Source organism: Helianthus annuus, chromosome 3, assembly GCF_002127325.2.
Source record: "Helianthus annuus cultivar XRQ/B chromosome 3, HanXRQr2.0-SUNRISE, whole genome shotgun sequence".
Lineage (NCBI taxonomy): Eukaryota > Viridiplantae > Streptophyta > Magnoliopsida > Asterales > Asteraceae > Helianthus > Helianthus annuus.
In genome coordinates this window covers 3364349-3436437 of record NC_035435.2, presented here as the reverse complement: position 1 = coordinate 3436437, position 72089 = coordinate 3364349, and the positions used below count along the sequence as shown (strand labels likewise).

General features: G+C 40.3%; 2 protein-coding genes across 2 annotated transcripts; both read left to right on the top strand.

Moving 5' to 3' along the window:
- The first annotated feature begins 35682 nt into the window (after positions 1-35682).
- Positions 35683-39845, top strand: LOC110928478 (probable protein arginine N-methyltransferase 1). The gene is made up of 9 exons (XM_022171491.2): positions 35683-35891; positions 36999-37009; positions 37154-37309; positions 37808-37871; positions 37967-38109; positions 38637-38724; positions 38814-38929; positions 39033-39183; positions 39465-39845. The coding sequence occupies exons 1-9, from the start codon at positions 35723-35725 to the stop codon at positions 39668-39670; spliced, it is 1104 nt and encodes a 367-aa protein (XP_022027183.1). The 5' UTR covers positions 35683-35722; the 3' UTR covers positions 39671-39845.
- A 1839-nt stretch (positions 39846-41684) lies between these two features.
- LOC110928479 (pollen-specific protein SF21-like) lies at positions 41685-46477 on the top strand. The gene is made up of 10 exons (XM_022171492.2): positions 41685-41898; positions 42984-43083; positions 43189-43286; positions 44250-44338; positions 44416-44476; positions 44574-44660; positions 44834-44911; positions 45024-45071; positions 45189-45244; positions 45938-46477. Exons 1-10 carry the CDS (start codon positions 41839-41841, stop codon positions 46311-46313), a joined length of 1053 nt encoding a protein of 350 aa, XP_022027184.1. The 5' UTR covers positions 41685-41838; the 3' UTR covers positions 46314-46477.
- The last annotated feature ends 25612 nt before the right edge of the window (positions 46478-72089 follow it).

Sequence of the window (72089 nt, the reverse complement as noted above, 5' to 3'; positions counted from 1 at the left end):
AACTCCAGATTCCATGAAGAAAAAGACACACAAAAGCAGACTGTCAACACGGGGCCGTGGCCAACTCCCAGATTCGCAGAATCTTGGATAGTACAGCAAGTACAATGGGCACGGGGCCGTGTTAGTACAAGACCTGACACTGCAGTTAATGAAAAAGAGAGAGAATAACCAACACAGGGCGTGTCAGGTGGGCACAGGGCCGTGTTGAGGTTCTGTTTTCAGCTATAAAACTTCTAGATCTTGCAACTTTGGGCATCATAGTTCCAAGCGCAAAAGTGAGTTTCAACTCACTTTCTTCTTCTTTTCTTCATGAATTCTTGTTTCTCCTTATTTGGGATAACATCTAGAAGTGTCTCCACAAGTTTACCATGGTAAACCAAGATGGAATATCACCATTTTGAGGTCTAAAGTTAGGTTTATTTTTTGTTTTGATTAAACTTTTCAAACAATGTTTATCTTGCTTCATCTCTTGGAACATCTTCAATGTCACACCCCAACCAATGGCGGAAACATCGGGATGAGACGAAGTGTGAAGATTGCTCGAGACATCATAACGCTATTTGTGACAATAATTTAATAATCCAAATTTCATTTCCAAACTTCAAGTAGTCATCAATACAAGATCCCAAATAACAACAAGTTTAATCAAAATAACAAACCAACATAACCAAAATTCGATACAACATATTAAACCTAACGTCTAAAGTGTGTATCTAGGCATCATGCTACCTCTTTCATTTCATCATCATCAACCTGTAACATGTTTAAAATACAATTCAATGCAAAAGCAAATGAGAGTATACAAGTTTGGTACATACATAGCATAAGATAAAAGTGTGAACAATCCCTCATAGCAAGCATGTGATTCAAGATAAACATTAAATATGTCATGTGTCTAGCATATCAAACCAAGAAAACGCAACTTGCTCATGACATAACCAAAGTTTCAGTAGAGGCGGGTCATTAATCCTATAGCGCTACATATGTCACGGTTTGGCTCGTACGAAGTTAATGATAAGTTCAACACATAAGAATCACCCAAATTTAAAGTATCAAGCCATCACATATACAAGCATGTTATAGGAATGTTCATGTGTTTAGACAAAAGTTCATGTGTAAGTTTCAATAGGTAAACATGTTACACCCCAAAAGTGGTAAAAGTAAAAAGGGGAAAAGTACGAGTATACTCACGGTTTACAAGTCGTGACTTGAAGTTCCGAGAGCAAGTTAGTGGATGGATTAGTTTGGAGCACCTTGTCCTTCTACACGGGAAAGCAAAGGTGTGTGAGTTTGGGGGAAATCGGAAGATTATAGATTCGGAGTTTAATATGTATAAAAATAACATAAGTGAAAATAATCATCTTGTACATATAACTCTTGTTCTTGACACTATTAAACTCAAAAGAGTTGGTATGATTTCATGGATTCAAGGATCCATTAGAGTCGTAACAAGGGCATGGTCATAGATGATGTAACATATTCTTAACAAGTAACTATTAAGTTATCATCAAGTTTAGTTACTTAGGCATATACATATAGGTTAACTTAGATAGTATAGATTACAAGTCTTAAGATTCAAGCATGAGGTAGGAGATTAATGTCTCCATTTAGGTACCTCTTTGTGACATAGAGTTCATACATGAGGTAGGAAGAACAAGCTTCCATTTAGGCACCTCTATTGTTCACCACTACACTTGTTGTTATAAACAACAAGGAGGGTCATGAACATACAAGTATTAAGGTAATAACAACAACTAATCTATAGAAAAACATCAAGTAATGAGTGGATTCTTATGAAGGATAGCCTAGGCTAAACCAACCATCACACATACATCAAGTTTCACACTTGAACACTACTTGTGGGTAAAACCCTAATTAAAACAGAAAGTTTGTGAGGTTTTAACCTCTGATTTAAGTGTCTCAACCATGTTTTTAAGCTTACCCAACCATAGGAGAGGTTGTAAGCATTAGGACATTGGTGTGAGATGTGTTAGACACAAGTTGGATAAGAAATAACAAGTTGTTGATTAATAATAAACAAAACAGAAAGTTTTAGTCCATTTTAGGGCAAATCCAAGCATGATTCTTCCAAGGAAAAACCAAAGATTCAAACCCAAGGACATAACAAAGTAATAGGAAGAAGAACCAAGTGATTTGGTTAAGAAATGAGCAAGTTACACTCACTTTAGTGAAGTTACAAGAATCTGTCCAAAACTCAGATTTACTGCAGATTGAGAGTGAATTTGTGAAGATTAGAGAGTTGTGAAAGTGTCAAATGGGTTGGAGAAGGTGGGTATTTATAATGAATGAATTAGAAGGTGATTGGAGGTGATTAGAGGTGGATTAAAGGTGATTGGGTGAGTTGGATTATTGGGATTTCGTGCAAAATTTGAAAGAAAACACAAGTCTGCCGAAAAGGGACCCTCGCGTGACGTCTAGGACCCTCGCGTCACGCGGCGGCCTTGTCTCCGAAACTTTTATTTTTTTACACTTTGGCCCCTGAAGTTTATGTTTGGTTCCTTTAGGTGCAAAGTTGAGAGTTTAGGGACTTGTTTTGATATAAAAGCATAGTATAAGGTGTAGTTAAGCATGATGATCATAACCAAAGTATGTTTAAGCGTATAAATGTCATAACCAAGTATCGTTCTCGTTCAAAAGACGTTCAATGCATAAGTTTAGATTAATTACAAGTTTCGCACATAGTTTCCAAGAATAACAATTAGACATTGATTGATTCACGAAGTCGAACATACGAGCATGCATAGAGTGTGTTTAACATAAATGTAACAAAATACAAGCTTCATTAATGATCCAAGTCTCGGTTTGATAATGATTACAAAGAAAGGAACGATTACAAGAATATAAAGTTTCCAAAAATAGAAATACGAACAAAGCTTTCTATAAATGGAAAGTACAAAAGAGCCGGGCGTTACAGTCTCCCCTCCTTTAGGAAATTTCGTCCCGAAATTTAGGAAAACGTAGGCTTGAAAAAGTTTTGACAATAGGATGATTATTAAGAACTGAGGCCTTGAGAATTTAAAACGTTTTGAAAGGTATGAAGTTTTGGAGACGACAAGGCCTAGTACTTTGAATAAAGTGATAAAGGTCTACTAAGTACGTCTATATAAGAATTAAGGATAGGAACACGGTTTAACAGACTTGATTGTCAACGGGGTTCGTATAAAAGACAAAAATAATGGAGAATACTAGGAGTATTGAAGTGGACGATCGATTTTTAATAAACGAATGCATGTTATAAGTATTAGATAGACGAAAGTAGCACATTAAAGATGAAGTTTCGTCATGGGTATTCGGATATAATGCGTTTGTGAGTTGCTTAAAGTTTGTATAAGGTCGAAAAGGTCTTCAAAACACTGGATTTCTCATGGCACGTTTTACGAGAGTTTGGTACATGGTGAAAACACTTATATATAGGAAGTACCAGCGGCGTATCCACCATGTTTTGACCATGTGACGTCCGTTTCGTATCCGGTGTCATGTTACGTTCCGTGTCTTACCATACACAATAGTACACTCTATGGTTCTCATACGACTATCACTATAATCCCGTGTGCACCCGCGATTACATTGATCGTCACATGATCCGCATAACTTGTACTGGTTGCGTATGAATTAAGGTATAATTAAATTCTGAAAATAAGATTGCGTGTATGAAAATGAGTATATATGTGAGTATAACTATGAATTTAAGTATAAACATAATGGTATTGGTATGAGGAAAATATATGGATGTGAATATAAGTTTAAGCATAGTTGTATAGGTACAAGTACCAGTAGGATACATGAGTATAGACATGAATATGAATATTAGCGTAAACGTAATAGTGGGTGTAAGTATAATTGTATTTTTATGAAATTAAACTTGGACATAAGTATGGTGTAAATGAATAATTTGTGAACATGAGTATAATATAAAGTGTATGAATACGTATATGATTATAAACATAAATGTGTAAATATAAACATAGGTGTAGACATAAGATATAGAAATACGAGTATGGATATGAGTGTAATACGTAATGATTTTGTTTATGATATGAATCGTAATATACGAATTTAAACATGAAAAGAAAGGCCAAGAAGTTTTGAGTATGAAGGTAAAAAAATGAGGGTATAAGTGTAATTGTCACGAGATATAAACCTAAGCACATAAAATGATATACATATATAGTTGTTTTGAGCAAAGCGTGACGTTTAATTAAAATCAAAATAGATTGAGTTGACATGACATATAGAATCTAGTTCATAAATGTAAAGAGAGCATAAAATATTCATTGGTTATGCGTGTTATACTTTGTGAAAGAAAGGGAATGCTACTCTTGCTTTAAAAAGGATTTACATTCGTTGAAGATGGTTGGTTCTTATGAAGTTTCCTTGCCCACACATTTTAAATTGACGTATTGAATAATGGTTGAAAAGGTTCTAGAAGTAAATAAGTTTGCATCGTTTTAAATGATCTTGTATTAAAGAAGAAATTCGAATTTTAGACATTTTTGTGACAACGTTGATTCGTAAGAAAAGGATTTTGGTATACGATCCTAGTGATTGTTGAAAAAGCGTTTTTAATAAAACATTTTACTGATTTTGAAAGAAATTTTAGTAAATGATTGAATAACATTGGTAGTATTTTATAGGTGTGCCGGAAAAAGTTGGTTTGATTCCTAATTGAAAATAGAAGATCTCTAGTTTAAGGATATAAGATGAGCCTTTTTCAATAGTTACGTTGAATACAAAATTTCGTGGGCAATGGTTTATTAAACCAACTAGGTTGTAAATTTTGAAAATCGAGAAATAAGCGTTTATGGTAAAGGTTAAGAATTTCGTGTGTGTGAGCTATAAAAAAATATATATATCGTAGGATAAGGAATTCGTTCATATAAACAATGCACGCTGAAATAAATAGAGATTTGCCTAATGATAAACGATTTAGATATAAACGTGATCATGTTTACGTAATATAGTCTATTAAGGAAAATATTGGTAACGATCACCTAAGTAAGGGAATCACCCCTAATACGTTGGCGAGGCCATTGTAAGATGAGAAAAGAAACGGAGTTAGTCGTCAAGGTAAGGAAATCACTCCCACCTTGATGATATGTCTCCATTTATTGTTACAAGGGGTATAAATAAGATTATGTGAAATCGTGCATGTAAATAATGTATAAATGTACGATAAAGTATTTGTACGATATATGCGTAGAAAATGAAATCTCAAAAATAATTCGAATTCGAAAAGAGGGAATAGGTGAGACTTGATCATAATGCTTGTTTAAGAAACGAAATTGATCACATAGCATAAAGTTTCAAGTTGATTAACATAGCATAAAAGTTTAAACATCTCATATAGCATAATCATGAATTCCACATAGCATAACATGAATAAACGAAAACATCGTAAATTTAGTTTGTTCACGAGGGATTATTATTGTCTGTGATTGCGATAACGTGCGAAATGATTAAAACGACATTTCGAAATGAAAGAACGTTCAAGTATAAAATCACATATAAATTGAGATACATAAAAGAGAGGCTCAATAAAACATAGGATTGTTTCGGGTAGAGAAACGTCGACAATTCCAAAGTGGGTCGAAAGTCCTTTCGATTTAGAGATATTGTGCTTTGGCCTATAAGTAGGATACTCTCGTCGAGAAGCGATTAACGGTATCTTACCCTTCCGGTTACTACACATCTCTAAATGATTGGAACATTCGGGACTTTGGCGAGAATAAAAATCAAGGAATGGGACTTAACCGACAAGATGCGGGTTTCACCCCTAACTTGACGATTTCGTACCCTAAATGTGGTTGGTACTTGTCGGCCAAAATAAAATTTTGACACTTTGACAAGGGTCCACTAGAGTTGAAATGGAAATTACCATTAAGTTGTGGATGTCACTCCTAGCTTAATGGTGAAATTTCGTGCAAAAATAGATTAAAGGTAGAGTGAGAGTCGTTTACCAAATTGTGGGTTTCACGCCTATTTTGATAAAGTTGTCTCGTTGATGTCACAAGAGTATAAAATAGCATAAGTATATTCGTGTTAGCCTTAGGAAAGGCATATAATTTTAATAACAAGAAGTGTAGCTAGGAAGCACGTAAGGTAGAGTACAAATGTTTTAAACAACAAATAAGAGACAAAGTTCCTAAAACTACAGACTAGGGCAAAAGCATGGCAATTTTCCTAATTCCCTATAGTTATGGCTCTGATACCAATCTGTCACACCCCAACCAATGGCGGAAACATCGGGATGAGACGAAGTGTGAAGATTGCTCGAGACATCATAACGCTATTTGTGACAATAATTTAATAATCCAAATTTCATTTCCAAACTTCAAGTAGTCATCAATACAAGATCCCAAATAACAACAAGTTTAATCAAAATAACAAACCAACATAACCAAAATTGGATACAACATATTAAACCTAACGTCTAAAGTGTGTATCTAGGCATCATGCTACCTCTTTCATTTCATCATCATCAACCTGTAACATGTTTAAAATACAATTCAATGCAAAAGCAAAGGCGAGTATACAAGTTTGGTACATACATAGCATAAGATAAAAGTGTGAACAATCCCTCATAGCAAGCATGTGATTCAAGATAAACATTAAATATGGCATGTGTCTAGCATATCAAACCAAGAAAACGCAACTTGCTCATGACATAACCAAAGTTTCAGTAGAGGCGGGTCGTTAATCCTATAGCGCTACATATGTCACGGTTTGGCTCGTACGAAGTTAATGATAAGTTCAACACATAAGAATCACCCAAATTTAAAGTATCAAGCCATCACATATACAAGCATGTTATAGGAATGTTCATGTGTTTAGACAAAAGTTCATGTGTAAGTTTCAATAGGTAAACATGTTACACCCCAAAAGTGGTAAAAGTAAAAAGGGGAAAAGTACGAGTATACTCACGGTTTACAAGTCGTGACTTGAAGTTCCGAGAGCAAGTTAGTGGATGGATTAGTTTGGAGCACCTTGTCCTTCTACACGGGAAAGCAAAGGTGTGTGAGTTTGGGGGAAATCGGAAGATTATAGATTCGGAGTTTAATATGTATAAAAATAACATAAGTGAAAATAATCATCTTGTACATATAACTCTTGTTCTTGACACTATTAAACTCAAAAGAGTTGGTATGATTTCATGGATTCAAGGATCCATTAGAGTCATAACAAGGGCATGGTCATAGATGATGTAACATATTCTTAACAAGTAACTATTAAGTTATCATCAAGTTTAGTTACTTAGGCATATACATATAGGTTAACTTAGATAGTATAGATTACAAGTCTTAAGATTCAAGCATGAGGTAGGAGATTAATGTCTCCATTTAGGTACCTCTTTGTGACATAGAGTTCATACATGAGGTAGGAAGAACAAGCTTCCATTTAGGCACCTCTATTGTTCACCACTACACTTGTTGTTATAAACAACAAGGAGGGTCATGAACATACAAGTATTAAGGTAATAACAACAACTAATCTATAGAAAAACATCAAGTAATGAGTGGATTCTTATGAAGGATAGCCTAGGCTAAACCAACCATCACACATACATCAAGTTTCACACTTGAACACTACTTGTGGGTAAAACCCTAATTAAAACAGAAAGTTTGTGAGGTTTTAACCTCTGATTTAAGTGTCTCAACCATGTTTTTAAGCTTACCCAACCATAGGAGAGGTTGTAAGCATTAGGACATTGGTGTGAGATGTGTTAGACACAAGTTGGATAAGAAATAACAAGTTGTTGATTAATAATAAACAAAACAGAAAGTTTTAGTCCATTTTAGGGCAAATCCAAGCATGATTCTTCCAAGGAAAAACCAAAGATTCAAACCCAAGGACATAACAAAGTAATAGGAAGAAGAACCAAGTGATTTGGTTAAGAAATGAGCAAGTTACACTCACTTTAGTGAAGTTACAAGAATCTGTCCAAAACTCAGATTTACTGCAGATTGAGAGTGAATTTGTGAAGATTAGAGAGTTGTGAAAGTGTCAAATGGGTTGGAGAAGGTGGGTATTTATAATGAATGAGTTAGAAGGTGATTGGAGGTGATTAGAGGTGGATTAAAGGTGATTGGGTGAGTTGGATTATTGGGATTTCGTGCAAAATTTGAAAGAAAACACAAGTCTGCCGAAAAGGGACCCTCGCGTGACGTCTAGGACCCTCGCGTCACATGGCGGCCTTGTCTCCAAAACTTTTATTTTTTACACTTTGGCCCCTGAAGTTTATGTTTGGTTCCTTTAGGTGCAAAGTTGAGAGTTTAGGGACTTGTTTTGATATAAAAGCATAGTATAAGGTGTAGTTAAGCATGATGATCATAACCAAAGTATGTTTAAGCGTATAAATGTCATAACCAAGTATCGTTCTCGTTCAAAAGACGTTCAATGCATAAGTTTAGATTAATTACAAGTTTCGCACATAGTTTCCAAGAATAACAATTAGACATTGATTGATTCACGAAGTCGAACATACGAGCATACATAGAGTGTGTTTAACATAAATGTAACAAAATACAAGCTTCATTAATGATCCAAGTCTCGGTTTGATAATGATTACAAAGAAAGGAACGATTACAAGAATACAAAGTTTCCAAAAATAGAAATACGAACAAAGCTTTCTATAAATGGAAAGTACAAAAGAGCCGGGCGTTACATTCAAGTTGCAAACAAATTTCTTTGTAGGATAAGTCTGGATTGATGTTTGTTCCAGAAATGATAGCCATTTTTGTTTATATTCCATATCATCTAAGTCACCAAACAACTTTTAAGTAATCAAAGTGAATAAACTACACCAAGTCTCCAAACTCTAACCATGTTTGGAATGCACTCGTCTAGTTAAAATCACCTGGTTGCTTGGTGAATTAGATAAGTTATTTACATTCTTATACTTAGATTTATGTAACACCCCAAAACCCGAATGTTTATACTTGTCGTATGTTCCTATATAACTTAGTATGAAATAACTAACTAAGCTAATTAACCTAGTTAAGTGTGTGGTTAAAAGTCTTAAATGACCAAAATAGTGCAATTTATGTTAAGTGACAAAGATGAGGGGCCAAATGGAACAAGATGAAAGTTAAGTTACTAAATAACAAAACTCTCACACACAAACACACATATCGTGTGTTCGAGAATGAGCAGGAAGCTCCCATGGAGCCAAGAACCCTAGCTTCATCCTTTTCATCAAATTGGAAGGATAAATGAAGCTCAAATTCAGAACCGAACGCGAATTTGTGATCACCTACACTAGGGGATCATAAGGTATGTCTTAGATTCTAGATTTGATGATTACCCACGAAGTGGGTTATGTTGTAGATCATGAATTGGTATAAAATTGAGCATGAGTACGTGTTAGATTCATCATTTGGAACATGGATTATGCATGGTTTAGGTTAATTTGATGTTTAAGGGTGAAACCCGTTTGTTATGGTGAAGATGATGACATGGGTAAATCATCTATGTCTAAATTCTTGCTTAAAATTGATGTATTTTGATTTGTAAGATGGATTCTTATGAGGGGAATTGAAAGAAATGTGATACTAGTATGTTTGATGTTTATGCATGTATGATTCATGTTGATTAGAAGGAAGAAATTGATGAATTATGTATGAGATTAGAAGGATATGCATGAACTAGTTGTACACTATGCTTACAAGGTAGTACACATATCAAAAGTATGATGAAATTATGAAGAACTTAAGATTAGATCACTTGTAAGTGATTAACAAGTAGTTATGAAGTGGGTTTTAGATGATGTAATGTAAATTGATGATTTACTTATGTTAACAATGTTTGGAATCATACATGTGTGTGAGTGTTTAAAGAAATTGGATAAGAAATGGTGAATTGTTGTTAGATGAAGTGAACAAAATGTGATGATAATATGTATGATGTTTAATTTTAAATACCACATGTTGATTAGTAGAAGGATTTGATGAACTATGTATGAATTTAGAAGATTGTGCATGAATTAGTTGTACGTTATGCTTAAAAGATGGTACGCACCCCAATCGTATGATAAAATGTATGTATTGTCGTCCGTATAGTCGATTATGATGTTGCGGGTATATAATGATAGGTCGAAAGTTAAACTAAATGAACCGTTGACTTCTAAAAGTCAACCGTGTATAAGAAGGATGGTTAGACGAGTTGTCATAATTGTAAGATTAAGGTAAGTTATATGGAGCGTGTTTGACGAATGTGTGTTTAATGCGATGACATGATGGTTTACATGAGTTTGAAATGATATGAATTTGGTCACATGTATTATGCTTGCTAGAAGTAACTAATGAAAGTCAAATAGGAATTACGCGATCGATATGATCGTTAACATGTACAATTATGTATGCTAATAAGAATGTGATTTCGATGACATGGAAGTATAGGAATCATGTCGAGACGGAATCAAGCACGGAAGGCTAACGGGTCAAAAGTGGCGAGGAAACGAGTATGAACATGGACGTACGAGGTAAGTGATTTTTTTGTAATCACTTCTTAGTTGTTTATGTAAAGTTATGTGCAATTTAATTAAGTATGATGATCGAGGTCAAGTAGGAAAGAATTGTATGAGACCAATGAAGTATTAAACGGATCTTAGTTTTGATCCGAGCGAGGTATGTGTGATTAAGAACTGTAGCTAAGTAGTAGGATTGGTTACTTATGCAAGGGAGTCCTTTGTTGTTAAGGGTAGAGCAAAGTTGACAAAAACGCCCTTGATGGGTAAAACAAGCAAATGGTCTTAAAAGTTGATTACAAACAAGCTATTTGATTAAATGAATGTTTTGAAAAAGCAAGAAAGCGAGAAGTATGGTTGTCGTAAGCTAAAGACCTTAAAATGCGCAAATACCCTTAACGGGTCAAAATAATCTCTTGAGCGAAAATGGGTCAAGAGGATGCAAGACATCCGAGAATTTAATCTTGTATGATATACAATATTGACATTATTAGGTTCATAAGAAGTCTTGGTCAAACAAACAAGTTTTGTGGATGAAGGCATGAACGGGTCGAATAAATCATAAATGAATGATAAGGCGATAGCGTGTAAGTTAAGAATTTCCTTAATCCGGATATGGGATTTTAAGTTCATATGATAGAATGTGAATTTACAAGCATGTAGGAAGAAACGGGAGGTCAAACGGGTAAACGGTTCAAAAGTTACGCGCGTTTTAGTGCGTACGGACGACGAAACGAACCTGCAGAAAACTGCAAAAACTAGAGGGCGTCGCCGACGGGTAGGGGGCCGTCGCCGACGGGCAAGGGAAAATCAGTTTTTGTGCTGACGGGTTAATTACCTGTCTACGGGTTTTTGGGCTACGGGTAAATGCAAGGCCCGTCGCCGACGGCCCTAGGGGCGTCGGCGACGGCCTTCCCAAGTCCCAAAAGCTGAAATCTTGTTATTTAAGTTAATTTATGTACCGTGGGCTTCAGTTTGATATCCGTGGACTACGGTGGACTTTCCAAACATGATTTTGATGGTTCCTTAGATGTTTATGGGCTATAAAGCTAAGTCTAAGACCCATGTTAACGAGAAACGTACCAGTAATGACGTCGTTCGCGTTTTGAGCCTGAGCGGTGGTGAGAAGGAAAGCTCGACCTCTAGCGGGTTCTTGGTGTCACACCCCGATTTCCACGTGTCACCGGTGGGCCCGACGTGGGGTACAGTGACGTAGTTGGCATCGTCATAGACAATCAACACAATATAATAATGCACAGCGGAAGCAGAATAGATACATTTCAACTTTAATTAAAATGACATAATAAACATCATAAGTAGTTGAAACGGATCCACAGGCGGATCAAATAAAAATAAGAATAAATTGTTCAACAGTTATTTGTCGTCCGAGCTTGCGAGACTATAGTGGACGCTCTTAGGAAACAGCCAGCCTATTTCGTATACTACCTGCACTTAACCTTTTGGGAAAAATACGTCAGTTTACACTGGTAAATACAAATCGACTGACTCATTTTGAAAATGATTGAAAATTGATTTAAATGCACAAGGCATAAATATTTTTATTAACTTGGGATATTTATGCAATATAAACTTGTGAACGATTTACATGTACCCGTACTTATGGTGGCCCAGGATCTGCTGTCCGGGCTAAAGGTTAAATGACACACCACATTAAAGAGTTATACACGCCGGGTGTACGCCTACACCCCGTGCTCTGGTCGTGGCCATCTCGTAAGATAATGCCAAGGATATCCGGGACACGGTCAATAACCCCCCAAAGCCTAAAGTAAGACAAGACTGTTTAAACGAGTCGCACAAGCTATTCAAGACTGTACACCCATAAGGTGCAGGACTTGTGCGCCCGATCAAGCGGTATTTTAAATACCGTACCCCAAGCCCGTATAGGGAAAATAAGTCAAAATGCATTTACCTGAGCAAGTATGAATCACAACTGGTAAGTGTAGATAGCTTTTACTGGGCCTCCTATTCTGGAACAAAGGTTTATAATAACCTATTAGATTCCTAACGGGTCTTTTATTTAAGCCTAAGCTTTGACCGGTTAGTTTTAAGGACGATACGGTACAAGCGCACGATTAAGCGAAAGACCGGATAGAATGTGATTTAGACCCGACAAGTTTGAATACTTGTATAATATGGGTATACTAAATACATTCTGGATTTTGAGTTAAAAATGATAACGTTTGACCCGTTTCGGTCAATTTACGCAAACTAGTTACGTAAACCGAACCGAACGCAAAAAGGGCGTTACGGGTAGCCAAAAGAGTCAAATGCAAGTTCCCTGAGATAATATGCTCTAAATATGATATAATATCAGTAAGTTATGTTCTATATTGCCCGGAATAATTTTAAACTCAATTTATGCCTTATAAGGGCATTTTGGTCATTTAAAAGATTATAAAAGAGTCATATTAGAAATCTGAGTTTCGGGTCTGGTTTATACAGTAATTATACTTCATTTAACATATTATAACAGTAGGGTATGACCCATATACCAAACACATCATTTAAAATCAAACTATGCATCGTAGGGGTATTTTAGTAATTTCACAAGGGCTAAAACTGCCAAAACTGGAAACCTGGGTTCATATACTTATACTTACTGTTATTATATGAAAATATACCAATTACATCAGTAGGTATGAGTCTTATATGTTATTAAAACGGGTATAACGCTTACTATGCGCTAAAAACGCTAAAAATGCGATTTAGAGCCGTTTCCGGGTTTCTAAAAGAAAGCTGAGATTTTTATATTTCCAGAATGCTCAAAATAATTTATTTAACATATAAAATCAGTAGAAAAAGGTTTCGGGTCAAAAGGATGTATAAAACTCATTTTATGGCTTAAATAGTCACAACCGGCATTAACCGAATCGACTAAGCGATCTAAGATACGATCAGCCAAAAATTAAATAAAAATCATCAAAAATCCCAAAATAATATATAACATCAGTGGGTAGAAAGTTTTGTATCAAAACGTGGCCTGAAATAGGTTATACGCTAAATGCGCCGTTTATGTAACTTTAAGATATAGTTTTACGATATCGGCCATAACTCAAAATCTGGACCACTAACTGATCTCAAATTTTTGGTGCAAGTTCATATATTAGAAATAAAGATTTCTACTCTTTCACTTTTCCAAAAATCACGTTTTATATCAAAAAGGGCAAAATAGTCAACTTTAAGCATAAATCGGAAACATGCAAATGAATCGGCTAGACATATACTCAAGCAATAAAAATTCCAGAGAGTTTTACCGAAATAAAAATAGTTAAAAATACTCTCCAATACAGATCTCAAACATGCATGTACGGATCCGAATCGATAGTCTACGAAAAAGTCGTTTTACAAGACTTTCGGTTCCGATTCGTATTTATACTATAGATTGTCGAGTTGATTATGATAAAACACATTCTTACATATATTATAAGTTATTTATGATGATCAAACAGATTGCATGTCCTCTACATTACCATTTAAGCTATTTTTCACAAAAACCATTTCTGTTGACTTTTGAGAAACAACTTTGACTCGACAATTAGCATGCAATAAGTGGGAATCAGAGAATACCCTTTTGAGGGTTTGTTTCCCACATAAATACCAACATATATGTGGTTTCAATTCGAGAAATGACAGAGCTAAACTCGTTTAATCGAAAAGTCAAATAATAAGAACAACGGTTTGACTTTTAGCAATTAATCTATGCTAGAACGAAATATAGATTGATGTAAAGGATTACCAAGGTCCTAATGAAGCTTAGTTAACCCTTAGAGGCTGCCTTGACGTTCAGAAATGCTCCAGAAGTCTTGAGAGTGTTTTGTAAGATGTGTGTTCTTGTTTACAAGCACAAGTGCCTCTAGAATTGAACAATTGATCTGTTTTATGGTGTAATCAGAGGTTGAAGGGAGGTTACTGTTGTTCTAGGCATGCATGGACTATTATTGGAGCATTTTGGAGGTGCTAACAGCTGTTACACACTCAAATTCGGACCCAAATCACAACAGTTCGCGAATTCTGTTACTGGGCTTGGGTCGCGGCCCGCTTAGGCCTGTCCAGGCGGGCCGCCTGGCTTCTGCTGCTGTCAAACTTTGCCAATTGTTGGCAGTTTTGGTCCCTGTCTTCGCAATTGATGTTTCGGCTAATTATCATGACTCGTAAACCCCCAAACTTGGTTTCTAAGAACCTTGGGACATTTACCAACATGGTAATGTCCTCGGATAACTTTGCGCTCAACCGAAAAGCCATGAAATTCGACGTTGACGCTTTTAGCCCCTCAAGTACGGTTTTGGCCATAACTTTCTCATACGTTGACGAAACTTCACGAAATTTTAACCACATATTCTAGTGAGTATATTTTAGCATTAAAAAGCTTCGGGTCTGCCAAAAGTTCACTCAGAGGTATAAATTCAACATGTTGACACTTTTGGCCCCTATAGTTTGTAATTCCTCACTTTAGTGCAATTTCCGCGTCGTATGATCCATGAACCATCCGTTTAAGGTTATAAACATTATGTAGGGTTATCATAGGGTCTATTTATCCATTGTTGACACTTTGAACCCTTACGTTCCATAGTTTTCACCGTTTGTCACTTTTAGTCCCTCTAAAGTATATTTTCACATACCGGAACCTTATGACACGTGTCAAGACATTATTGGACGAAATTTTTCGAGGTGTTACATCCTCACCCCCTTAAAAGAAATCTCGCCCTCGAGATTTATTGAAACAAATGGGGATATTTCTCTTGCATCGTGGATTCCACTTCCCACGTGTATTCGGGACCTCTACGGGCATCCCATTTGACCTTTACAATAGGTATGTACTTCCTTCGAAGCTTTTTCACCTGTCGACATGGTTGCAAAAGTCGCTAGGCGCTCCCTAGTCGGATTCGGGAGTACTCGGGATGTACTCGGCTTAGGCGGAGATTACTCGGGGTGTAATTGGCCTGGGAGAAGAGTACTCGTGCCTCGGCAGCTTACCTTGTAGCGAGTACTCGGGGAGTACTCGGAGCCTAGGCGGGACTTTTACAACCATGCCTGTCGATCCTCAATCGACAAAGGTTTTTCTACGAATTTCAAACTCTCATCTATGTGTATATCCGTATGCGGTATAACCAGTGATTCGTCAGCGAAACACTTCTTCAAATTACAGATGTGGAACAAATTGTGAATAGCACTAAGCTCTTCAGGCAAGTTTAACTTATAAGCGACTGACCCGACACGTTCGATAATCTCGAAAGGTCCTATATATCTCGGGCTTAGCTTGCCTTTTTTCCAAATCGCATCACACCCTTCCAGGGCGATACTTTGAGCAATACCTTATCACCTATATCGAAGTGAAAATCTTTGCGCTTAGGATCCGCATAACCTTTCTGCCTATCCCTGGCAGCTTTCAAACGATCGCGTATCTGCACGATCTTGTCCGTCGTTTCAAAAACGATATCTGGTCCTGACAACTGGACATCTCCAACTTCTGCCCAACAAATGGGCGATCTACACTTTCTACCGTATAGGGCCTCAAAAGGCGCAGCCTTTATGCTGGAATGGTAGCTATTGTTGTAGGAGAATTCAATCAGTTGTAGGTTCTTATCCCAACTACCACCCAAATCGATCGCACATGCACGAAGCATGTCTTCCAAAGTTTGAATAGTACGCTCACTCTGACCATCAGTCTGAGGATGATAAGCCGTACTAAAATTCAAACGAGTGCCCAACGATTGTTGGAAACTCTTCCAAAAATGCGACGTATATCTAGTATCTCTATCGGAGATAATAGATATAGGTATACCATGTAACGCTACAATCTTATCGACGTATAATTGAGCTAACATATCGGAGCTATACGTCTCCTTGATGGGTAGAAAATGAGCTGACTTAGTCAGTCTATCTACTATGACCCATATGGTATCATTTCCCTTTTTCGTCTTCGGCAACTTGGTGATGAAATCCATTGTCACCATTTCCCATTTCCACTTGGGAATTTCAGGTTGTTGAAGCAAACCTGACGGCTTCTGATGCTCAGCCTTGACTTGCGCACAAGTCAAACATTTAGCTACATGCTCAGCTACTGACTTTTTCAAACCAATCCACCAGTAGTTTGCTTTCAAATCCTGGTACATCTTATCAGCTCCAGGATGAACGGAATATTTAGAGCTGTGGGCTTCCTGGAGGATAACATCCCGAAGTCCTCCATAAACTGGAACCCATATTCGTCCGTTTAGTCGTAGCATTCCATCTTTGTCGTAGGATAACTGCTCCTCAGTTACTCCTAACTTCTCTGCAGGATAGTTAGCTTCCAACACAGCTTCCTTCTGTGCAGCTAACACCCTTTCATTCAAATTATTTCTTATTTCAATGCGCTTGGCATTGATTCTGATTGGTTTCACCCTTTCCTTTCTGCTTAAGGCGTCGGCAACTACATTTGCCTTGCCTCGATGGTATCTTATCTCGCAGTCATAATCATTTAAAGTTTCCATCCATCGCCTTTGACGCATATTCAATTCCTTCTGATTGAACAAGTGTTGAAGACTCTTGTGATCCGAATAAATTATACACTTGGTTCCGTACAAGTAATGTCTCCATAGCTTCAAAGCAAACACAACCGCACCCAATTCCAAATCGTGGGTGGTGTAGTTCTTCTCGTGCACCTTTAGCTGGCGAGAAGCGTAGGCAATGACTTTGCCTCTTTGCATGAGTACACAGCCCATATCAGTGTGCGATGCATCGCAATACACTATGAAATCTTCTATGCCATCGGGCAGTGTCAACACTGGCACGTTGCTCAACTTCTTCTTCAAAATATCGAAGGATTCCTGCTGCTTAGGGCCTCAATCGAACTTAATCTTCTTACGAGTCAACGAAGTTAGGGGCGCAGCAATTCTTGAAAAGTTCTCGATAAATCGCCTATAATATCCTGCCAATCCGAGGAAACTGCGAATTTCGGTAGGAGTCTTCGGCTCCTGCCAGTTCATGACTGCTTCTACTTTCGCGGGATCTACTTGGATACCACGCTCGCTTACTACATGTCCAAGGAATTGGACTTCTCGAAGCCAAAATTCACACTTCGAAAATTTGGCATAAAGCTTTTCTTGATGCAGAAGTTTGAGAATACAACGAAGGTGTTTCTCATGGTCAGCTTGGCTCTTCGAGTAGATAAGGATGTCGTCAATAAAGACGATAACGAATTTATCTAGATAGGGCCTGCAGACACGATTCATGAGATCCATGAACGCGGCTGGTGCGTTAGTGAGCCCAAACGGCATCACTAGGAACTCGTAATGTCCATAACGAGTCCTAAACGCTGTCTTGTGCACATCTTCGTCTTTGACCTTTAACTGATGATAACCTGACCTCAGGTCAATCTTGGAGAAATAGCTTGCTCCTTGCAACTGATCGAACAGATCGTCGATCCTGGGTAACGGATACCTATTCTTGATAGTGACCTTGTTAAGTTCACGGTAATCGATGCACAGACGCATCGATCCATCCTTCTTTTTAACGAACAAGATTGGCGCTCCCCAAGGAGACGAGCTAGGTCTAATAAAACCTTTAGCTAACAAATCATCCAACTGCGTCCTCAACTCCTTCATCTCCGTTGGTGCCAATCTGTATGGTGCTCTTACTACAGGCGCAGCGCCTGGAATGATGTCTATCCGAAACTCCACTTGCCTATCTGGTGGCAAACTGGGTAGTTCTTCTGGGAATACCTCAGGATATCCTGAGATAACAGGGATATCTTCAATCTTCGGCTTCGGCTCATCAATGGTAACTTGTGCCATATAAATGACACATCCTTTCTGCATGCATCTGGATGCCTTGAGCATGGACACTTGCTCCGGCAATCCATGCTGGGTGTCTCCTTGAATAGTAAGTGACTTACCAGACGGAGTCTTAACTATTACTTGCTTTCTATTGCACAGAATCTGGGCTTGGTTACTCGACAACCAATCCATGCCTATCGCTATATCAAATCCAGCTAGCTTAAAGGGAAGCAAGGATAACGGGAAAGAATGATTCCTAATGGATATAACACATCCATCTAGAACAGTCGAGGCGGTTTCTATGGTTCCGTCGGCTAATTCCACCTCATATTTCACACTTAAGGTTTTAACAGGAAGGTTTAACAATTTACAAAACTTATCATCTACAAACGACTTATCAGCTCCTGAATCAAATAGGACTCTAGCAAAAACATCATTTACAAGAAACGTACCTGTAATGACGTTGTCATCGAGAACTGCTTCCTTGGCGTCCATTCTGAAGACTCTCGCATTAGTCTTCTTTCCGTCGTCAGCTTTCTTTGCATTCTTTGGGCAATTTGGCCGGATATGCCCTTTTCTCGTTGCAACCAAAACAAGTTGCATCCTTCATCTTCTTGCAATCTAGAGCTTTATGGTCTGTGGACTTGCAGATTCCACATCGCTTTTCGTGAGACTGGGATTTCGCTTCCAAACGACATTTCCCAAAATGGTGTCTCTTGCAATTCTTGCATCTGGGTTTTTCACCCGACTGATCTCCTTTCTTGAACCCCGACCCTTTCTTATGGTCGTTGTTTCCCTTGTGTCGTTTCTCAGATCTTCGTGAGGTGTCGTCCTCACGTTTCCTCTTGTTTTCCTCTGAGCTCTTCATAGCTCTCAGTCTGACTACATCCTGAGTGAGGGAGAGGGATAGATCAGCTACGGATCTAAATGTCGTAGGCCTTGAAGCCTTGACGCTTGCCTTTATCTCCGGTGCCAGACCCCCAATAAACCGAGCAATCCTTCGCGGCTCCGGGGTCACCAGATAAGGCACTAACCGAGATAAAGTGTTGAACGTAGTAAGATACGCTTGACAATCGAGGTTCTTCATAACCAGAGATACGAAATCCGATTCAATTCTTTCGACCTCATGCTGCGGGCAGAAATTCTCTTTGATCAGGGCCACAAACTGTTCCCATGGCATACCGTACAGTGTGGCCTTACCGGCAGCTTGTAGGAGTGACTTCCACCATGCTAACGCATCTCCCTTGAATGACTGGGACACGTACTTCACGATGTCCCTATCAGCACACCCGCTGATATCAACCACAGTATCCATCTCATCTAGCCATGTCATGCAGTCAACTGCTCCTTTTTCCCCAGTAAAATCTCTGGGTTTGCAAGATACGAAATATTTGTACGTACAGGACTTGCTGTGCGTATCATGCTTCAGCTTGACTTCTTGCTTAGGAATACTGCTGTGGTTGGAGGAGTGATTATCCTCCTCATCCTTCTTCGGCTCGTTCTTCTTAGAAGGTGGCTTACTATGAGCCTCAGAATGAGTCTTGGGCTTTACGTGCGATACTGTTCGGGTCCTACTCCGAGTACCGCTAGATTCTCTGAATTGCCTATCCATAGCTTTGGCAACAGCGTTATCTATCAGTGCTTGCAATTCTTCACCAGTGACGTGAATCCGGGTATTATCTGGGTGTTCTCCAGAATGACTGTTGGTCTCCTCCGATTTGGCCATGTAGCTTTAAGCTACATAAAAGGACAAGGTCTTATTTAGAAACCTAACAGTATTATCGTTCTAGACGATTTATTAACCATGGTATTAATAACCATAATAGTTAATTTAATTAATTTCATTCAAGGCTTTTATTAGCAACTATATCATGGAATGAAATATATATATTGGCACAATAGGCCTAGTCACTTCGGACAACTTACTAAATTATAAATTTAGATTTTTATAGGATTAGCATTGTATAATTAAACAAATAATCCTTTACTAGGCAGGGAGTCATAAACCACAACTGCCACTATATGACATAGTCATAACCCGTAGGTATCAAGTCATAAACAGACTTGTGTACAGATATAATCTGTAGATAATTTATTAAAAAGGGTGGCTCGTGTGATTTTACAGATCACGCTTGGCCAAGAATGTTAACATGTTTACAGATGTTAACAGGGATTTGAATCTTTTCAACCAGGTTTTACCATATTGGCTAGGCCTGTAAATAAGGCATTCAAGCTAGGTTCTACCTTACTAAGATTCTTATTAAAATGGCAAATCAAATAAAAATTAATATTTTCCATTTATTTTAAAATTATATTCATGCACATAAATAAAATGAGAAATTCAAATTAACCATTTCAAATTTTAAATAAAGTAACTAGTACAACTTTGCCCTAAACGGGACTTTAATCCAAATAACATGAATAACATGCTCGCGCAGGGGCTAACCCAATAACAACAACAACAAATAAAACAAAACAAACCCACGCAGGGGTTAACAGAACAACATACCCACGCAGGGGTAGAATAAGAGAAATATACCCACGCAGGGGTAGAATACAGGAATAAATGTCCACGCAGGGACATTGAGTGGAAGAGCTAACAACAAAGGATTTAATAATCCTTCTTACTCTTACCCTTAATCAAGTCAACCATCTTCTTGAACATACCGCGGTTGTGTCGGCGATCATTTTGCAATTCCCGTCGCACGTCGTGTATCCCTTGCAGGATTTCTTGGACTTGCGGTGGCGACATCATCGGCGCCGGCGGCGGTGGCTAATACTGCTGTGGCTGTGGAGGCTGCGGCTGCTGGTATCCCTGCGGTGGGAATCCAAAAGCTGATTGTCCCGTAGCCCAGGGACCTCCAAACGCACTCTCCTGGTTGAGAGGGTTGTAGCCTGAAGCTAACCAGTAGGGATCTCCCGTATAATCATAACCGGGAGGAAAAGTCGGCTCGAAAGGGTTGAACTGCGCTGCGCTAGCATACGCAGGGATGGGCTCTCCAAAGTTCTGCGGCGGTAGTGGTGCAATAGTCGCAGAAGTAACCTCTGAGACGGGATGCTGAGACTCTCCCATCTCTGACTCCTCGTGGAGCGGCGAGTGGCGGCCGCTACCTGAATGTCGAGGGGTGGCAATGCGAATCCCTCCTCGCGTAGACATACGCGCGTTCCTCCTTGGCCTCTGAGGCGGAGGAGGCAAAACCGGTGGTGGTGGTGGCGACGGAGTAATCACATCGCGCCAGAAGGCCTCAGATGGGTCCTGCTGCAAAGGCGGCTGCTGAAGCTGCTGCTGCTGAGAGTGGTGCTGCGAATGCACGGGAGAACCGTGGTAAGACTGGTGCATGGGAGAGTTGTGCTGGCTGGGGGTGTAAAACCAATCATGCTGTTTAAACCTCCCCTCGTAGCTGTCAACACCATTGAAGGGTGATCCCCTGTATGGTGACCCATCCGATATCTCAATGGGATGGTTAGGCGTGCCAGACGGTGGCAGGGAAGGGTCAGTGTCCTCGTCAACCTCCATCTCGTTACCACCAGAGAAGTGGTCTTCCGGTCCTAGTGGGTTATGACCCACTGGTTCATCCAAGTAAGCATCAGGGTTGTATAGGCCCTGATAAGCTGGTGCTGGGTACTGGTGAGGTGACTGGTGTAATGGAATGAAAGATCCATGGGAGTCATGGGGCCCATTTTCAGAATGTGGCCCAAAGGAGTGGGGTAGGGATGGCGAGGTGCTCAAAGATACCGAGTGCCTGGCTGGCTCGGCAAATGATCTCCAAAGATCATGGGCTGCAGTGTTGTGCGAAGCTGATGGGGCTCGCCTGTGTGAGGGTCCTGCCTCGTGGTCATGTGATGTGGCAAATCCTCCTCGTCCTCGCATACGTGGCGGCATGATGAACCTGTCAAAAATTAAACAAGTTGCACAACAAAATATATAAGACAAAGCTAATAATAAAAATAAAGATAAAATAAACGAAATGTTGAACATTTCCTAAGTTCTTTGTCTAGACTCGAAAATCGAGGATTGTGCAATTGTATAACTGAGATTAAACACAAAGGACTAGTGTTTAATTCACTCAGCGTTGGCTCTGATACCAACCTGTCACACCCCGATTTCCACGTGTCACCGGTGGGCCCGACGTGGGGTACAGTGACGTAGTTGGCATCGTCATAGACAATCAACACAATATAATAATGCACAGCGGAAGCAGAATAGATACATTTCAACTTTAATTAAAATGACATAATAAACATCATAAGTAGTTGAAACGGATCCACAGGCGGATCAAATAAAAATAAGAATAAATTGTTCAACAGTTATTTGTCGTCCGAGCTTGCGAGACTATAGTGGACGCTCTTAGGAAACAGCCAGCCTATTTCGTATAGTACCTGCACTTAACCTTTTGGGAAAAATACGTCAGTTTACACTGGTAAATACAAATCGACTGGCTCATTTTGAAAATGATTGAAAATTGATTTAAATGCACAAGGCATAAATATTTTTATTAACTTGGGATATTTATGCAATATAAACTTGTGAACGATTTACATGTACCCGTACTTATGGTGGCCCGGGATCTGCTGTCCGGGCTAAAGGTTAAATGACACACCACATTAAAGAGTTATACACGCCGGGTGTACGCCTACACCCCGTGCTCTGGTCGTGGCTATCTCGTAAGATAATGCCAAGGATATCCGGGACACGGTCAATAACCCCCCAAAGCCTAAAGTAAGACAAGACTGTTTAAACGAGTCGCACAAGCTATTCAAGACTGTACACCCATAAGGTGCAGGACTTGTGCGCCCGATCAAGCGGTATTTTAAATACCGTACCCCAAGCCCGTATAGGGAAAATAAGTCAAAATGCATTTACCTGAGCAAGTATGAATCACAATTGGTAAGTGTAGATAGCTTTTACTGGGCCTCCTATTCTGGAACAAAGGTTTATAATAACCTATTAGATTCCTAACGGGTCTTTTATTGAAGCCTAAGCTTTGACCGGTTAGTTTTAAGGACGATACGGTACAAGCGCACGATTAAGCGAAAGACCGGATAGAATGTGATTTAGACCCGACAAGTTTGAATACTTGTATAATATGGGTATACTAAATACATTCTGGATTTTGAGTTAAAAATGATAACGTTTGACCCGTTTCGGTCAATTTACGCAAACTAGTTACGTAAACCGAACCGAACGCAAAAAGGGCGTTACGGGTAGCCAAAAGAGTCAAATGCAAGTTCCCTGAGATAATATGCTCTAAATATGATATAATATCAGTAAGTTATGTTCTATATTGCCCGGAATAATTTTAAACTCAATTTATGCCTTATAAGGGCATTTTGGTCATTTAAAAGATTATAAAAGAGTCATATTAGAAATCTGAGTTTCGGGTCTGGTTTATACAGTAATTATACTTCATTTAACATATTATAACAGTAGGGTATGACCCATATACCAAACACATCATTTAAAATCAAACTATGCATCGTAGGGGTATTTTAGTAATTTCATAGGGGCTAAAACTGCCAAAACTGGAAACCTGAGTTCATATACTTATACTTACTGTTATTATATGAAAATATACCAATTACATCAGTAGGTATGAGTCTTATATGTTTAAAACGGGTATAACGCTTACTATGCGCTAAAAACGCTAAAAATGCGATTTAGAGCCGTTTCCGGGTTTTTAAAAGAAAGCTGAGATTTTTATATTTCCAGAATGCTCAAAATAATTTATTTAACATATAAAATCAGTAGAAAAAGGTTTCGGGTCAAAAGGATGTATAAAACTCATTTTATGGCTTAAATAGTCACAACCGGCATTAACCGAATCGACTAAGCGATCTAAGATACGATCAGCCAAAAATTAAATAAAAATCATCAAAAATCCCAAAATAATATATAACATCAGTGGGTAGAAAGTTTTGTATCAAAACGTGGCCTGAAATAGGTTATACGCTAAATGCGCCGTTTTTGTAACTTTAAGATATAGTTTTACGATATCGGCCATAACTCAAAATCTGGACCACTAACTGATCTCAAATTTTTGGTGCAAGTTCATATATTAGAAATAAAGATTTCTACTCTTTCACTTTTCCAAAAATCACGTTTTATATCAAAAAGGGCAAAATAGTCAACTTTAAGCATAAATCGGAAACATGCAAATGAATCGGCTAAACATAGACTCAAGCAATAAAAATTCCAGAGAGTTTTACCAAAATAAAAATAGTTAAAAATACTCTCCAATACAGATCTCAAACATGCATGTACGGATCCGAATCGATAGTCTACGAAAAAGTCGTTTTACAAGACTTTCGGTTCCGATTCGTATTTATACTATAGATTGTCGAGTTGATTATGATAAAACACATTCTTACATATATTATAAGTTATTTATGATGATCAAACAGATTGCATGTCCTCTACATTATCATTTAAGCTATTTTTCACAAAAACCATTTCTGTTGACTTTTGAGAAACAACTTTGACTCGACAATTAGCATGCAATAAGTGGGAATCAGAGAATACCCTTTTGAGGGTTTGTTTCCCACATAAATACCAACATATATGTGGTTTCAATTCGAGAAATGACAGAGCTAAACTCGTTTAATCGAAAAGTCAAATAATAAGAACAACGGTTTGACTTTTAGCAATTAATCTATGCTAGAACGAAATATAGATTGATGTAAAGGGTTACCAAGGTCCTAATGAAGCTTAGTTAACCCTTAGAGGCTGCCTTGACGTTCAGAAATGCTCCAGAAGTCTTGAGAGTGTTTTGTAAGATGTGTGTTCTTGTTTACAAGCACAAGTGCCTCTAGAATTGAACAATTGATCTGTTTTATGGTGTAATCAGAGGTTGAAGGGAGGTTACTGTTGTTCTAGGCATGCATGGACTATTATTGGAGCATTTTGGAGGTGCTAACAGCTGTTACACACTCAAATTCGGACCCAAATCACAACAGTTCGCGAATTCTGTTACTGGGCTTGGGTCGCGGCCCGCTTAGGCCTGTCCAGGCGGGCCGCCTGGCTTCTGCTGCTGTCAAACTTTGCCAATTGTTGGCAGTTTTGGTCCCTGTCTTCGCAATTGATGTTTCGGCTAATTATCATAACTCGTAAACCCCCAAACTTGGTTTCTAAGAACCTTGGGACATTTACCAACATGGTAATGTCCTCGGATAACTTTGCGCTCAACCGAAAAGCCATGAAATTCGACGTTGACGCTTTTAACCCCTCAAGTACGGTTTTGGCCATAACTTTCTCATACGTTGACGAAACTTCACGAAATTTTAACCACATATTCTAGTGAGTATATTTTAGCATTAAAAAGCTTCGGGTCCGCCAAAAGTTCACTCAGAGGTATAAATTCAACATGTTGACACTTTTGGCCCCTATAGTTTGTAATTCCTCACTTTTGTGCAATTTCCGCGTCGTATGATCCATGAACCATCCGTTTAAGGTTATAGACATTATGTAGGGTTATCATAGGGTCTATTTATCCATTGTTGACACTTTGAACCCTTACGTTCCATAGTTTTCACCGTTTGTCACTTTTAGTCCCTCTAAAGTATATTTTCACATACCGGAACCTTATGACACGTGTCAAGACATTATTGGACGAAATTTTTCGAGGTGTTACACTTGGGCCTGTTGATGCTGTTGCTGAGGCTGCGGTTGCTGCTGTCGAGGCTGCTGCGGTTGGTAACGTTGAGGGCACACGTTGGCCATATGGTTAGTATCACTACACGTGTAGCATGCTCGCCGAGGGGCGACTTGATTTGGAGCTAAAAGGGCTTGGTTTTGGTAGGCCTGTGGTGGGATGCGGCAGTATGGAGAAGTATGCCCACTTCGGCCACACTTGTCGCACTTTCGGCAATGAGCGTTTGGAGGGTGATGATACTGGCATTTGCCACACTTCGGTTGCGTTCCAGTGTAAACCTTGCGTGGAGTTTCATTGTTGGCAAAAGCAGGCATGGTTTGCAGGGGTTGTGGGTTTGGCGGAGTGACGACCGCACAATTTTGGCTCGAAGCCTTCCACTTCTTGCCTTGGTTTTTCTTAGACGGTTGGGAGGGTTTGGGCTCATTAGAAGAGTCAATTGTAGCTTGGCGTGCACTCTTTGTTGAAACCTTGTCAAAGGTTCCATGAAGAACGCAGTTGTTGTTAAGTTCGGTGGCTATACGAAAAGCATCTTCAATGGTTTGGGGATTGGCAGAGGCAAGGTGGTTTGTCAGGGAAGGTGCAACACAACGGACGAATTTGGCTACGGTTTTGGGAACGGTTTCAACTTGTCCAGGACAGAGAACACTGAGTTGTTTAAAGCGCGTAATCAGGCCATCCATGTCACTCCCCTTCTGAGTAAGGTTCCAAAATTCGTTTTCCAATTTTTGGAGTTCATGAGGAGGACAGAAGTGGTCTTTCATAAGCTGTTTGAGATCGTCCCAAGGCATAGCATGTGCAACCTCGTTTCCCTTTTTGTTACGTTCAGTCGTCCACCACTCGAGTGCCTTTTCACGAAACACCCCAGTTGCATTCAAGGTTCTTAGTTTGTCAGGGCAGCCACTTTGCAAGAAGGTAAGCTCGATGGCATCAAACCAGTTCATCATGGCGGTAGCGCCATTCTTGCCAGTAAATTCTAAGGGTTTACAAGCCATGAATTGCTTAAATTGGAAGGTCGATTTGGGTTTTTCTGCCTTTGAGTCAACAGAGCCATGCGGTGAATCGGTTTGCATCTTGCTAAAGATGTCGGGTAGGACTTTAGCAAATTGCTTGGCCATAAATTTCATGCAATCCTTTTGAGACATGGCGGTGGAAGTTGATCCCTTCTTTGACTTTTGCCTCTTGGAAGAGCTAGACGACATCTAAAAGATTAAAAGAGAAGGAAAGGATGAGACTTAATCATTAATTGAAAATAAGGTTTGTGTATGTAAAAGCAAGTAAATGTTCATGTATCAAGTAAAGTTCACATAGAGCATAAGTTTCCAACATGCGTTCAACAAGTATAACACATAAGTTGCGTAAAGGGGGTATAAATTTAGTTTGTTCACGAGAATTATTATTGTTTGTGATTGCGGTAACGTGCGAAATGATTAAAACGACATTTCGAAACGAATGAACGTTCAAGTATGAAATCACATATAAATTGAGATACGTAAAAGAGAGGCTCAATAAAACATAGGATTGTTTCGGGTAGAGAAACGTCGACAATTCCAAAGTGGGTCGAAAGTCCTTTCGATTTAGAGATATTGTGCTTTGGCCTATAAGTAAGATACTCTCATCGAGAAGCGATTAACGGTATCTTACCCTTCCGGTTACTACACATCTCTAAATGATTGGAACATTCGGGACTTTGGCGAGAATAAAAATCAAGGAATGGGACTTAATCGACAAGATGCGGGTTTCACCCCTAACTTGACAATTTCGTACCCTAAATGTGGTTGGTACTTGTCGGCCAAAAATAAAATTTTGACACTTTGACAAGGGTCCACTAGAGTTGAAATGGAAATTACCATTAAGTTGTGGATGTCACTCCTAGCTTAATGGTGAAATTTCGTGCAAAAATAGATTAAAGGTAGAGTGAGAGTCGTTTACCAAATTGTGGGTTTCACGCCTATTTTGGTAAAGTTGCCTCGTTGATGTTACAAGAGTATAAAATAACATAAGTGTATTCGTGTTAGCCTTAGGAAAGGCATGTAAATTTAATGGAGAGTATAGCTAGGAAGTATGCATGGTCGAGTACAAAAGTTTTAAACAACAAATAAGAGGCAAAATTCCTAAAACTATAGATTAGGGCAAAAGCATGGCAATTTTCCTAATTCCCTATAGTTATGGCTCTGATACCAATCTGTCACACCCCAACCAATGGCGGAAACATCGGGATGAGACGAAGTGTGAAGATTGCTCGAGACATCATAACGCTAATAATTGTGACAAGTATTTAAATAATCCGATTTCATTTCATAAGATAAATTGTCAACATTACAAGAAATTCAAATACAACAAGTTTAACAAAAATAACATGACAACATAACAAAATTGATACAACATATTAAACCCTAACGTCTATATGTGTATCTAGGCATCAATGCTACTTCTTTTCTTAGCATCATCCTCATCAACCTGTAACATGTTTAAAATAATTCAATGTAAAAGCAAAGGCGAGTATACAAGTTTGATACATACATAGCAAAAGATAAGTTTTAAACAATTCCTCATAGCAAGCATGTGATTCAAGATAAACATTTAAATATGGCATGTGTCTAACATATCAAACCAAGGAAACGCAATATGCTCATGACATTACCGATGATAAAGGGCGGGTTGTTAATCCTATAGCGCTACATATGTCACGGTTTGGCTCGTACGAAGTTAATGATAAATTCAACACATAAGTTTCACCCAAGTTTAAAGTATCAAGCCATCACGTATACAAGCATGTTATAGGAATGTTCATGTGTTTAAGCAAAATGTTCATGTGTAAGTTCGGTGATAGATAAAACATGTTACACCCCAAAAGTGATAAAAGTAAAAGGGGGAATACGAGTATACTCACGGTGGTTGCAAGCTTTTCCTACTTGAATTCCCGCGAGTGAGTTGGTGGATGGATTAGTTTGGAGCACCTTGTCCTTCTACACGAGGCAAACAAGGTGTGTGAGTTTGGCGTTTACGGAAGATTATAGATTCGGAGTTTAAAATGTATAGAAATAACATACGTAAAAATAATCATCTTGTACACATAACCCTTGTTCTTGACACTATTAGAACTCAAGAGAGTTGGTATGATTTCATGGATTCAAAGGTCCATTAGAGTCGTAACAAGAGCATGGTCATAGATGATGTAACATATTCTTGACAAGTAACTATTAGGTTATCATCAAGTTTAGTTACTTAGGTATATATGTATGTATATAGAATAGCCTAGATATTATATTGGTTACAAGTCTTATGATTCAAGCATGAGGTAGGAGATCAATGTCTCCATTTAGGCACCTCTTTGTGTCATAGAGTACATACATGAGGTAGGAAGAACAAGCTCCCGTTTAGGCACCTCTATTGTTCACCACTACACTTGTTGTTATAAACAACAAGGAGGGTCATGAACATACAAGTATTAAGGAAATAACAACAACTAATCTATAGAAAACATCATGTAATGAGTGGATTCTTATGAAGGATAGCCCAAGCTTGTCCAACCATCACACATTCATCAAGCTTCATACTTGAACACTACTTGTGGGTAAAACCCTAACTAAAACAGAAAGTTTATGAGGTTTTAACCTCTGAATTAGATGTCTCAACCATGTTTTTAAGCTTAACCAACCATAAGAGAGGTTGTAAGCATTAGGACATTGGTTTGAGTTGTGTTAAACACAAGTTGGATGAAGTTTGCATAAGATGTAACAAAACAGAAAGTTTTTGGTCAATTTCGGAGTAATTCCAGGTCTGATTTCTCCAAGGAGAAGTCAAGGAATCAAACTCCATGATTAACCAAGCAAATAGGAAGAAGAATCAAGTGTTTTCATCAAGAAATGAGCAAGTTATACCAAGTTTAGTGTAGAGGTATGAATCTGTCCGAAAATGCAAGTTCTTGCTTGAATTTGGGAGTGTTTTGGTGAAATTTGAGAGTGGTGAAAGTGTCCAAGTGCTTGGGGAAGCTTGGGTACTTATAGGGAGGTGATTAGGGTTGATTAGAGATGTTTACTAGAGCCAAAACTCGGTTTAAACTTGAAATCCCGCTCAAACAATGGAGCTGGTCGCGACTGTTGGAGCTTCTGCCGACCAGGGACCTCACGCGGCCCGCCTGAGTTTTCAGGCTAAGTCCACGCGGGCCGCGAGCCACTTGTGGTTCTGGATAAGTTTCATTTTATTACAATTTTGGCCCCTAGAGTTGTATGGTTGATGTTTTAAAGTGTTATAGGGACCATATTTGCCACAATGGCATAGATTAAGATATGTTTATGCATGAGGAGTATAAACCAAGTATAATCGCGCGTATAAGTATCAATTCAAGTGTCGTTCTTGTTCAAAACACGTTCAAGGCATAAGTTTAGTTTGATCACAAGTTTCACACATAGATTCCAAGTATAATGATTAAACATCGATTGATGCACGAAGTTGAACATACGAGCATAATTAGAGTGCATACAACATATATGTAATAAAATACCAGTTTCATTAATGATCTAAGTCTCGATTTAATAAAGATTACAAAGAAAGGAAATGATTACAAGAATACGAGGTTTCCAAAAATAGAATTACGAACAAAACTTCCTATAAATGGAAGGTACAAAATAGCCGGGCGTTACAATAGCTCTATAGGAGTAGCACACCACCCATTTGTGGTCATTGTTAAGTATTCAATCAAAACGGTATTGTTTACTTCGGTGACGAGGTTACGCTACTGGGCACTTTGGTTTGACCTATAGTTGATGCATGCTAGTATGATATTTAATGTAGTGTATAAGTGCCATGTTGGATTTGAGTCATTTTTATACGTATGCTATCTAGACAAAACTTGTATGCTCGCCAACCTTTTTGTATTGACAAATACTTTATATACATGTTGCAGGCAATTGATGATGAAATCTACCTAGGGTGGAACTAGAAACACACTCAATATTTTATCTGTATGTTTTTCCTTCATGTTGTTATGTTATTTCCCAGCTCGTTATAATTTCCTTCAAGACAATGTACTATTTGAAATCATGAATGAAATGGAAAATTTGAATCATTAATTATAACTAGTTTTGTACCCAACGCCGCGTTGCGGCGAGCTCAATCGAAACATTCTTGATGTGATAAAATGTGAGCTCTACATTACAAAACAACTCATAACACAGTCATGCTAAACCGAATCATTCTTGGTGCTGATATGCCAAATGTATTTTTAATAAAACAAACAACTCATATTAAATTGTATCAAATACACATTCTTGGTGATAGCATGTAAGCAATCACGCTAAACCGAATCATTTTTGTTGTAATAAGATGGCAAATGCATTTATAACAAAACAAACAACTCATGTTATATTGTATCAAATACAAAAAAAAATGTGTCTATTAACATCAATATATGAAAACGTAGTCATTCCACAAAAGAAACTTTTATTACAATCCGATCATCATCAAGATCAATGAATATCAATCATCTTTCATCATATCACATGCATAAGATATGTTTGCCTTGAAAAATGATGACGATGAAAAAAAACTGTGATGGCCATATCAAAGATGCTAATATTCGATGATGTTGATGGTGGTGAAGTTTTTACTACTCTTCTTTTCTTCAAAGACTTCAACCTTTCAACCCTGTCTCGCTTTTTCATGGTCTTTTCAGCAATCTTGTTAACCAACTGCAAATATCCGAATTGGTAGCAATATATAATAGTATGAGTTCTTCAATCTTCTTCTACTGAACACCAATTGGAATTGCTCTAAAACACAAAGTTGTATTTCAATAATGGATACTACAAATTGAGAATGGGTCAAAACGGGTTCGGTTTAGAATAGGCTAATCCAAAACTGGTTCAGTTTGGTTCAGGTTAAAATGTGCTTGGGACAAAACGGATTGAAGTCAGTATAGACTCCAGGCAAAACGGGCCGGTTAAATATATACATAAACGACCATAATCCATCTAGCCAACTGTTAATTCGCCAAGTCCCACTTTGAGTTTTTCTAGAGTTTTGTAAACATTTTCCTTAACTATTGGACTATGGAATTCGATATTGCAAAGCATGATTCTTAAACCAAATAGTGAAGAAAATGGACATAAAACTCACAGATTTGCAGGAAAATTTACCTTTTCCAACTCTCTTACATGTCATCACCAACATGAAATTTTGTACCTGACAACAAAGTTTGATGATAACGATGTTAAAAAGTATTACAATTTTCCTTAAGTAAATAGCTATTCTTTGTTAAAGGTAATATTATAGTATTGAAAGGAAACTTACCGTTAGAAACCGATGAGTGGTACCGGTTTCAAAGCTGTTTCGGTTTCTTGCGGGTTCCGGTTTCTGTTCTCAAACTGGTTTCGTTGTGTGCGTCTACTCAAAATTGTGGGGCGATTGGAAACCCCCCCCCCCCCAAAGAATGACTAATGGGTTTTCCTTCTAATTTTCCTAGCCGACTTCTTTTTCTCTCAGGGGCTGCATATTCATCAGCCCAAAGACCAATGGATAACGTTACCAGAACCGACACTTTTTTTATAGTCTTTCTTTACAAGATTTCATCAAATTCTATTTCGAATTGTTCTATTAAAATCAATTAGAATAAAAACCGACCTTTTCAACCCACAAAATTGTAGTGATTCCTTTTGTACTCCGGATCACGCACCGGAATTATAAAATCATATACTTTCAGTTTGACCTGTCAGTTTGTGCGTGATTCCTTTTATAAAGCCCATGCACTCTGCAGATTAAGATTTGTCACTTTTTAAACACATAAACAGAATTATCCAAATTAGCATAATGCGGTACACATTTTAGGGTTAGCATATTCGATGCAGGTGTATTAATAGATACCTATTTTTAGTCGGTAATCACAACCAACCAACTAAACGCCAATATTCAAACCTTAAAAGACGGCTTAGTAAAACAACGATAATCACAACCAACCAGCGCTAGTCGTCACAAAGCGAAAAAGGCTCAGAATGACACTTCATCATCGCCGGTGCCAACAAAACACGGCTCAGTGCTGCTACGGCTGCAACCAGAGTTGCCACGCCAAGTAGCAAGCCACCATCATCGCCGGATAACGCTTCAAATCCCAAATAAATCGAAAAACAAACAGTTTGTACTTTTCACCACGAACATAAATAGCTTGTGTTTTCACTACTACTGTTATCAACACAACCACCAACATCACAGCCGAAACAATAGCGAGAAACAACATGGCCAACACCACTAACACAATCGTTTAATCAATCTCAGAAAGCAAAAAAAAAAAAAAAAAAAAAAAAAAAACAGAATTACCAACACGACTTAGATCCGGAAAAGATCATCATCGTCGTTGAACACGCTCAGTAGCGCTACGGTTGCAACCGGAGTTGCCATACCAGGTAGCAAGCCACCATTATCGTCAGGTAAGTGAAAAGCTGAAACCTCGCAAGAACCCCGACCGCCATCTCCTAAAACGTTGGTTAAACGGCCTGAATACGCCAGTGGTGACACTCCGGTCACCTCCCCTATGTCTTCTTTAAGAGGGGTAACATATAAAGCTAGATGACGCGTCTCAAGGAGGGTTGACCGCTCAAATAGGTCAATCGGAACAAACCACAAGCAACATGATTAGATCATATGAATGTTTAGCAACATCAATAAGCAACATGTCTGCAACTAATCTTACTCTACGCGATGCCACAATTTCAAGTATATCACTAACTGATGCCACCACAATTTCAGCTTTTGTACGTCAAAGAACAACAATTATCATGACAACTTCCATCTCTTCCAACCCATCCCCAATGGTTTATAACCTAGAAAAAGCTATATCAGTAACACATCAAGATGTCGCACATATGAGGCAGTTTCAAATCTCTATAATGTTTTATGTATACTACATCAAAATCACAAACAATATATAATTATTCAAAACACTTGTACAGAAACTTTCAAAAATTCGATTAAAGTTTACCCTCAACATAAATTAGTAGAAAATTAAAAAAAAACACACACCATGGATGTTAATTTCTAAACTGGGTAATGGCCTTCACTCATGAAACCATGATAGCTCATAGCTAAAAGTTTACAATTATACAACAAATTTTTTTCTCCTTTATCACAGCAAGTTCAAAATTCATAATTGTAGCAAAAGTAATTTAACACAACCAAACCTTGTCGAATATCTTCGATCGACTAAAAAGCATGTATATTATACTAATCATAAATGGATTCCAACACCTATACATAACAAATTGAAAATAAACCCTAACAAATATGTTTCAAAAGAAAACAAAAAAAAACCTTCTCAAATATCTTCAATCGGGAAAAACATGTAAATTAAACATTAAAGTAAAAAAAAAAGGATTTCAATCATATAATATATAATCAGTACTTACCTTGAATCAGAAATTAAAGCCCTAGAAACCTTGAACCACAGATCAAATGAATCTGAAGCCCTAGAAACCCTGATTAGAGTGGTGGTGAGACTCCGGTCACCGCCCCTCTCCTCCCCTTTTCCTCTCTTCAGTCTCTTCTCTTCTGAGACTTTCAAAGAGGTGTTGGCAAGGGGGATGACCACTGGTTGCAACGACATCTTCTTCGGCAAAACACCGACTTCACAGGCGGCATCTGAAGCTCCGCCTCAACCCACCGCCAGCAAGCTGCCATGAAATCGGTTCTCTTTCTCTCTCTGCATTCCTTTTGAGTCACCGCATCTCCTGCTCTCTGTAACAAAGGGGGCGGTAGCATTACATCGCCCTTCAGATGACACAACACGTGTCTCATTTGGTGGTGATAAGCCCATCACCGCCAAATGGGCCCAATCATATATGAACATGGTAAAATGTACTATTCATTTCGTTGGCTTATTAACATATATGAATGTCACAAGTCATACATTCCGATGTTTTGAGCAATCTAGTTCGTCTCACTCCGATGTTTTCGCCATCGATTGGGGTGTGACAGATTGGTATCAGAGCCACAACTATAGTGAATTAGGAAAATTTCCATGTTGACCTAGTCTATAGTTAAGAAACCCTTATTTGACCATTCTCTTATTATGCTCAAACTATACTTGATTCTCCCTATTTTGCTTCTTGTCTCCTTTTATCTTAAAATATATGTCTTTCCTAAGGCAAGACTATGCTACAATACGAATACATGAAGACACTCGTATCCCACAATCGAAATGACCTCACCAAAATAGGAGTGAAACCTTTAATTTGATGACGATTTTCAATTCACAATTTCGATTTTTACGAAATTTTACCATTACGTTTGGAGTGATTTCCTTACCTTAATGACAATTTCATTTCCTTACCTTGATGAGTAAGTACCAACCATGTTTAGGGAACGACATCACAAAGTTAGAAATGATATCAAAATCTTGGTGACTAGTCTCACTATTTGATTTTCAATCCCACCAAAGTCTCGAACTTTCAATTGACTAGGGACATGTACTATTCACCTTCTTATCTTTAAGGTTGATCGTAATGGGCCAACGCCCTTTCCACATCAGCACCAAAACAACTATTTCATTATGGGGCAGTGCTATATGGGCGTTTGCCCCTTCTCAGTTACCATAACAACAAACGTGAGCCCTTTTTCACCACCTTTCACCAATCACATACATACAAACATTCATATTTTCCAAGTTATATTAGTTAAACCATAACAAAAATATAATTTAGTTAAATTGTTACACTTAGATCACTTCAACCTAAAAAGCATGGGTTTAATGTGCATAAATACAAAAGGCAACACAAGTGGCTCCATAAACCCTAAAGCGGAGGTTGTTTAATACACACAGCTCCACGATGACTGACGCTATGCCGCCGTCAAAGTTCGAAGACGCCGATGAAACCATCGAAGAAGCAGCCACTGCAACCTCCAACATGGAGGAAGATTCCGCCATGTGCGAACCTCACGATTCTTCCACTGATAAGACCAGTGCTGATTATTACTTCGATTCATACTCTCACTTTGGTAATTAACTATCTTTTAACAATTTTATCTCCATTTCTTTTGTTATTATATGACTACTGTTAACATGATAATAACATACAATGTCTCTGTTCTGTAGGCTTTGAAATTAATTGATAGACGAGTTATGTTGATTGAAGTAGCTAAAAATTGTTGCTTTATGTTTGGAGTAGCTTCTTTTTATTGCTTAAAGACTGGTTAATTTGGATTTTAGATAAACATTACATGTGTTAGGGGCTGTTTGTTTACCTCTTAATGGTTCGGACCTCTTACTGGTTCAGCACTTAATGGTTCAGACTGTTTGGTTCGATAGGAGATGTCTGAATGATTCAGACATTTGTCTCTGTCTGGTTAGGCATTATACTAAGTCTGAATGGTTAAGACCTCTAATCTGAATTGGTCAGACATTTGCCTCTTAACTGTTAAGCATTATACTGGCTCTTAATGGTTCAGACCTCTTACTGATTCAGCACTTAATGGTTCAGACCTCTTACTGATTTTCATTCAGAAATGAACCAAATAAACAAACAAACACTGAGCTTGTAACAAGCTTGTTTTATTCAACACAATGTTTGTTTACAGCTTTCAATATACCTTTTCTTTTTTATAGACAAAAGTAAGGTTTTTTTTTTTGTTTTTTTTTTTTTTTGAAATTAACACATTACAATGATATGGTATTCAAGAAAATTATTATACGGTATAGTAGCTAGCTAACTAGCAATGTAAGCTTTAGTTGTTTACTTGTGTTATATAGCTTTCGGTTATATCGGTTTTATTGTAGTTTTATGTCTGATGACAAGTTATGGTTAATACTTAATAGAATGCCATATTTTTAAGTTCAAATCATGTATTAAGTTGTAGCTAACACATTTGAGTTGCTTGTCATTCACTCATTCTTCTTTTAATAATAAATTTAAAAAAAATGATAATTCAATTTGACGAGTGGCTTGATTACATCAACGTTTGTTTTCAGTACTTTATAAACTACTTATAGATTTTTAGCCTCAATGCACATGCTATAAGCAGTATATATTTTCTTTATTTTTTGTTATTTTATTGATTCTATAATATTTTCTGACATTTTTTATGTTTTCGTTTTTATGGCTGCAGGTATTCATGAGGTAAGCCTGGTCTCTTTAGCATCCAACAGAGCTACATTACTACTCGCTGCCCCACCCAACCTTACCGTTTCACCAATAAATAACCGATAACTCGCACAATCGTGTAAACATAGAAAGTATAACGCGGTTTTATGCTATTTGCAGGAAATGCTGAAGGATGTGGTGAGAACCAAGACTTATCAAAATGTCATCTACAAAAACAAATTTTTATTCAAAGACAAGATTGTTCTTGACGTTGGTGCCGGGACCGGAATATTATCCCTCTTCTGTGCAAAAGCTGGGGCAAAACATGTTTATGCTGTATGTATCTTTATCTCGCTGTCATACGCAAGGTTTAAAAAAAACGGAAACGAGTTTCGAGGCGTCTTCCCTTCGCCTCACGAGGCGTAAGCCTCGAGGCGAACCGAGGCGGAGTTAAAAAATAAATATAAATATTATATATCTTATAAAAATAGTAATACCAACTAAATTCATCATCAAATTCATCAAAATAATAAAAAACACACATAAAAAGACATAAATTGCTTGAAATTGACACAAAAGCTCAAAAATATCAAAAACAAATATCAAAAACCCCTGAGGCGCACCTGAGGCACAGCCTTTTTATCGCCTCAGCCCCTCTGAGGCGCACATACAGTATAAACCCCCTAAGGCGCGCCTCAGAATCGTTTTTTGGCCGTTTCTCCTTGAGGCGCGCCTCGAGGCGCACGCCTCAACCGTTAACCCTTAACTGTTTTTTTTTTGTTGTTAATTTGACTTATATAGGAAACACTGATATGTTACGCTACTTGTTTGTAGATTGAGTGCTCACAGATGGCTGACATGGCACAAGAGATTGTTAAGGCGAACGGTTTTTCAAATGGTAATTAGCATCTTTAAAATTCAAGGTCTTACATTTTTTAAAATCTTGGTTTGACAAGTCAACTGATTTCTCATTTTTGCGCTTTAATGTCGCAGTTATAACTGTTTTGAAGGGAAAAGTTGAAGAAATCGACCTTCCAGTTCCACAAGTCGATATTATTATTTCGGAATGGATGGGTTACTTTCTGTTATACGAGAATATGTTGAATACAGTTTTATATGCTCGTGATAAGTGGCTGGTAAGTTTGGTAAATTTTTTTAGGAATAAAATGGCATTTTCGTCCATGAGGTTTGGCCAGTTTTGCGACCTTTGTCCAAAGGTTTGTTTTTTCGCATTTGGATCCAAAAGGTTTGAAATCTTGCCATTTTCATCCGGCTCGTTAACTCCATCCATTTTTCTAAGTTAAGTCAGGGGTATTTTTGTCTTTTTTGTTAACTTAAAGAGCAATTCGGTCTTTTGAATACTTGTACATTATGCTAAATGCTTGTACATAATGTGAAAATGACCTAATTGCCCTTTAAGTTAACCAAAAATATGAAAATACCCCTGACTTAACGAGTTAACGGAGAAAATTGGATACAAGTTAACAAGTCGGATGAAAATGTCAAGATTTCAAACCCTTTGGATCCAGATGCGAAAAAAACAAACCTTTAGATGAAGGTCGCAAAACTGGCCAAACCTCAGGGACAAAAATGCCATTTTACTATTTTTTAGTTTTTAATTCTTTTGCTTTTTTTTTTCACAATCTTTGTTTGTTTTCCGTAGGTTAGCGATGGAATCGTGCTACCTGATAATGCAACACTTCATCTGACAGCAATAGAGGACTCCGAATACAAAGAGGACAAGATTGAATGTACGCAACTACTGACGTAATCTTACGTTGTTTGAACATATATACAAATGTTTTTCAACTTCACTGAATTTTGTTTGCTACTGTCACAGTTTGGAAAAACGTGTACGGCTTTGACATGAGCTGCATCAGGAAACAGTCGATGATGGAACCTCTTGTTGACACAGTTGACCAGAATCAGATCGTTACAAATTGTCAGTTACTTAAGGTGAGTCTCAGATATATCTATCATGTATATACATACCTACATAAGTCAAATCGAGCTGTTTATAAGCGAATGGATTTAATTTGTGACGTTTGAAATCCTACAGAGCATGAATATCTCCAAGATGACGTCTGGAGATGCATCGTTTACAGCGCCTTTCAAGCTTGTGGCCGAGCGTGATGATTACATTCATGCTCTTGTAGCTTACTTTGATGTCGCTTTTACTGTTTGCCACAAAATGACAGGATTCTCTACAGGTTAGTTATATTTTTTCGTATTTTTCTAAAGGGCGCGTTGGGTTACAGGTCCAAACGGGTACACTTTAATTCTGAGTCCAAACGGGTCGGGTTAGGTTGACTCACGAATACATTTGTTCATAAGAAAGTTGTATGCAATAGAAGTACACTTTGGACAACTTTCAGCCTGTTTGATATGTTTCTTTACTTGACCCGTTTAAGATGAAACGTAATCAAAACGATCCATAATAACATAAATGGGTCGGAAGGACTAAAAGTTTGATTTTGTTGCATTGTTTCAGGGCCAAGGTCAAAGAATACACATTGGAAACAAACAGTGCTATATCTCGAAGATGTGTTAACTATATGCCAAGGGGAGTTTGTGGTTGGAACCATGACAGTGACGCAAAACAAGAAAAATCCCCGAGACATTGACATCACACTCAAATACTCATTAAACGGTCGTCGTTGCAATGTGTCGAGGACCCAAGAATACAAGATGCGTTGAGTTGGTCGTGCTTGTTTTTGTATTGGGGAATTACAGGGAATTGGGGTCGTTTTGCAAGTTGATTGCAATTTCCTAGTTTATCATTAATTTTTGTATCCTAAATTGGTAATTTTCATTCATCATGATTTTATGACATTTTCGATGATTATTATAACGGTGTTGGTTTTAGATCTCATTTTAGCTGTGTAAGTGAGCTGAGTTAAAGTTAAATGAGTTATAAGCAGTGTTGTAAAAATTGTGACTAGGCGGCGATTAATCGTTAGTTGGCCAAGTGACTGAGTAATTTTTCGTCAACCAGTCTATTAATCGCTAGTCGGGCCTAGTCGGTCAGCCAAAAATCAGCGATTCCGACCAGATTCCGGCAAAAAACATGTATATTCCGGCCAGTTTCCAACCAAATCATGTGAGTTCTAACAATTAATCTTGTATACTTAAAAAAATGAGTTGAGTAAGAGTTAAAACCTAGCTATTTATATACCTATAAAAATGTGTATATGTATACATAAAACTAAAAATTACATATAAAAACCCGATTTGATTAATCTCGAGTAATCCCGAGTAGTCACTAGTCCCCACCTCACTGGTCGACTAGCGAGTTCTCCAACCTTGGTTATGAGCCGAGCTCACGCTTACCATGGATATTTTGTGTTTAATGAGTTTGAGTTTCGGCCACCGCTTCCATCATCTGGTCGGTATTTCACCTCATTTGAAACGCATGTATCATCTCCCCATATTACTTTAATCCGTGCTTACACTTTCCATCAAGGAGTGGTAAATGTATTCATAGAGAACATTTTTCCGATTTGAATAACCTCAACTTTCATCAGTTGACTGATAATACTCTTAACTTTCAACTTATTTTCCTCTAGTAGTCTACTACTCTCAAACTAACTGAACCTTAATCCAGTTAATATTTCTGTTAGTGACGTGGCATCTAACATCAGTTAACTGGGTTAAGGTTCAGTTAGTTTGAGAACGCTAGAGAAAAATAAGTTGAAAGTTGAGAGTGCTATAAGCCAATTGGTGAAAGTTGAAGTTTTTTAAATCCCTATTTTCTGAGTAAACTGCTAAAATGGTCACTGAAGTTTGGTCACTTTTGCCATTTTAGTCCAAAATTCAAATCTTTTGAATCTGGGTCCCCGTGGTTTCAATTTTGTTGCCATTTTAATTCAAAATCAAAATATGGTCAGATTTTTTAGTTAACATCCAGTCAGTTTTTTTTTTGTTTAAATCTTTTTCCTCTTTTTTAACGAATAGCAAAATGATTTTTTAACGCTTTATTATAACAAATTAAAAAATATCTAATAATTTTGCCCTTGATTAAAAGGGAGGAAAATGACAAAAAAACTGGATGTTAACTGAAAAATTTAACCAGATTTTGCTTTTGAATGAAAATGACAACAAAATTGAAACCACGGGGACCCAGATTCAAAATGTTTGAATTTTGGACTAAAGTGTCAAAAGTGACCAAACCTCATAGACTATTTTAGCTGTTTACTCCTATTTTTTTTTCATATTGATACGCTGAAATACTGTCAACATTAGAGTTATTCTTATTTATTAATTAAAAGTAGTATAGAGACATATAAATACATATTAAAGTGTTAATGATTAATTTGTTAGTTATTGTCCTGAGAAATTGGTCTAGTGGTTAAGAAGCCTGCCCTCTCTAGTGGAAATGCAGATTCGATTCCCGTTTGGGTCATTTTCTATGAACATTTGGGTGAAGGAATCTGGGCTTTAATCCCTGGTTCGAACCTGACAGGGTAAGGGTTTACAGATTCCATCCGGTTTCCGTGCATCGGGAGCACGCTCTCACGGCGGTCGAGGAGTCGACCTTCGACATAGCCCGGGCGGGTTGGCTTTAGAATAAGTTTCTTTGCCATTCAAAAAGGAAATTGTTAGTTATTATCGGTATTTAGTTAATTCATTTTTTTTTGAAAATAAATAATGAAAAAGTATCCATTCACTAAAACTAAATTTGAAAAACATCAACGGTAGTTTTTGCAGTAGAGAAAAAACAGAAACCGGAGGAAAAACCGGTACGTATAAGCCACAAACGCTTTCTACTTATAACATTCTAGAGAGAGAAAGCATTTCCGTCGATCGTATAGAGAGAGAGAGAGAAAGGGTTTCTTGGGCTTCGTCAGACACAGAACTCGCCGGCCATGGCAGATTCCGGTCGTTTCGTTGCCGCTGATTTGCCTCCTATCCATCTTGGCGGCAAGGTTTTCGTTTTTATATAGTTGATCATTATTTTATGTATTCTAATGATTTAATTAGATTATCAAATAAATGAATATAATAATAATTTAATTGAAGTTAAACATGGTTATGTAATTCCACATTTATAATCAACCACTTCAAATAGAAACCAATTTACATGATAAAAGCTCAAAAATCACAAACATACAAGGTTTGTTTTGGTTTGGTTAACGAATCCACATTAACCGTAGCCATCACTGAATGGTCGGTTAATTGGATTCACTTAACCATAACCGGTAGGTTTTGTACTTTTGTCGGTTATGGTTAATTTTTTTGGTTAATAGTTCGGTTTTCTGTTATGGTTCGGTTTTTGCTCACCCCTAATATGAACGTGCATGCATGTTGTCCTGCTTTTGTCGCTTTTGTCCCACCAATACTCAGTAAATCCCACCAATAGCAAAACAAAGGTAGGGTCTGAGGAGGGTAAGATGTAGACAACCTTACCTCTACCCCGTAGGAATAGAGAGGCTGCTTCCAGTGAGGCCCCTGACTCGATAGTAGTTTTGCATCAAGCCTTGGACATAAGGCACATAACACTCAGCAATCAGGATAAAGACCGATTAGTGCATGTACCCTTTTGTCTTTCAGCTATCAACGCCACCACATGATGCATGATTAACCATCCTCAGCTTTTAACGTTATTTTCACGAAATTAGTAAAATAACGTTAAAATTAGTGCACTTTCACTTTTGCCACCCGATGGCCCACACATATATACATTATATGCGCATACCGCAAGCGCGGCGTCTTGGACAACATATCTCAACTTAGAAAATCAATATCGTGACTTCAAATCTCAATAATCACCTTCGAAGCGGATCCATTATCCAAACTTGATTTTTGTGTTCTTGGACATTATGTTGGAGATTTCATTTGTTGCGTGCTTGTCTTATGCCTAATACGACGTGATTTTGATATGCATTTTGCGATTATACAAGTTCTGCAAAAAAAAATCATATTATTCGGACACAAACATGCAGACATTGCCCATTTTATAACCTATTATGTATTCTTGGAGTATTTTATGTACTGTGGAATCTTAATGCAGGAACATATCATTCAGACTGGCTGCGGTTCTGTGTCTGTTACTGTGTATGGAGATCAACAAAAGCCACCATTGATCACTTATCCCGATTTAGGCCTAAACCGTAAACAACTCTAAATCTTTTCTTTTAGAACAATGTTCTGCTATTTTCATATCAGTTTTATAGTAACATATTTTTTTTCTTTTTCTGTACGCAAATGATTTGCAGACACGTCTTGTTTCGAAGGACTCTTCATCTCTCCCGAATCAGCTTCCTTGCTACTCAACAACTTCTGCATTTATCACATTACTCCACCCGGTCACGAGGTCTGTTAGTTTCTCAAATTTTGTGTCATACTATGAAGCACCAAATACTTTCTGATACGGGTCAAAATGGGTTGGGGGGGGGGGGCTTTGATCACGAAAGTCGTATTACTATAGTATTAACCATTGGGTGTCAGCCCAATGGCCACCGGCACCCAAGTTAAACCGGTTCGAGGCCTAAAGTGCTCGGGTTCGAATCCTGCTTGCAGGCTCTTCGCTCCCCTCGAAACGGCTGGGTAGTCACCGCCAGGCAGTGTTGCCGGGTCGCTAGCTTGGGGAGGGGGATCCCTCCCGCGGTCAGGGGTACCGTGCAATTACCCTTTTTTTTAAGATCAATTCGTGCATATAGCGATTAGGAGGTTGTATACATTATTGACAGCTTTTGACCTGTTTGAACCGTTTATACTTTAACTAATTATTTGATTTGTCTCATTTAGCCCGTTGGAAATAAATCATAGAGTAAAATGCCATCTTTGTCCCTGAGGTTTAGCCAGTTTTGAGACTTTCTTTGCGATTTTTATCCAAAGGTTTGCTTTTCCGCATCTGGATCCAAAAAGTTTGAAATCTTGCCATTTTCATCAAGCTCGTTAACTCCATCCATTTTCTCGGTTAAGTCAAGGGTATATTCGTCTTTTTGTTAACTTAAAAGTAAAAAGACCGGATCCCCCTGAAAAAGACCAAATTGCCCTTTAAGTTAACGAAAAAGATGAAAATACCCCTAACTTAACCGAGAAAAATGGATGGAGTTAACGAGCCTGATGAAAATGACAAACCTTTGGACGAAAGTTGCAAAACTGGCAAAACCTCAGAGACGAAAATGACATTTTACTCTTTAACATAAGTAAATGAGGCGAACTGCGAGGACAATACATGTTGCACCGTTTTTGCGCTTCGTAGGTTTCACATTACCCTTATTTGTATTATCAATATAAAATTCTCATGTGGGATTTACACGAGTTATTGCAGTCAGGAGCTGCAACGATTTCTAAGGATGAACCTGTGCTTTCTGTTGTTGACCTTTGTGATCAAATTCTCGTGATCCTCAATCATTTTAGGTAATGAAAACATTGGTTACATGTTGCTGAAAGTTAGCGAAAACTTATGTGATGGTGTATATTTTGTGTTTTTTCAGGCTTGGTTCAGTGATGTGTATGGGAGCAATGGCGGGTGCCTATATTCTTACACTATTTTCGGTATAAACTTCCGCTAGTCGTTATAAACTTTTGACTGATTTGCTTCATCATGTTTGACCGATTATTAAACTTTTTTTTTTTTTTTTTTTTTTTGCAGATAAAATACAGTGAAAGAGTAAGTGGTTTGATACTTGTTTCCCCTATATGCAGAGCAGCTTCTTGGAATGAATGGTTTTACAATAAGGTTATTTCTTTTTTTTTTTTTTCTTTTTTTTTTCTTTTTTTTTTGTTTTCAGCGTAGTTATCATTTTTTTTGAGCATTTAGAAAATGTTGAAACAAATCTATGATTTTGTAAACATATTCTTGATCTGGTTAATGAACGGTCGCAATGATCTAACCAAAGTTTTTATTCATAGTTCATGTCGAAATTGCTTCAATACTGCGGTATGTGCGACATGTTAAAGGAGTTATTGATTCACAGATACTTCAGTAAGGTATATATTATTTATTCCAACTTCTTACCTTTATAATACTTTCCCATACTCTAATGGGCCTACCTAATTCACTATATAATTTTGATCACTAAATTTCTATGGGTTAAATCAGGCGGTCTGTGAAGTCCCAGAATCAGAAATCGTTCGAGCATGCAGGAAGGTTAGTTGCGAATTTGCGATATTACCTTAATTGCCCTCGGACATCTAATAGGTAATTTCCTAAACATGAAACGTTTTTAAAATGCTAACCAAAATGCTTTGTTTTATCTTCTTACAGTTTTTGAACGAGAGAGACAGCATTAACGTGCGGCGGTATCTTCAAGCACTTGATAGGTATGGCCTCGTTTATCTACGAAGAGGTCGATTTAGATTATGTTTTATCTGTAATGGGTCAAATGGGTCGAAAGTCTTCTAAATTGTATCTTTAATACATACAACATGTTACGTGCCAAATCTCCTTTTTAAAAAAAGGAATAATGGATTTTAATAATCCTAACTATTAGCCGTTAGCCGGCAACGGTCCCAACTTCAAAAATAACCAGTGGTGGTCCCACCTTTTTATATATTGTAAACTAATGGACCTTTACTAAAAAAATAACCAGTGGTGGTCCCACCTTTTTATATATTGTAAACTAATAGACCTTTACTAAACCGAAAATAATAAGGGGACAAAAAGAAACTAAGGTCTTGTTTGTAAAAAGGTCCATTAGTTTACATTATGTGAAAAGGAGGGACCACCACTGGTTATTTTTGCAGTTGGGACTGTTGCCGGCCAAGGCTAATAGTTTGGATTATTAAAATCCATTATTCCTTAAAAAATATATTGTTATTCTAATAATTTATATCTTTTGATCATAACACAAATTATTAATACGTCTTTTTGGATAAAAAATATATCGGGTTAGCCCAACCAGTGGCAGACCCGTACCAAAATTTACCACTGTACGACCCGTTTGACTCACTCATTTTGTCACCTCTATTTATAATTAACTATCTATATATATTTTTTTTATTTATGATGTGTAGGAGACATGACATGAGTAAAGAATTAGAGACTCTAGAATGCAAAAGTATTATATTTGTTGGCGACAAGTCTCCGTTTCTTGATGACGCCCTCCATATGAAGACGATATTGGGAAAAAGATGTTCTGCATTTGTTGAGGTACATCCATGTGGATCAATGGTGACAGAAGAACAACCTCACGCAATGTTGATCCCGCTTGAATTATTTCTAAAGGGGTTTGGATTTTATAGACCATGCCAGTTTAATGATAGCCCAAGGAGCCCACTTGACTCGTGTTGTGTCGATCCCAGTCTTCTTTACCCCAAACAAATGGGCCTGAAGCTTAGACCGATAAAAACACGGGTATCTCCTCCCCAACCTCGCGCCAAACACAGCTAACACTTACTTTATATGGAAGGGTAGACATATATATGCATACATACATACATACAGAGGAAAAGGAAATATGTTCTTTGAATGATTACCATTGTAGTCTCTTTTATGAATCTTTTTTCTTTGTATTTTGTAAAAATGAAAATAATAAATCATGCCTTCCTGTATCATTACCAAATGTTGACATGGATTTTGCTTCAAGGTTATAAAAAGAGGTTATGTGTATCTTTCATAAAAATAGGTGTTTATACGTAGTGCATGAGGTTAATTATATGTAGTGCAACATAGAAAGAGAGAATAGGTATAAGCGTTTATGCGATTTTCCACATCTCTAAAATTTGATTATGTATATAATGTCACTCAAAGAGGATTTTATATTTTAACTAGTATTGTAGCGGGGCCGTTAAGCCGAACAAAAAGTAAATGCAAAAATACGCACGCACGTTACGACGTGTGATGAAACAGTGGTTAACCAAGAGGGGTTAATTCACTGGTCTCGTCAAGTAGGATTAATCCCTTCTTTCCGAGGATTGGTGGCTGGATCGTCCGCTGACCTGTCTCCTGCACAAGGAAAACACACCGTGACTCGTAACAAGGAGGAAGGGGTGGGGGGTGCTCCTTGTTACCACTCTCCGGCGTGAGAATCAGTAATTTGCTTGGGAAGCAAAGTGTGTGATAGTAGTAGAAGTGAGGGAGTTGATAAGCGATACCTCAAACCTGGTCCGGGATGGGTATTTATAGCCGAGGAGTGAAGGAGGGTAATTGAGTGGCTAGACTGACAACGCGCTGCCCTTATGCAGGTGTGTCAGGCTTGTCGGTTGTGGAGGTGAAGCCACGTCCTACTGCGGTGTCAGTCCGTTGCTTACGTATGGGCTGACAGGCGACTGTCATTGGTGCCACTTGCTCTGTGGCGTCAGTCCCACTTGCCTCGTAGGCAGGATGCGGTGCCGCGCCGCATCGCTGCTCGCGGTAACTGCTGTTGTTTCCGCATTCTCGCTCTGGTCAAGACATGTGCGGGATGCGGTGCTGGGCCGCATCGCCACTTATGGTGACTATTGCTGCTGTTCAGATCCTCGTCGTGACGAAAATGTTCATAGGATGCGGTGCCAAGCCGCATCGCTATGTGTACACCCATTTTCATACACAAGGTAAGTCTTCTCATCCCTTGACCGATTGGATTCGACTGCTGTGTTCGCGCTGTGCCCGCACGGACACAGATAAGTTCTTGCCGGTGGGGGTTTTTGATAAGGGTGATGGTCACTCGCGGCCATGCTGGTGTGAGATCTGGGACCATACCCCTTCAAGTCCCCTCAGTCTAGTGTTGTTTCCTCATGCAAGTTGCATGTGGGAGGAATACTGGACTATGGGGTCGAGTGGGTATTTTATAAGTTGGAGAAGATTCTAGGCCAGACCGATGGCTCCTGCTTCAAGTAAATCAAGCTGGGGATCTGGTAGAGTCATGTGACGCCTCTTCCGTACCAGTGAGTAAGTTCCGTCTGATGCGGAATTCTCAGCCGAGAAGTTTGATCCGGTAGTATGGTCTACCTTTTTCTGATGTCACCTGGTTGCCACCTGTTGGTGTGCCGAACCAACCTTTCAGACGGTGACTGAAGATGTCAGTGGCCGCAACTCTAGTTGTAACCTCTGCGGTTGCGGATGCAATGCTGTAAGTGCCTTGCTATCGCTTTATGTTTATCAACTGGACATGGAACGATGATCCCTATTTTGTGGGGTATTCGTGTTCTTCCAGTTTAGCTCTCAAGTAACCGCACGTCCTTTGCGGTTACCTCGTTCCCTTACATTCTTGGCCATGTTTGGTCGAACAATGTGAATCGTTCACTTGAACTATGGGCAAATAAACATGGTCATAGGCATGGTAGTGCCCACTGTTGTTTATTCTATGCGGTCCATAGGTGGGCAAACAAGGTCATAAGCAGACATGTTATCACTGTTGCTTGGCTTGTTGCTCAAGGAGATCACCTTGGGTGGTTAGGAATCTGGGTGAAACTCATCCGCATTCGTTCTGTAGCCACTTTCCTTCACGCTTAGTTGGAAAGCAGTTTTTCTGGAAGTAGCGTTGCTCATCCGTGTGATGACTTAGTTGTGGCTTTTCCGTAGCTACCGTTCGCGTAGTTACGTTTCGCCGCAGCGACTCATGAGTGTCTGCGGTTTGTAACAGAAGACTCGCTTTAAAAGAGTGTTACGCTTTGATGTAGCTCTTGAAGGATCAGGAGTCAGGGTTGCTGATGTGCGGTCGCTCATCATACTTATCCTTTTCCCTATGGAGAAGCTGTTTGCGTTCCCTCTGTGGTTGTGAACCGGACACGAGGGATTTGAAGCTTGAAGAAGCTTTAAGGGAATGTGGTTTGCATCTTCCTGAGAAGCGGTTTTCGCAGTCCAAAGAACAACGCTGGTTCTGAGTATCTGACACACCTGTGCGGGCTCGTGTGTGTCATCTCCGCATATTCCACGTGTGCTCGTGGATATATGAGGATATTGTTTATCCCTCTTTACATAGTGTATATATATTTTTTCCTTTTTTGAGGGGTATGTAAAAAACAACATGCGGTCCTGGTTATGGTTTGAGAAATCATAAAAAACCGCATGCCGCGTACATGAGAGTTGTCTTCACTTGTCGCTTTTTGTAGACGTGGCAGACCGCACGTGTGAGTTGGTAGAAGTTGGTGGAATTTACCTGGCATGTGCTGAAACGAAAGGACGTTTGCACTGCCCAAGGTAATTAATGCACTGTAGTAGAAGTGCAAAAGTCTCTTTTATCAGGCGCGTGTGCGGCCATGCGCTCGTGGTAACCGTCAGCGGAACCGTCGTTGTACACGTGTTGATGCATAATTCGTTCTTTTCTTGTATGACGTTTCGGTTATTGTAATGCATTAATTGCGATGAGTATAAAAGGTGAAACCGTTTGTGGTTTCCCCTCACTTCTTCGAAAATTCAAAAAAATTTCCGGCAAGAGAAAGTGAAAACCTTCCACATCTCCGATTAACCTTTGTTTTTCCGGTGAGGTTTCCGAGTTTCTGAACTCACTGTCATTTCTTTCTTCTTCTTAAATGGTTGATCCATCTAATCCACATTCTACTCCGGGTGAAAACCCTGAACCTTCGTCACTGGTAGCAGTGGAGGAGGAGGCTGAAGGTGATGCTCCTGGAGAGAAGTTGCCGGTTTTGAGGTGGTCGAAATCGTTGTTCGATAATCTTTTGAAGGATATTCAGATGCCACCGGAGTATGGGGCTATCTACCCACAAGAGGGTGACACCGCCACCGATGCTCCGGCGGGGTATGTCACCATGTGGTCTGATTTTTTCGGCGTCTGTAACCTCCATTTGCCATTGACGGTGTTTGTCGCTGAAGTTTTGGAATGGTACAAACTCCACATTTCTCAACTGAGTCATTTTGGGATGATTCGGGTTCGAAACTTCGAGTACACGTTTCGTGCTCTTGGTATAGAACCCACCGTCGGAGATTTCCGGCAGTTTTATCAGATGACTGTGTCGATGGGTTTCTTCTCTTTCCGTCAACGGGACGGTAGCCCTAAGTTGATGGTCCCTCCAAAGGGTCTAACGAAGTGGAAGACAAAGTTTTTCTACAGTAAAGCTGCTGCTATTACTGCAAGGTTGACCTTTAGGAATGTGACGGACCCGATCATAACGGAGAACATTAGCGTCCCCAAGGCATATACGGTGGATTGGTTCCCGAACCTGCGGATCATTGGTTGGGTGAGGTTGAGTAACGCGCAGTTGTGGGTGCCGCGGATGATGTTAGGGAGGATGAGCAGGAAGGCAAGGCCCGTGGTGCGGGGAAAAGTGGTGGTAAGTGTCCTTTCTCTCTGTACGATTTCTTGCTTCCTTGTTTTTGTTACTAAGTTTTTATAAATGTGATGTCAGAGGATGCTCCACTTTTGAGAATGTTTTGCCCGGATTTCAAAGGCAAAGTTGAGGTATTGGCTTGTGAGGATGGTGAGGAAGGGTTCAACTACACCATTTGTGACAATTTCCGGTTGCTAAACGGGACGTAATGGAGGCAGTGCTGCCGCAAGGCAAAGGTACAATAGTGCATTCTTCCTTTAGTGTAAACTAGTTGGCCTTGCTGATTGTTTGTTGATGGACGAAACGCAGGGGATCTTGGGGCCTTGGGAGACCCTGATGCCACGGGTTCCCAAACAGCACGTGGAGAAACATGGTGATAAACGGCTTCACAGACCGAAGAAACTGCATGAGCCGGTTGTTGTTCCTCCTTTGGTGCCGGAGATCGCAGGTATCTCTCGTGTTCGTTTACACAAATACAACGATTACGTGGTAGAGTCTGACACCCTTGAGGGTTTGGGTGTTCTAGGTGGTGGTGCGGCTGCGGGTGGATCATCTACGGGTTCTAGACCCGCTGATGATAAGAAAAGGAAAGGAGATGCCCATGCTGCTGGTGGGCAAAAAGGTCCTAAGTTGAGAAGAGCCCGGGGGGTTGCGATCTCGAAGCCAACACATGCGGTCACAATTGGTAAGTTGGTAGTATACATAGTATAAGTGTTGTGACAGTTGTAACTGATGGATGTTTTGTGTTTTGTTGTAGAATCCCGGGGAGGACCGGAGTCTTTGTTTTCCACCCCTCCGTCTCCCCCGAAAGCGGTGGACGTGGAAGTCCAGAAGGAGGATAGGAGGAGTCCTTCTATTGAGCGGGTTAGTCCACCACCTGTTCATGTGGAGGATACCGCGCAGAAGTATGCAGGTGTATCTATTGCTGATACGTTGGATTCGTCCAACAACTTGATTTATCCCAACGACCCTGAAGTTCAGGGGGGCGAGAAGCCGAAGTCCCCTATTACTGAGAAACCAAAATCCCCCGTTGCCAAGAAGGTTTCTGGTTCGACTGCCGCGGGTACTGGTTTTGAAGATCAACCTTCCATTCAGCCTGGTGAGCATGAATTGGAGTTTTATTACCATTCTTATACGGTAGACTGGGGTTTGGATTATCATCGCCCTCCTTGGACTGTTATGCAAGGGGATGATTTTTCCAACGATCCCTCCGCTTGCAGGGATATCTTAAGCGGTTTGGGCACTCATTTTGAGGTTCTTCGTGCCCGTGGTTTGCCTCATGAGAACCGGATAAACCAGCTCTCCTCCATGCTTGTTGGAAGTTCTATAATTGCGAATGCATTTATGGAAGACTATAAGGTGTTGGGTCGCAAGGAGGAGGAAACCGTTCGCCTGCGGGCTGAAGCTGAGGCATTGGTGAAGGCTGCTCGGGAAGGTGCAGAGCAGCTAGAAAAAGATAAGGCTGCTTTTGAGAAGCTGAAGCATACTGAGAGTTGGGTTGCAACTGCTGGCCTTAAACAGGTTCGTACTCTTGCCAAATTGCTTTCTAATGAGCGCAAGGGTTGGAGGGAAGCTTGTGCTCGAGAGAATGAAAAACTTTTCCGTGTTCGCCAGGAGTTGAATAATCTCAAGGCCGCAAATGCTGATTTGTTGAAGGAAAAGGTTGCAGCCGAAACGGCTGCAAAAAAGGCAAAGGAGGCGGAGGCACGCGGTGCCAAGGCGCTTGAAGAGGCGGATGCCGACCGCAGTAAGTTGAACAAAGCTGTTGAGGAACTCCAGGTATGAACTCTGGTTACACGCGAGTTGTTACTTTGTTTCTTATATGTAAGATGTTGCATGTTTATAATTGTTTCTGCCGATTGTCAACAGGCGCATGTGCAAAGTCGTGCGGCCATCCTTGAGGAGGTGACTGCCCGCGTTACTGAGGTTGAAATGCGGGCTGGGCAGGCCGAAGAGGCTAGAGATGGGTTGACCACCTCTCTAAATCAGGTTAAGGCAGATCGTGATTGGATGCGTGATCACGGTATTAGGCATGTAAGTACCTGGTGTCTTTCCCATCCTTAGATTTGCTTCTGTTAAACTTGTCACTTGTATTTTTGCAGATTGTTGGAACCATTCTTGATGCGCCTGAGAACGCAGCTGCCGTTAATGAGCTTAAGGAATGTACACAGCGGGCTGGATTTAAGGCTGGTTACAACGAGTGCATTTCCCATGTGAACCCCTTTTACCAGAGCAGATTTACTCATGAAAGATCCGGGTTCCATGGCATAGATACTGAAGGTTTGTATGCCGTAGCTGTTGACGCGTAAAACAACTTGTCCCTTTCCGCCATTGAATATATTGAGAAATGCTTGGAGGCGGAAGATTACGTGGACCGTTTGCAGTTGTTGTATGAACGTCCTAAGGAGGAAGAAGCCGCTGGTGGTGCAAAGAAGGATGCGGGCACCAGTGGTACAAAAGAAGACTAGGTTGGCCTTCGTGCCCTTTTTGACTTCTTTTTTTATGTAAATGTTTAGAGGAAAAAAGTTATGTAAAATTTCTTATGCACCGCTTCGGTGTAGAAATCTTTTGGAATATATAAAGTTTTATCCTTTTGCTCAATTTGTACAAGTATTTTTACTTGCTTTTTTGAACATGTGCGAGTTAATGTTTTGTAAGGCCAATGTTTAAGGCCTTTGTAAATAACATTAAGTCCGAATTTGCCATTTGCATGTCTAGGTGATATGCAAGTACGCGCGGCTCAAAGTGTGTAAGTAAAGATCATTTACTTTGTCTTTGTGTGAGCGCGGGTGAAATAGTGTTTATTTAAGGCCAATGTTTTAGACGCATGTAAATAATACTAAGTCATTATTTGCCATTTGCATGTCTAGGTGACATGCAAGTATATGAATGACTCTATTGGCTGTAGAACGCAGGTTGAGTATACTCTGCACCTTTGTCGTGCGAGTAGTAGTCAATTCCCGTTTTTATCCCGTTATGGTTTAGGAATTGTGTAGGCTTAGTAAAATCCGTATGTGCGTATCCGGCCGGATAGACATTGATGTTTTGCCTTTGCTGGCCTATTACAATATTTGTGTGTGGTTACCACTTTGTGTGGGTATCGCGAATTAAGATTTTGCCAATCTGTGTTTGCAGATACCGCAAAGTGGAACACGCATTTGTAATAGAAAGGATAAACAATATTGCATTGAATTGTTAATTTATTTATTGACAAATGGCCTGCGGGCCAGTAGGTTACATAGAAAATGTAAACGTAGCTTACATGTAACAGCGTCGAAGTTGCTGTGCGTTCCATGTTCTTGTGATAGGTTCTCCTTCTAACGTTTGTAGTTTGTACGCGCCTTTGCCCGAAACCTCTTGGATGAGGTAGGGTCCTTCCCATTTGGGGGCAAGTTTCCCTGGGTGTTCTGCGTTAGAGGCCTCATAGTCTCCTGGGTTGAATTTGCAGATGCGGACGCGCGCGTTGTAGTATTTTTCCAGTTTTGTTTTGTACTTGGCCTCGTTGATTGCTGCGTTTTCACGCTGTTCTTCCAAGAGGTCCAAGTCAAGCCTGCGCTCGTCACTGTTGTCAATCTTGTTGACAGCTAACATTCGAGGTGAAGGGAGACCTATCTCAGCGGGGATCACCGCCTCAGAGCCATAGACTAGGCTGAAGGGTGTCTCCCCATGACTTGTCTTCGGGTTAGTCCTATGGGCCCATAGGATGCTTGGGAGTTCATCGACCCAGCTGCGTCTGGCTGTCCCTAACCGTGCCTTTATGCCTTCAACTAAACTTTTATTGATGCTCTCAACCTGGCCATTCCCTTGTGGATGCGCCACTGAGGAGAAGACGTGTTCAGCGTTTAGTTCTTTTATCCAGTTTTGGAAATCCTCGGCAGCGAAGTTGGTGCCGTTATCGGTTACGATGCACATTGGAAGACCGAAACGACAGATGATGTGTTCCTAGACAAACTTCCTTGTTATCATAGCGGTGGTAGAGGCTAGCGGTTTTGCTTCTACCCATTTGGTGAAATAGTCCACAGTTACTATTATAAACTTTACCGCACCTGGTGCGTCTGGAAATGGTTCCACCACGTTGATTGCCCATTTTTGAAAAGGCCATGTGGTGGTGACGGGGATGAGGTTGTTCTTTGGGCGCAATGTCTTTGGTGCGTGTCGTTGACAATTAAAACATTTGCGCAAGACTTTAACCGCGTCCAGGTGCATGCCGGGCCAGTAATAACCAGCGTTCATGATTTTGGCCACTACCATGCGCGGGCTTGCGTGTATGCCACATATTCCGTCGTGTATCTCTCTGATGAGATACGTGGCATCTTGAGGGTTGATGCATCGGAGGAGTGGCCCCAGGTATGATTTGCAGTACAAAATACCATCCCCCATCTGATAGTGACACGCCTTGTACTGTAGTTTGTGTGCCTCTGGTTTGCTCTCGGGGGTAACACCTGATTGCAAGTATGCAACAATTGGCGTCATCCAGGACGTTGTGCCTGACTGGATGACGTTGACTTGGCGCAGGGGTACCGAGGGATTTTGTAGGATCTCAATACTTATCTCCTTTGCCAGATGCTGCAAGCTGGTGGATGAAAGTTTTGAAAGTGCATCCGCGGGTTTGTTTTCACTCCTATTGATATGTTGAGTATTGAAGGAGGTGAATCGTGATTTTAGTTGCTTGGCTTGCTCAAGATAGAGGAACATGATATCCTCTTTCGCGGCATAGTCGCCGCGGACTTGCCCCGCAACTAGTAATGAGTCGACGTGTGCTTCCAAGTGTTAGACGCCGAGCTTGACTTCCAAGCGCAGCCTTGCTAGTAGAGCCTCGTACTCTGCCTCATTGTTTGTACTTTTGAAGTCGAGGCGGATCGCGTAAGTAAGCTCTTGACCATCAGGGCTTACGAGTCGCAAACCTGCGCCTGCACCGTCTTTGTTGGACGCACCATCGGTGTACAGTGCCCAGATGTCCGACGAGGATGGTGGAGGTGTAGGGTTTTGTTCGTCTTCGCATTCTTGAATGCGATTCCCTGGTACTTCTGCGGGGAAGTCAGCTAAAACTTGGCCTTTGATTGCTGGAAGCGGTTTGTAAATCAATGTGTGTGCGCCCAGTTCAATGGCCCATTTTGTGAGTCTGACAGAGATTTCGGGCTTGGAGAGGATTTGCCCGATCCTGTAGTTGGTTAACACGGTGATGACGTGATTTGCAAAGTAACGGCGTAACCGTCTGGATGCGTGTACTAGTGCGAGTACCAACTTCTCCATGATGGAGTATCTTGTCTCTGGATCATTGTGCATTTTGCTGACATAATAGATCGGTGTTTGAACTCCGTCTCGTTCCACTATGAGTACCGCACCTACCGTGTTGTCTGCGGCAGACAGGTATAGGATGAGCGGTTCTTTCTTGCGTGGTGCGATGAAAGTTGGGAGTTGGATCAAACACTCTTTCATCTCCCGGAAAGCGTTTTCTGCCTCTGCGGTCCATTGGAACTGTTCCTTTTTTAAGCAGTCCCGCAGAGTACTGATAAAGGGGTAAGATTTAGCCGCGTGATTAGCTAAGAATCTGTTTAACGCGGCTAGCCAGCCGGCTAGTCGTTGCATTTCCTTCATCGTAGAAGGCGATGGCATGCGCTCGATCACCTGGACTTTTTTCGGGTTAACCTTGAATCCGTCTTTTGTGACGATGAATCCAAGGAACTTGCCTTATTCCATTCCAAACGAGCATTTCCCTGGATTGAGCTTCATGTTGACGCTTCGCAGAGTTTGGAATGTTCTTTCGATATCTGTGAGCACGGTATCCTCCTCCATGCTCATGACGACTAAGTCGTCCATGTAGATTTCGACACACTTGTTGATTTGATTGCCAAAAGTGTCATTCATCAGTTTTTGATAGGTTGCACCCGCGTTGCGTAACCCGAATGGATTTTTGTGTAACAGTAATTCCCTGTAGGGGTGCAGAATGCCGTTTTGTCTTCGTCCTCGATTGCCATCTGCACTTGGTGATAGCCTTTATAACAATCGAGGAAACACTTCCATCGAAATGGGGCGAGGTTATCGACTTTCTCGTCGATCTCTGGAAGTGCGTAACAATATTTGGGGCAGGCTTTGTTGAGATCTTTGTAGTCTACGCACATGCGCCAGCCCCGATCGCTTTTTCTACCATGACTGGGTTGGACAACCAAGTGTGGTATTTGACCTCCCGCAGGATACCTGTGGAGAGCAGTTCTTTGACCTGCTCATTCATCGCCTCGTTCTTTGCGGATCCAAGGTGGCGTTGGCCTTGGATCACCGGCTTCATACCTGGTAAGGTATTCAAGAAATGTTGCGCGATTTCACGTGGTACACCTGTCATGTCTGCGGGTGTCCATGCGAAGATGTCTTGATTCCTGAAGAGGAGTTGCTTCAGGCGCGCTCTTATGCTGTTAGACAAGGCATGGCCCAATGTCACCGTCTGTTCGAGGCACCTTGCGTTAAGTACCCATTTTTCTGGTTGGGTGTTGGGGGTAAGCCTTGCCGTCTTGGTCGGACGCAGTTTGTCCGTAGACATAACCTCTCTGCGGGCATAAATTATCGCGACCCCTGTCTCGGTTGGGAAACCGATGGAAGAGTGGGGGACAGATGTAATCATGTTGAAATCGCCCTGGGATTCCCGCCCGAGGAGTACGTCGTATCGGGAGGTGTGGGGTAAAACCATGAAGTTTACCTCCTCGGTCCGCGTGTGTTTACCGTTGGTAAAGCGCACGGGGAAAGTAATTTGGCCTAGGGGGAACACTTTTTCCCCCGCGAATCCGGCCAAAGGGTAGCTTACCGGTTGCAATCGATCTTTATCTTCCTGATCGAATTGGTTGAAGCACTGCTCATATATAATGTCAGAATTACTGCCCGGGTCGATGAACAACCGCTACGTGCAGTAATGAGCTAGGTAGCCGGTGATAACGACGGCGCGCCTATTGCGGGGTCCGCCTCAGACTTTGGGGAAAACGACTTGTTCGTCTTTCCAGTGGTCATCCCTTCTTCTTGCCGCTTTGCGCGGCCTTCCATGGCCCCAATGGATCATGTGGGTTGAGGCCACATATATGGTCTTTTTGCCTGTGGAAGTGCCCTCGTCGTTGGGGTTGATGCGCTTGGTTTGCTTCTGCGCGGCTGTCAACAGATGTTGCAGCTTTTCCTTTTTCAGGGATCGCTCAATCTCTAACCGGAGACTGATGCAGTTGTTGGTTGAGTGGCCCGCGTCCTTATGATACTCACAGTAAAGAGTGAGGTCTTGGTTCTTTTTGGACTTCATTGGCTGGGCCGATCGCAAGAGTTGTGCGTCCGTGAGGAGGACGTCTCTTGGCGACTTGTTGATCTCGGTTCAATTGTGGTCCCGAGATTCCTTCTTAGATGCCCGCTGGTCATGTTGGGCATTGATCGTTGCCCTTGCGTCGGACTGGTAACTGCGCGAGACGTATGGTTTGGAATCGGTGCCGCGATTCCATGTTTCCCGGTAGCGCTTGTTGTTGCGCTTGGTGTCTTGGCGGGAGGATTGACCTTCCGCCTGGGGTTGCGTCGTGCCAGTGTGCGGTTTGAGAGACCGCTGGGTTTGGGCGTACGTCTTAACCGTGGCCATGTGTAACACCTCGAAAATTCATGTCCAATATCATATCGACACGTGTCATGAACTTAAAACGTGTAAAGGATTGAATTAGAGGGACTAAAGTTGACAAACAGAGAAAGTATGTGAATATAAGGGTTCAAAATGTCAAAAATAGATAAATATATCTTTTAATAACCCTACGAGATGTTTATACCCTTAAATGAATAAATCATGGATCATACGAAGCTAATTGTGAAAGAAAGTGAGGAATTACAAACTGCAGGGGCTAAATGTGTCAACATGTTTAAAGTATACCTCTAAGTGATCTTTTAGCGGACCCGAAGCTTTGTAATGATAAATTATACTCACAAGAGTGTGTGATAAAAATTTCACAAGGTTTCGATTAAGTATGAGAAAGTTATGACAATATTCGTATGCGAGGGGTTAAAAGCGTTAATATTGAAATTTAAGACTTTTCGGTGAACGTATGAATAACCGGGGACTAAACAAAGTTGGTTTATGACTTGGGGTCCTTAAAAGTCAAGTTTGGGGGTTTATAGTGCAAGAAACCACCTTAAAATCAAGTTTGGAAGGACCAGGGACCAAAACTGCAATTATTGAAACTTGGTAATCGGATCAGAAGGGCCATGCGGCCCGCGTGAGACCTTTACATATCCTGAAGCGGGCCGCCTGGGACTACCAGATGCAGAAAAACATCACAGGTGTCTGTACAGCCGGTTTAACCGACTTAGAAACATGGTTTTTCATACCTGGAGCTTGTTTGATGGTTTTAAAGGGTGTAGGGACACTTGTAATGATCCCATAACATCCCTAGACTTGTTTGGCATGATCTTAATGATCCAAGAAACCTATATAAGGCCATGAACTTTGGGTTTTCATTTGCACATTCACTTGTAACTTCACAAGCTCACTAACTTCACAAGCTCACTTCCTGGAGGTTCCTGGAGCTCAAGCATCTTTCTTAGTGATCCTTAGTTGTGCTTAGGACTATTGTAAGTATGGTTAACCTCCTTTAATTCAGTTTTGCTTAGTTTATAAGCGTTTAGTCAAACCGTCGTAATTAAGGTTTGACTTCGTCATTAATCTTAATTGCTCCAGTAATTTGTCAATATGAAAGTACCTATGAGTTGGTAATTATGTGGGCATTAAACCTCTAAAAGGTCTCCCTCTGATTCCCACTCTAATTAGGTCAATTGTCGAGTCAAACTTGGTTACAAAAAGTCAACAGGAAGCTATTTTGTAAATAAACACATAATTATTAATGTGTAAGCTATGAAACCTGTTTTGACACTCATATAACTTGGTAATTAATATAAGAACATGTCTAAACATGTTCGACTCGACAATTTTCAGTTTAAGCTCGGTTCGGGGCCGAAAGTCGCATAGTTTGACTTATGCTTTGACTTTCAGTTCTGACCCGTTTAAGCATGGATTAGGAATGCCTTAGAGCTTTATTAGGACCAAGTTACCTAAAAGTATAACCCTCTGTGATTATACAACTTGGTTCATTGGTTATCCAATTCATATGCATGATTCCGTTAAATGCTTAAATGTTGACTATTATGCCCTTATTGCCTTAAAATGTAATTTTTGAAAAAGTGAAAGGATAGAAACCTTCACTACTAATTTATAAACTTGTACCTAGAATTTGACATCAATTTAAGGTCTAGATTAAGAGTTATGCTCATTAGCGTAATTAAGAAGCTTTTAAGTATATAAACCGCATAATTAGTATATAGCCTATCTAAACCCAATTTTTAATACCAAACTTATTACCCACTGATGTAATATAATATTTTGGGATTTTTGAAGATTTTTATTTATTTTTAGGCTGAGCATAACTTAGAGTTCTAAGCTTGGTTCGGGAATTGCCGGTTTTGCCCTTTTAGGATAAAAGGAGTTTTACAAATCCTTTTGACCCCAAACCTTTTTCTACTGATCTAATATGATAAATAAAGTATTTTTAGCCTTATGGAATAATAAAAAATATCAGCTTTCCCTTAAGAACCAGGAAATAGCTCAAAATCGCCATTTTAAGCGTTTTTAAGCATTTTTAAATGCATAGTATGTATTAAAACCATATTAGACATATAAGATTTGATAGCTACTGATATTTCAAGTAAACTTTTATGTTCCAACAGTAGGTAAAAGTTTTGAAGTCAGATTTCCGGATTTGACCTTTAAACCTTAGGTGAAATTACCAAAATGCCCTTTCGGTGCATAGAATGGTTAGAAATGATAAATTTCACATATAGGTTATACCCTACTGATATAACTTAGAAAATTAAGTATTTTTACTGATTTCATCAGACCCGAAACTCAGAAACATATTTAAACCTTTTATAACGTTTTAAATGACCAAAATACCCCTACGGGGCATAAATTGGTTTTAAATTCGTGTTGGGCATAATAGAAGACATCCTACTGATGTCACAACATATTTAAGGCATATTAACTTATGGAACATGTTCATGACTCTTATGGTTACCCGTTACGCATGTTTCGCGTTCGGATCGGTCTATGTAACTAGTTTACATATAATAGCCGAAACGGATCAAACCATATCGTTTTTGTCTCAAAATCCAGAATGTGATTAAGTTACCCATATTAAACAAGTATCCAAGCTTGTCGGGTCAAAACCACATTCTAAACCGGTCTTCGCCTTATCGTGCGTTTGAACCGTGTTTTCCTTTTGAAAACTAACCGGTCTAAGTATAAACTTAATTAAAGACCCGTTAGGATTCTAATAGGTTATTAAAACCTTCGTTCCAGATTAGGAGCCCAGTAAAAGCTACGTACACTTGCTGTATTTGAATTATACTATTGCTCAGGTAAATACCCTTAACTTATTTTCCCTATACGGGCTTGGGATACGGTACTATAAAAGTACCGCTTGGTCGGGTGTATGTAGTCATTTAAATCGTATTGTGATTGATGTATTTACATAACCTGTTTGATATGTATTATTTGCTGTATGGCCCTTGGGGGTTAAATGACCATGTCCCGGATATCCTTGGCATCATTCATGAAATGGCCACGACCTAAGCACGGGGTGTAGGCATACACCTGACAGCTGCATTATGTAAAAACTGGTATCCCACTGTAAGGAATCGACCTTGTGGGCATTATACCTGTGGCGTGTCAGTTAACTTAAGTCCGGCCCTACAAACCGGCCCTAATGGACGACAAATGAGTAAAACTGTATACAAGATTATTTTGAATAATTGTCCCAAGTTATAAAATATTTTTGCCGAAGTGCATTTAAATCAATTTTCAAACTCTTTTCAAAATGAGTCAGTTAAGTTGTATTTACCAGTGCAAACTGACGTATTTTCCAAAAAGGCTAAGTGCAGGTGCTAGACGAAATAGGCTGGCTACTCCAGGCATCATTACTCAAGTCTCGCAAGCTTTAGATGTCAAAGTCTGTTGAACAGTTTTCCTTTTTATTTGATCCGCCTGTGGATCTGTTTCGACTGTGTTGCAATACTTAAACATTACATTTTTGTTCAGTTGAAATAAATCTATATCTTTTGCTTCCGCTGTGCATTTTATATGTTGTGTTGTTTGACTATGATGATATCAATGACGTCACGATACTCCCCACCGGGCCCACCGGTGACACGTGGAAAAATAGGGGTGTGACACCATGACGTCGTCCTACTTTTCTGGCAAGCCTTCCTTGCCTGAGATGGTCATAACCATTTCATCGTCCTTGATGGCTCGGATGAAATGGTTGCGGGCCATTTGATCTGCTATCCCGCTGATCTCGAGGAATTCTTTATTGTAGCGGATGACGAAAGACTCCAGACTTTCGTTGTCTCCGCGCCAGATGTTCATGACGTCCATTGAATCGCGTTTGTGACGTCGCTGCTGGCTGAAATGTGCAAGAAATTTTGCTTGCTGTTGTTCAAATGAAGCCAGCGATCTAACTGGAAAAGAATCAAACCAGACCCTTGCTAATCCAGTAAGGGTCTGGGGGAAAAAGTGGCACCATGTGGCCTCGTCCCACTTGCCCATGCACCCAGCGCCGGTAAAAACATTAATGTGGTCGTCCGGATCGGACGAAACACTGTATTTCCCAATCGTCAGTGGGAGTTTGGTTGTAGTGACTTCGGCGTGGGCGATCTCCGGTACGAATTTGGAGTTTTCAACCGCAGATCTCGGCCTGTAGGGTTGGGTTTGGTTGCGCTTTGTAGCGCGGAGGTATGTAGTGCGGGGTTCAGTGGGGGGAATATAATTGTACCCTCCTGGTCGGCTATTGGCCGAATGGGATTCCCCGCAATACGTACAGTCGTCCGGGTCGGTGCGATCATACCCCTCGTTGTGGGGTTGTGGTCCTAGACGGCTATGGATGCCGGAGCCGCGGTGGGCTGTTGATTTTCGCCTACTTTCGCCATGTGGGCCCAGGAGGCTTTGTATTGGGTCCCTACGGCGGGACCCATATGTGGAGTCGTCCTCTTCGAGCGTGCAGACGCTACAGTAGGAGGATCCGCATTCCTCTACCATATTCCGGGAGGCCGGGTTTGCGGGTGCCCTACCCTCGTATTGCAAGGTACGAGCCGCAGGTGTGTAAGGTGCGGGGGTGGGTCCTCCAGGTATTTGCCCTTCTGCGCAAGCTTTGTTGTAGGTTGCCGCAAGGGCAGTCTGTTGTTGGTAGAACTAGGTATGGAGATCCATTCCTGGGGGTATCACAGAACCGTACTGTGAAAAATCTGGCATGGACACTGGGGGAGAGCCTCCCTGTGCGGATGTGCCTATGTGGCCGATTGGTTGTGCTGGGGTGGTGTTCCCCGTAGGTACCAAGTTTGTGGGGTTGAGGTTTTCCCTGGTAGGATTGTTTTGGCAATCAGACATGATCTTCAAGAAAGAAAAGGATGTGAAAAAGTGTTAAGAGTAGCGGTGGGCGCCAATGATGAAACAGTGGTTAACCAAGAGGGGTTAATTCACTGGTCTCGTCAAGTAGGGTTAATCCCTTCTTTCCGAGGATCTGTGGCTGGATCGTCCGCTAATCTATCTCCTGCACAAGGAAAACACACCGTGACTCGTAACAAGGAGGAAGGGGTGGGGTGGGGGGGGTGCTCCTTGTTACCACTCTCCGGCTTAAGAATCAGTAATTTGCTTGGGAAGCAAAGTGTGTGATAGTAGTATAGTGAGGGAGTTGATAAGCGATACCTCAAACCTGGTCCGGGATGGGTATTTATAGCCGAGAAGTGAAGGAGGGTAATTGAGTGGCTAGAGTGACAACGCGCTGCCCTTATGCAGGTGTGTCAGGCTTGTCGGTTGGGGAGGTGAAGCCACGTCCTACTGCGGTGTCAGTCTGTTGCTTACGTATGGGCTGATAGGCGACTGTCATTGGTGCCACTTGCTCTGTGGAGCCAGTCCCACTTGCCTCGTGGGCAGGATGCGGTGCCGCGCCGCATCGCTGCTCGCGGTAACTGCTGTTGTTTCCGGGTTCTCGCTCTAGTCAAGACATGTGCGGGATGCGGTGCTGGGCCGCATCGCCACTTATGGTGACTGTTGCTATTGTTCAGATCCTTGTCGTGACGAAAATGTTCATAGGATGCGGTGCCAAGCCGCATCGCTATGTGTACACCCATTTTCATACACAAGGTAAGTCTTCTCATCCCTTGACCGATTAGATTCGACTGCTGTGTTGGCGCGTGCCCGCACGGACACAGATAAGTTCTTGCCGGTGGGGGTTTTTGATAAGGGTGATGGTCACTCGCGGCCATGCTGGTGCGAGATTTGGGACCATACCCATTCAACGTGTTAACTCGCAAAAATTAGACCGAAAAAAGTAAAACATAGAAAAGAACAACTAAGTCGGCATAGAACCTGCGAGTTTTGAGGGATTCGTTAAGCTGTAAAAATAGTAAAGGGTTTAAAGTGTAAAAGATAAAGAGTAAAAGGATTAAAAGAAAAGAAGAAAGAATAGTGTTTCTGTAAGAGGAGAAAATTTTGTTAATTAACTAGTTTATAAACACTTATATTACACGGATTAAATAAAAAAAAATATATCACGTTAGTAAAAGATGATGAACACCATATAAAAATTTTTAAAGCCATCCATATAAGTAAAATGTTAATTTCATTTTTTGAAATTTAAAGAACAAGAGAATAATTTTGAAAATAAATTTACAAAACATAAGAGGCCAATATAAGATAATTATTGCTAATTGTAATTAAATACATAAGTTAAAATTTACTGTAACACCTTGAAATTTTGTGTCCAATAATGTGTTAACACGTGTCATTTGTTTACACGTGGCATTTGATATTAAATAAAGGACTAAAGTTGACAAACCTTGAAAGAATGTAAATTCGAGGGTTATAAATGTCAAACAAGGGTAAGTATACTGTATAAGTAACCCTAATCGATGCTCGTACCTTCAAATGAATAAATCATGGATCGTACGGAAGCGAAACGCGGAAGAAGGTGAGGGATTACAAGCAACAGGGGGTTAACTGTGTCAACATGTCTAATTATACCTTTGAGTGACCCTTTGACGAACCCAAGGCTTTGTAACAGTAAAATACGCTCACTAGAATACACTATATAAATTCCGCGAAGTTCTGTTTTAAAACGAGAAAGTTATGATCAAATTCGTATGAGAAGGGTTAAAAGCATCAACAATATAAATTAAAGCTTTTCGGATAATAATCAAACTAACCGGGGGCTTAACAATGCGAGTAAATAACGCGAGGCCCTTAACCGTAATTAACCGAGGGCCAAACCGCAAAGTTACCCCTTCAAACCCTGAAAGGTCAGGTTATTAATTACCAAAGATTTAGGTAATCATTACAAAAAGATTTAAAAAGATTTAAAAACACCCCTTACGGACCGCAAGGGTTCTGCCTTACGGACCGTAAGGGGGTATAAGATTTGGCCTGTCTCCGCCACTGGCTTACGGACCGCAAGGCCAAAGCCATACGGTCCGTAAAAGATGCCCAGCGACAGAAAGTTGGCTGTTGGCTGTTTAAAGCGGTAAAACAATTAAGTATGGGTTTCTCAGAGTTATGGGCGCCCCCTACTCGACGCATAGCACCTTAGGACACCTGCCATTGATCCATACTCAGTTATAGGATGTGTTGTAATGATCTAAAGGCCCATCTTGCACTATAAAAGGCCATTCATAGTTCACTATTAGAACACACCTCAAAAACACATTCTCTGATCATTTCTGAAGCTCCCAAGTGTTCTTCTCTAGTTCTAAGTCTTACATCAAGTCTCTGTAAGTATGCCAAACCTTCTATGGCTTTGTTTTTGCTTAGTTTAGCCTAAAAGTCAATTCGTCGTAACTAACGATTGACTTTGCGATAATTCATGAATGGTCCAGTGAATTGTCGAATCAAAAGTAGTTATGTGTTGGTATTTATGTGGGTAATAAACCCCTAAAAGGGTTCCCTCTGATCACCACTCTAACTAGTTCAAATGTCGAGTCAAACATATGCTTAAAAAGTCAACAGAAAGTCATTTTGCGATTTCTTGTATAATCTGTAATGTAGATGATATGAAACCTGTTTGATCACTTATAAAACATGATATTAAGTATATAAACTTATCTAAACTTGTTTGATTCGGCCATTTGCTATATTGACCCGGTTCGGAACCGAAAGTCGCAAAAGTTTGACTTTTGCTTTGACTTCAGTTCTGACCCGTTTTAGTGCAATGTAGATATGCCTTAGGACTCTCTTAGGACCAGGTTACATGATGGTATGACCCTCGGTGACCGGTTCATTGTTTGTCCGAGTCTTTTACGCATTTCCGTTAACCGCTTAAAAGTTGACCGTAACGCCCTTTTCAAAATAAAACGAGTATTTCGGACACGTGAAAGGACCAAAACCTTGCTTACTAAATTCTAAGCATGTCCTTAAAGTTTCACGTCAATCCGAGGTCTAGAATAGGAATTATGCTAAAAAGCGCAATTAAAGTAAACTTTTGTAATAAACGGCGCAACTAGCATAACGCCTATCTAAACCAAGATTCCGTCACCAAAACTTTTACCCACTGTTGTAAAATAATATTTTGAGAATTTTAAAGATTTTTAATTATTTTTAGCCTGCTCATAACCTGCGGTTATGGCTACGGTTCGGTAAATACCGAATATGCCCTTTTCGGCCAAAACTTGAGTTCTACAAGGTCTTTTGACCCGATTCCAGTTGCTACTGATTTTAAATAATAAATAAAGTATTTTAGACTTTATAAACTGGTCGGGAAACTCAGATTCCCTGTAGAACTCGGGAAGCCCATTAAAAGTCTTTAAAATGACCGAAAAACCCATACGGGGCGTTATATTAACTTAAACTCGTTACGGGCATCGCGGAAGGTATCCTACTGATACCACAACCTCTTTAAGGCATATTGACTTAGGAAACAAGCGTAGGACTCTCACGGTTACCCGTTGCGCCTATTGCGCGCACGGTTCGGCTTATGTAACTAGTTTACATAAATTAGCCAATACGGGTCAAATCATATTATTTTGAGCCCAAAATCCAAAGTGTGAACATTAAACCCATATAAAACAAGTCTCTGAACTTGTTGGGGCGGAATCACACTCCATTCTCGGTTTTCGCCTTTTCGCGCGATTAAACCGTATCTATCTTTTGAAACCAACCGGTCTAGGCTACGGCCAATATAAAGGCCCGTTAGGATTCTAATAGGTTATTTTAAAACCTTCATTCCAGAATAGGAGCCCCAGTAAAAGATATCTGTGATTTAATCAATTAAGGACAATACTTGCAAAGATAAATACTTTTAACTTGTTTTCCGTTATACGGGCTTGGGTTACGGTATATTAATACCGCTTGATTGAGCATCAAATCTTCCATCGTTTAGGTGGTTAATTGAATAATTTGATCGGCTCATTTAAACAGTCTTGTTACTTAAAAGCCTTTAGGGGGTTAATGACCATGTCCCGGATATCCTTGGCATCATTCGAAGAAATGGCCACGACCTCGACATCCCGGTGTAGGCGTACACCCGACATTATGTCTATATTATTAAAAGACGTAGCCGTTGGTTTACCCACCACGGTTTTACGCAATGTGGTATGTCTATTGATCTTTAACCCGGACAGGATCCGGGCTACTGAACGCAAAGAAGGAACATGTAATTCGTTCACAAGATTATAATTTTAACTAATTCTCCCAAGTTATAAAAGAATTTGTGCCTTGTGCATTCAAATCAATTTTAATAAACATTTTTACAAAATGTGTCGGTTGAATGTATTTACCAGTGTAAACTGACGTATTTTCCCAAAAAGATTAAGTGCAGGTACTACACGTAATCGGCTGGTAATAGCTCCCTAGCATCATAAGAAGTCTCGCAAGCTTGATGCTGTATCTGTTGAACAATACTTTATTATTATTTTGATCCCCTGTGGATACCATTCGACTTTTGTAATACACTCGATATTACAATCAAAGGTTGAATTATATTTATCTTTAAGCTTCCGCTGTGCATTCATATAATTGTGTGGTTTGACTATATTGTTGCCAACTACGTCACGGTAATCCCCCACCGGGCCCACCGGTGAGACGCGTGGAAATCGGGGTGTGACAGGTTGGTATCAGAGCCAACATTGAGTGAATTAAACACTATCCAAATGTGTTTAATCTCAATGACACAATTGCACATACTAGAGTCTAGACATGAACATAAGACAAATGGAATCATATTTTTTCAGTTTATCTCTTTATTTTCATTATGATTTTTTAATGAGTTTTGAAGCAGGAAACATGCCACCTGTAATTTTCCGAGGAAGAGGAAGGGGAAGAAGAGGCAGAGGAGAGATCGTTACTCACAATGATCACGAAGCCGGACCGTCAAATACGAGAGCTCCTTCGATGACAAGGAGTGAAGAACCACAAAGACGGAGAGACCTCTTCGAACCAGCGAGGCATTCTACCTCGCACAGCTCGACGCCATCGTATCGTCACTCTTTCGGACCAGATTCCGAAAATAATCCTAACAACCCCCAGCCATCCTATCTACCTCTACAGCGCTCGGTGTCGCACCGTGCCTTTGGCGATCCCACTCCATATTTCCGAGGTCAGTTTAATCCCGCTGACTACATACAGGAGCCTGCAGGATTTGTCCCGCTAGGACCACAAGACCACTTCTCGGAAGACCACATGGACGAGGATACAGATCCAACAGAACCTGCTCGTGGTACGCCCACACATCCAATAGAGATCTCTGATGGATCTTCATTTCATGGGACACCTTATCAGGGCCCAGATAGCTTTATGGCCTTATTCAACCAACACGAGTGGTACAATACGCCATCTCAGCAAGCATCGTAGCAACAGCAGCAGCATCCGCGGGATCCCTCCGAGGATCCACACTTCGAGGCAGTTACGCCACCGCCTCCGCCACCGGCTCAACCAGTAATGCCAGATCCGCCAAGGCGTAGAAGATCAGGCGCACGGATGTCTACCCGAGGAGGGGAATTTCACTTCAGCACCCCTCGCCACTCGAGTGCTAGTCACTATCCGTCAGTACCTGAAGAAGGGCCTTCAAGCCCAGCACAAGAGGCGAACTCCGCACCAGCTGCGCCATCTTCGCCACCATTTGGGTATGATCACCCAATACCTGCATATGCAACGACATACAACCCGTTCGAGCCATCGTCGCACGCGCACTACAACTACAACTATGAGCGCGACCCATATGTGGTAGCGGTCAGGTATGATGCCCGCTATCCTGACGTAGCTCGTGGACATCTAGGGGCACCAGATTACTCAGCTCATGGGTATCCAGCACCTCCTAGACCTCCAGTTCCGCAACCGGCGCCACAACCACGTTTCTCTCCTCCTGAGCATGAAGAGATACTCCACCGATTGGATCGTGTGGAGAGAGAGTTCGAGGAAGAGAAAAAGAGCCACCGAGGATTTCTCAAGGGCTTGGCAAACCTATTAAAGGGCAAGAAGAAGAAACGTGACCATTAGTCCTTATAGATGTACTAATGTAATTTCTATTTTGAAATAAGTCCCTACGTGGACACCTACCTTGTATTAGTCCCGGTGTGGACTTGTCTTTATTTAACCTCTAAGTAGGTATGTACGTATTTCAAAAGTCCCGCTTAGGGCAGTATGTAATCGTATTTGAAAATTTGAGTGCTATGTTATAAATGTCATTTTTATTATGTATGAAATAAATTAAAACCATTCCTTTTCAGTTGATCTGCCTAATGTATAAAGAATCTTACAGAGTGAAACCTAGCCTAGTGTCTTTTGACCTGGCCAAGATGGTAAGACCTGATTAAAAGATTCAAATTTCTGTTAACCTCTGTAATCATGTTAACATCCTTGGCAGATGTGATTCGTTAAAAATCGCACACGTCATTCTGTACGAAAATCCTTCTAAGGATTTCAAAAGCCCACATAAAAGATTTATAAATCATGGGTTAAATCATCAATAAGGGTGATCACTTATTAAAACATCCATTAGAGATGTAGTGCCTACGGGCCAAATCATTACACATCCATTTGTGATGTCGTGCCCACGGGCCGTAATAATTGTCTTATAAAGACAAAAGACAGTGGTGGTCTATGACTCCCTGTCAGAAAGAGGTAAAAGAACTATGGTTCAAATCTCCATGCCTTGATTTTCTGAAATCTCGGCTAATATTATAAAAACATCCTCGTGATTAGGCTTTGTGCCGCTAACGTTATTGTTATAGCTAAAATAGGATATATTCACATCCTAAAACTAAGTGAGTAATAAGTTAACCAGATATGGTCTCTGTTACCGTGGTTAACGAATTGCCATAAAAGACAATTCTATAATAAACTCCTAAATAAAATCTTTGTTATCTTCTGTGACAGATACGAGTTACCATGGCAGACCCCAATGGAGAAAATAGCCATACGAATGAAGATGACTATGATAACGCGCAAGTACATTTAACAGGCACCCAGTTAAAGGCTCTGATCGACAACGCTGTTCAGGCAGCTCTAGGTCGACAATATACTGAATCTCAAAGCAGCACCGTGTCAAAACCACCCTCCAAACCAAATACACACTCCAAACCACTCTCCAAACCCAAGAAAGACGACGATAATCACTCGTCCAACGAGAACAATGTTCGTCGTGAGAGAGAATATACTGATGCATCCGGTGCCAGGGGCTGTACCTACAAGTACTTCGTGTCTTGCAAACCCCGAGAGTTCACAGGGGAAAAGGGTGTCGTCGATTGTATAACCTGGCTGGATGAGATGGACACCATAGTGGACATCAGTGGGTGTGCGGAAAGGGATGTGGTTAAGTTTGTGTCGCAATCATTTAAGGGCGAGGCCCTAGCTTGGTGGAGAGCGTTGGTTCAAGCATCGGGAAAGTCTGCGCTGTACAAGATGACATGAGAGGAATTCATTTCTCTCATTAAAGAGAATTACTGCCCTCAGCATGAGGTGGAGAAAATAGAGTCCGATTTTGTGTCATTGGTGATGACAAACCTGGACTGCCAGGCCTACTTGACGAGCTTCAATATGATGTCTCGCTTGGTTCCGTATCTTGTAACTCCGGAGCCAAGAAGAATCGCTCGTTTCGTCGGGGGTTTAGAACCCGCAATAAAGGCGAGTGTGAAGGCCTCTCGGCCAACGACCTTCAGGTCTGTAACTGACCTCTCCTTGTCCCTCACTTTGGACGCGGTCCGACTGAGGACGCTAAGGAACAAGGAGGCCGAAAAGAGGAAGCGTGAGGACGATACCTCACGAAGGTCGGGTAAGAAGCACCGTGGGAACGGTGATGGCAAGAGAGGGGCGGAATCGAAGAAAGATGGGCAACAATCTGGAGAGAAGCCCAAATGCAAAAACTGCCAGAAGTTTCACTTTGGTAAGTGCAGGCAAGGGTCAAACTCACAGTCCCAGCCGAAGTCGTTTGCCTGTGGACTGTGCAAGTCCAGGGACCACAAGACGGTGGACTGCAAGAAAATAAAAGACGCAACCTGCTATGGGTGCAACGAAAAAGGGCATATTAAGAGCAACTGCCCTAAGAATGCCAGAAAGCCGGAAGAAAACAAGAAGACCAATGCGAGAGTCTTCCATATGGATGCAAAGGAGGCCGTGCTGGACGACAATGTAATCACAGGTACTTTTCTCATAAATAATATCTTTGCAAGAGTACTTTTCGATTCAGGCGCTGATAAATCCTTTGTAGACCAAAAATTTTGCAAACTATTGAATATGCCTATCAAAACCCTAAACGTGAAATACGAGGTAGAGCTAGCAGACGGCACAATAGAAACCGTCTCCACTATTCTAGAGGGATGTGAAATATCCATTAAGAACCACTCTTTTCCTCTATCTCTACTTCCCTTCAAACTAGCGGGTTTTGACATTGTTCTGGGCATGGACTGGTTATCCCGCAATCAGGCCCAAATCGTTTGCAACAAAAGACAAATAGTGCTAAAGACTCCGAGTGGTGAATCGCTTACCATTCAAGGAGATACACAGTATGGATTGCCCGAGACTGTGACTATGCTTAAGGCTTCAAGATGTCTAAAAAGGGGCTGTGTCATCTACATGGCACAAGTAATTATTGAAGAGCCCAAACCAAAGATAGAAGACATTTCAGTCATTTCTGAATACCCTGAGGTTTTCCCCGAAGATCTACCTGGATTGCCACCAGATAGGCAAGTGGAATTTAGAATAGATATCATCCTTGGAGCAGCTCCCATTGCTAGAGCACCCTACAGGCTAGCTCCGACTGAAATGAAGGAATTAAGGACCCAGTTGGATGAACTGTTAGCAAAAGGTTTTATCAAACCTAGTTCGTCTCCCTGGGGAGCACCTGTCCTATTTGTTAAGAAAAAGGACGGATCGATGCGTCTGTGCATCGACTATCGCGAGCTGAATAAAGTCACCATCAAGAATAGATATCCGTTGCCAAGAATCGACGATCTGTTCGATCAACTACAAGGAGCAAGCTATTTCTCAAAGATCGACTTGAGGTCGGGCTACCATCAATTAAAGGTCAGAGATGAAGACGTGCATAAAACAGCATTTAGGACTCGCTACGGCCACTATGAGTTCTTAGTGATGCCTTTTGGGCTCACAAATGCGCCGGCTGCGTTTATGGATCTCATGAATCGCGTCTGCAAGCCGTACCTAGACAAATTCGTCATCGTTTTCATCGACGACATTCTCATATATTCGAAGAATCAAGCTGACCATGAGAAACACCTCCGTTGTATTCTCGAGCTGTTACATCGTGAGAAACTCTATGCCAAATTCTCTAAATGCGAATTCTGGCTACGAGAAGTCCAATTCTTAGGACACGTTGTAAGCGAGCGTGGTATCCAGGTGGATCCCGCTAAGGTAGAGGCGGTCATGAATTGGCAAGAGCCAAAGACGCCTACCGAAATTCGTAGT

What these genes read in the sequence shown, in the direction of transcription:
- LOC110928479 (XM_022171492.2), top strand. Translation starts at nt 41,839, where the DNA reads ATGGCAGATTCCGGTCGTTTCGTTGCCGCTGATTTGCCTCCTATCCAT. An exon ending in TCCCGATTTAGGCCTAAACC is followed by an intron (nt 43,084 to 43,188) that starts GTAAACAACTCT and finishes AATGATTTGCAG; the next exon opens with ACACGTCTTGTTTCGAAGGA. An exon ending in TTACTCCACCCGGTCACGAG is followed by an intron (nt 43,287 to 44,249) that starts GTCTGTTAGTTT and finishes GAGTTATTGCAG; the next exon opens with TCAGGAGCTGCAACGATTTC.
- LOC110928478 (XM_022171491.2), top strand. Translation starts at nt 35,723, where the DNA reads ATGACTGACGCTATGCCGCCGTCAAAGTTCGAAGACGCCGATGAAACC. An exon ending in ATGCTCGTGATAAGTGGCTG is followed by an intron (nt 38,110 to 38,636) that starts GTAAGTTTGGTA and finishes TGTTTTCCGTAG; the next exon opens with GTTAGCGATGGAATCGTGCT. An exon ending in AATGACAGGATTCTCTACAG is followed by an intron (nt 39,184 to 39,464) that starts GTTAGTTATATT and finishes GCATTGTTTCAG; the next exon opens with GGCCAAGGTCAAAGAATACA.